The 72,089-nt window shown below is 41.7% G+C and overlaps 2 pseudogenes; both read right to left on the bottom strand.

Moving 5' to 3' along the window:
• Window positions 1-33,238: 33,238 nt before the first annotated feature.
• On the bottom strand, window positions 33,239-44,007 carry LOC125366954 (annotated as a pseudogene).
• Window positions 44,008-49,985: 5,978 nt separating this feature from the next.
• Window positions 49,986-51,090, bottom strand: LOC125367292 (annotated as a pseudogene).
• Window positions 51,091-72,089: the final 20,999 nt, after the last annotated feature.

Raw genomic sequence — 72,089 nt, 5'->3', positions numbered from 1 at the left:
AATCAAACTGCAGAGCTTCTTCAGGGCAAAGGACATAGCGTGCAAGATAAACAGAAGGCCCACAGATTGGGAGAAGATCTTTACCAGCCATACAACAGACAAAGGCCTCATATATAAAACATATGCAGAAATAAAAAATTAAATTCCTCCAAAACAAAACCACAAAGAACCAACAGCCCCCTCAACAAGTGGGCTAAAGACTTAAAAAAAGACTTCTCTGATGAGGAAAAGAGAATGGCCAAGAGACATAGGAAAAAGTGCTCTACATCACTGACCATAAAAGAAATGCAAAGCAAAACAACATTGACATTCCACCTCAACCCAGTAAGAATGTCCATTATCAAGAAAACTAACAATAAAAAATGTTAGAGGAGATGTGGCCAAAAGGGTACCCTACTTCATTGTTAGTGGGAATGTAAATTTGTTCAGCCACTCTGGAAAGCAGTGTGGAGATTCCTAAGAAGGCTAAACATAGAGCTACCCTATGACCCATAAACCCCACTTTGGGGCATCTACCCAAAAGACCACAAACAAGAACACACTAAAGCCACTAGCACAACAATGTTCATCGCAGCACAATTTGTCATAGGTAGAATATGGAACCAACCCAGATGCCCCTCAGTAGAAAAATGGATCAGGAAAATGTGGTACATATACACAATGGATATTTACGCCTCTCTGAATGACATTGCCCCATTCGTAAGGAAATGGAAGAACTTGGAAAAAATTATATTAAGTGAAGTGAGCCAGGCCCAAAGAATCATGGACTCTATGGTTTCCATCATAGGAAATAATTAGCACAGGTTTAGGCTAGTCACAGCAGAGGATCACAAAAGCCCAATAGCTATACCCTTATGCACAGATAAGATGATGCTAAGTGAAATGAACTCCATGTTATGGAAACGAGTGTTATATCACTGTTGTAATTACTCTAGACATGCCATATGAAACCATAGCGTCTTTTCTTGATAATCCTCTTGTATCCCCTTCCTGTGGTTGTCTCCGTGCTATCACTGTATCTCATCTGAGTGCCCTGGATACTGTATATACTGGTATTAGAACTAGAGAAGTGAAAGGGACTATCAAAATGGAGAGACAAAGGATAAAAAGACAAATGACTCCAAAAGCAATACTTGCAAAACCATTTGGTGTAAACAAACTTAACAACTCCTGGGGGAAGAGGGAAAAGGAAGGGGAGAGGGGGAGTGAGGGAGGAGTTAACTAATAGTACAAAAAATGTACCCATGTCCTTACATATGAAACTGTAACCCCTCTGTACATCACTTTGATAATAAGTATGTACTATTAAAAAATTAAAATTAAAAAAGGAAAAATATGGCAACAGATTGCCTGTGTAAAACTCCAATGTTCACACACACACACACACACACACACACACACACACATGCACACACTATAACTGCCATCACTGCTTTTACTGTAGCATGAGTGGAAAACAGGATTTGCATGGAATGAGAATCACCAGGAAGGGGAATCAGGAAGAAGAGGGAAATGAAGTTGAAGTTAAACAAAGTAATTTATGTAAGGAAATGGAATAATGAAATCTGCTAAAAACTACCTTCAAAAGGGTAGAGAGGAAACCACTTCGTGGCTCCCACCTGTAATCCCAGCTACTCAGGAGGATGAGATCTGAGACCCAAGTTTCAAAGCCAGCCCAGACAAGAAAGCCCACTGAGAGTCATATCTCCAATTAACCAGCAAAAAGCTGGAGGTTGAAGCAAGGCTCAAGTGGTAGAGCATCAGTGATCAGAAAAAGCCAAATGAATGCTGCAAGTTCTGATTTCAAGTGACATTACCTATGCATATAACACACATACACACATACTCATGCACACATGTATATACACACACACAAGTACCACTACTGACTAATGATCCTATACATTGAAAATCAGGAATTCTTATATGAAATTACCTTTCCACAGGTTTACGTGTATTTCTTAAAAATAGATATGAAAGCCAGTTACCAGTAGCTCAAGTCTATGATCCTAACTACTCACGAGGTTGAGATCAGAGGATCACGGTTCAAAGTCACCCTGGGCAAGAAAGCCCATGAAACACTTATCTCCAATTATCCACCAGGTAACCAAAAGTGGTGCTGTGGCTTAAAGTGGTAGATGGTTAACCTTGAGCAAAACAAGCTCAGGGATAGTGCCCAGGCCCCACATCACTCACACATTCACACACACACAAACACACACATACATACACACACACACACAAAAATAAAAAAAAGAAGAAGAAAAAGTAATCTATTCCCACTTTCTCTGTTCAGCATGGGGAAGGGGCAGAAACAAGGGCTGGAGAAGCACTTTGAGAACACAAAGGACCCCGAAACCCCATCTCCAAAGCAAAGGCACCATGGCCTCTGCCATCGCCAATCACCCAGTCAGGAGCACTCCTTCTCTCAGAGCACAAGCTGTGTCCTCCTCTTCTCCATCCACTGGACAGCTCCAACTAAACTCAGCAAGTCCTCCACACCAAAACTTTCAGCCAAAGCACAACAAAAATCCTCTCCTGGCCCCAAGTCCTTCCTCTTTCCCATAAAGGCCTTGGGATTCTTCTCCATTTTCACGTATGAGAAATTCCCGTTGCAAAGGATAAAACATAACAACACATGAGAGCCAATCATGTGGAAGGACAGCACATGAAAACCAATGAAGCTCAAGTGGTAGAGCACTAGCCTTGAGAGAAAAGCTCAGAGGCAGTGCCCAGGCACTAAGTTCAAGCCAGAAGACCAGGACAAAAAGAGTAAAATGGGGGAGGGGGGAGCAATTAATGCTGGTGCCAATAAATAATTTAAGACTGGGCATGATTAAATACTGTAATCTTCGCTACTTGAGGGGCAGAGACTTCAAGGATAACAGTTCTAACCCAGCCCAGGCAAAAAGTTCATGAGACTCCCAATGGTTAGGGGAAGTATTGTATATCCAGCCACAGACAAGCCCTCCAAACTACATGTGAAGTAAAAACAAGCAGATCTTTTGGTACAGCCAAACATTCAGATTGTTTTCATATTCCTAATATTTTTAAAAACTGAAATAAATGTGTTCTGTGAAAAAAAAAAACAGGCACATCACAGTCCTGAAGTTAAAACAAAAAGGTGGATCACAGCCTGGCTGGATCAGCCATAAATCAATCCTATCTGAAAAATAACCAACACACAAAGGACTACAGGCATGACACAGTGGTAGAGCGCCTGCCTAGCAAGCACAAGGCCTTTAATTCAAACTTGAAGACCAGCAAAAATTGAAAAAGAAAAACATACCTCAATGACGGGCACATTACCCTGGATCTCGGTGGTATAGGAGGCAAGCAAGGTGATCATCGAGCTACCTTCAAGAATCTACACATGAGAGAACACAGACCAAGGCTTGGAAAAGCATGCTGGGAGGCAGGAAGTGCCAAGGAAGGCCTTCAAAGCTAAGGATGTCCATGAGACAAAAGAGGGTGAGAAATCGAGGCTGGGATTGGGGGGAATATAGTCATTTGGTTCAGTTGCAAAGGCTACCGGAACCTTCTAATGCTTGACCTTACTTGTTCTTTTCCACCTGGCATGCTGTACCTACAAAAAGCAAGAGGAGCCAGGCAGTGGTGGTTTTTACCTGCCATCCTACATTGTTCTGAGGCACCATCAAGCAGATCACAATCCAGGACAACCCAAAGAATACACTTAACATTTCATTCACAAACCAATGAATATAAAAACAGCTGCAAGTTTAGCTCATGAGTCCAAAACACAGTGCTACGAAAAGAGTGGGCGGGCAGGGAGGCCTGTAGATCACAATCCCATTAAGACTGTAAATAACACCTGTTCTGCTGGCTCATGCCTGTCATCCTCAAGAGGCTGAAATCTGAGGACCAAGGCTCGAAGCCAGCCCCAGGGAAGACAAATCTGAGAGACTTGTCTCCAAATTACCAGCAAAAAGCCAGAAGTAGAGGTGTGGCTCACATGTTCTAGTATGAGACTTGAATGGACAAGAGGTCCCGAGTTCAAATCCCACTTCTGGCACATAGACTCACTGATCTTTTTAACATCAAATACACAACCATTCTTCAAGTTTCTACAACTCCCCATAATCTCAGACTTGTATTTAGAACATTCAGGATAATGACTCTCTTTTAACTTTTTTTTTTTTTTTTGGCCAGTCCTGGGCCTTGGACTCAGGGCCTGAGCACTGTCCCTGGCTTCTTCCTGCTCAAGGCTAGCACTCCGCCACTTGAGCCACAGCGCCGCTTCTGGCCGTTTTCTGTATATGTGGTGCTGGGGAATCGAACCTAGGGCCTCGTGTATCCGAGGCAGGCATTCTTGCCACTAGGCTATATCCCCAGCCCCTCTCTTTTAACTTTTGAAGTTTATAATCAAGCAGTCTCCAGAAATGGCCCAAGTCAGAGTATGTGCTCATTTAGGACTGCACTTGTGGCACCACACAGGCTGCAGTAACTTCCTAAAATGGTGAGCCACAATTTACATGTACATACACATCCCAATTTGGAGCAATCCTTAAATGCTGGGTGAGCAGGTGGAACTAGAATAAAAATTAAGCATTGTACATTCAGTCCACGAACCACCACTTAAAAAGGAACAGCTAAGCGAATAACTCAGACTAAGAGGTAAATGGTTGGCCACAGGAAAGAGCTAAGGATTTAAAAATAGGCTAAAAGCACATGCAGGATGCAGAGAAAGATCAACCCAGAACCTAGTGGCTCACGCCTGTAATCCCAACTACTCCAGAAGCTGAGATCAAAAGATCCTGGTTCGAAGCCAGCTCTGCAGACACATCCAAGAGACTCTCATCCCACATTATGCCATAAAAAAAGCTGGAAGCATAGATGAGGCTCAAGCAGTAGTAGTTCAGGATCAAGAAAGCCAAGGGAGGACATGAGGCTAAGAGGTCAAGCCCTAGTACTGGCACCAAAACAAGGCACTAGAATGTTCTGCCCAAGACCTACCAAGGGGGAGTGGAGGAGGTGTGTGACCATGTCCTGGTGAGTCACCACCACACACAAACAGCACAGGAGGTTGAGCTTGGTGGGGGAGGTCACCATGGTCTTCTCGGTGGAGTCTATCTACAAGCAGCCTTGCTGCAGGAACTCATTCCAGTCCTGCTATTTCAGACACAGCAACTTCTCTGCTGGGACAGGAAAGAAGCAGAGGAAAAGGGTTTAGAGAGGGGCAAAAACAATGCCCATGAATCTTCCACTCTTTATCATCACAACCACAATCAAAGCCACCAGTGCTCACACCTGTCATTCTAGTCACCCAGGAGGCTGACATCTAGAGCACACTTTGAGGCCAGTCAGGGCAGGAAAAGTCTGTGAGACTATTTATCTCCCATGAACCACACAAAACCAGCCAGAAGTGTCACTGTGGTTCAAGTTGTAGAGTGCTAGCTTTTAGCAAAAGAAGCTCAGGGGGCTGTGAATGTGGATTAGTGGTGGAGTGCTTGCCAAGCATGCATGAAGCCCTGGGTTCGATTCCTCATCACCACATATATAAAAAGAGCCAGAAGTAGTGCTGTGGATCAAGTGGTAGAGCGAAAGCCTTGAGCAAAGAAGCCAGGGACAGTGCTCAGGCCCTGAGTCCAAGCCCCAAGACTGGCAAAAAACTGTAAAAGCTGATAATATGGCCTAGTGATAGAGCGCTTGTCTCGTATACATGAAGCACTGGGTTCGATTCCTCAGCACCACATATATAGAAAAAAAAAGCCAGAAGTGGTGCTGTGGCTCAAGTGGTAGAGTTCTAGCCTTGAGCAAAAAAAAAAAAAAAAAAAAAAAAAAAGAAGCCAGGAACAGTGCTCAGGCCCTGAGTTCAAGCACCACAACTGGCAAAAAACAAACAAACAAAAAAAACAAATGTTTACAAATGCTAAGGTGTTGCCTATATCTCCCTATCCTTTTAGATTAAGGCATTCATTCCCTTAGGTGGTGGGAGTATTTCTGACACTGGGACATTGTAGAATAGCAAGGGAATGCTTCCTCAGAGGCTAACCTTTCTCCCAGTTCCCATGTATGGAAAACTAGTTTCCTTGTGTTTTGTCCTTTGTTTTGTTTTTCTCAATTACATCTTTATTAGCATCAAAAAAAAAAAACAACAAGAGGGCTGGGGATATGGCCTAGTGGCAAGCATGCTTGCCTCGTATACATGAGGCCCTGGGTTCGATTCCCCAGCACCACATATACAGAAAATGGCCAGAAGTGGCGCTGTGGCTCAAGTGGCAGAGTGCTAGCCTTGAGCAAGAAGAAGCCAGGGACAGTGCTCAGGCCCTGAATCCAAGCCCCAGGACTGGCCAAAAAAAACCCAACAACAACAACAAGAAAACAAAGAAGAAGCTCAGGGACAGCACCCAGACTCTGAGTTCGAGCCCCACAGCCAATTAAAAAAAAAAATAACTGGACAGAGATAAACATATTACATGAAAACCTTCTTGTATGACTTTTTCAAACCCTGAAAAAAATGTTAAATGTTACCAAAACAAAAATCAACTATGAGTACATAATAACTATTATCAATCCTAATAAGAAAAACAATGAAGATCATTGAACAACTTTCAGTTTTATAACTATGAACATTATTTCATTCATTGGCTTACTATTACTCTTTTCTCAGTGCATATTTTTTGTGCCAATCCTGGGGCTTGAACTCGGGGCCTGGGAGCTGTCCTTGACATTCTTTTCTTCAAGGCTAGTGCTCTATCACTTGAGCCAGAGTGCCACTTCCGATTTCCTCATTGTTCACCTGAGATAAGAGTCTCACGGGGTTTAAATTGTAATCCTGAGATGTCAGTCTTCTGAGTAGGTAGGACTAGAGGAGTGAGCCACAGTGCCAAGCTGCCTATTTCTTTTTTTTTTTTTTTTTTTTTTTTGCGCCAGTCCTGGGCCTTGGACTCAGGGCCTGAGCACTGTCCCTGGCTTCTTCCCGCTCAAGGCTAGCACTCTGCCACTTGAGCCACAGCGCTGCTTCTGGCCGTTTTCCGTATATGTGGTGCTGGGGAATCGAACCTAGGGCCTCGCGTATCCGAGGCAGGCACTCTTGCCACTAGGCCATATCCCCAGCCCGCTGCCTATTTCTTAAACAGACAAGTACTCCTGAGTGCTCGCTCACCTTGTTTAAAGGAGGGCTCTTCTGAGGGGAGTTCAGAGCAAGGTCCTCAGGATTTACAGCCCCATTGCTGGTTCTTGGGGTCAGATGAAAACTTAAAAATATACAAGAGTTGATTTAGTGGTATTCAGTTTTCCAAAGTTCCAGCCTAACCCCAGTACCATTCTTGTGCAAAAAAATCTTAGGGACAGTGCCTACGCCCTGAGTTCAAGACTCAGGAACAACATAAATAATAATAATATTTATTATTACATTCAAGAAAATGTTAGGGTATAATAAGGATCTAGGTTCTCATCAAAATAAAAAAACTTTTAGCTCATTTCTGCTAACATAACACTGTGATTTTGGGGTCACTTTAAGGTTATTCCCTGGCTAATTTATTGTATCTTTTATTTACAAATTTCAGGTTGTTTTCTTTCTTTTTTTTTTTTTGAAGTCTCATTATTTTTATTTATTTTTTTCAAATTTTTATTATCAAACTGATGTACAGAGAGGTTACAGTTTCATACATTAGGCTTTGGATACATTTCTTGTACTGTTTGTTACCTTGTCCCTCATACCCCTCTTCTCCCCCCCTTTCTCTTTTCCCCCTGAGGTGTTCAGTTCATTTTCACCATACAGTTTTGCAAGTATTGCATTTGTAGTTTGTCTTTTTTTACCCTGTGTCTCTCAATTTTGGTATTCCCTTTCAATTTCCTATTTCTAATACCAGTATACATGCTTTCCAATATACTCAGATAAGATTACAGAGATAGTGTAGGTACAACCACTGGAAGGTGATACAAAAACATCATCAATAATAGAAGCTACAGATACACATGGGACGTTGAAAGTAGTTACAACTGTGATATAACAATCATTTCCATAACATGGAGTTCATTTCACTTAGCATCATATTATGTGTTCATAAGGGTATAGCTATTGGGCTCTTGTGATGCTCTGCTATGACTTGCCTAAAGCTGTAATAATTATTCCCAATAAGGGAGACCATAGAGTCCATGTTTCTTTGGGTCTGGCTCACTTCACTTAGTATAATTTTTTCCAAGTCCTTCCATTTCCTTACAAATGGGGCAATGTCATTCTTTCTGATAGAGGCATAAAATTACATTGTGTATATGTACCACATTTTCCTGATCCATTCATCTAGTGTGGGGCATCTGGGTTGGTTCTATGTGTATTTTAAGTAGAAAACTTAAAATATTAGTTTTATTATATTGTACAAGTAGGCTTGCATAGGGAGGATGAACATAATAAAATAGATCAAGTACTTCACAAGAGATGAAAAATATGTACAGCTTTACTTCAGAAAACACTTGAAAGGGAACTTTCATATTTGCGCTTGGTGAGAATAAGGAATAAGGGAATACATTCATGATTCCAGGGGCTTCTATACTACAATTTTCAGTTTTCCACATCTTAGAAATACAACCAAGCTGGGCACAGTGGCTCACTCCTCTAATCCTAGCTGTCTTGAGAGGTTGAAAGGGCTTTTGGTTCAAGGCCAGTTGGGGATAAAGGTAGGCAGGACCCCATCTCAACCAAGAAAAGCTGAGTGTTGTGGCAGGTGCTTATCATCTCAGGCACACAGGAATGTAAACAGGATTAAAATCTAGGACAACCCACGAAGAGAAGTCTACAAGACTCTTTGGAAACAGAAGAAGCTGAGTATGGGAGTCAAAGCCTGTTATGCCAGGAAGAAAACATCAAGAGGATCCCAGTCCACGTCTAAGCAAGAAGTGACACACCCTAATCTCAAAATCAGAGTCAACAGAGCTGCAGGTGTGGCTTAGATAAGCAACCACCAGGACTTGTGTTTAAATCCAATTACTGCCAAGTGGAAAAAAAACAACATCAAAGACAAAGGACTGGGGACCTAGCTCAAGTGATAGAGCACCTGCCTAGCACACGCAGGCCCCAAGTTCAAAATACCGCACTGTCATAGAAACAAAGATGAGATTTTCTTCTGTCATAGGCTCTCTTATAGATTTTCCATTTGACATAGCTGAGGAGAAAAGTGATATGCTTAGGGCACAGTTCAGTGGGATTTCTGTAGAAGGAAAATAACTATTTTCATGAGCAGAATATACAGATTTTAAAATAAAGATTGAAAGCCAGACACCAGTGGCTCATGCCTGCCATCCTAGCTGCTCAGGAAGCGGAGATCTAAAGATAATAGCTCAAAGCCAGCCCAAGCAGGAAAGTCTGTGCGACTCTTATGTCTAATGAACCACCAGAAAACCAGAAGTGGTGCTGTGACTCAGGTGATTGAGGGCTAGCCTTCAGCAAAAGAGCTCAAGGCAGCACCCAGGTCCTGAGTTCAAGGACTACAACTGACAAAAAATAAAAATTTTAAATGTTTTTTTAAAAAGCTAACATAGTCGGAAAGAGCAGCACATTTGCTGGCCACTCCTTGGACCTTTTGCTTGTCAACTGAGGGCTCTTCAAAAATTCCTTGAAACCTTGGAGCTCAGAACATGCCATGATGGTTCTGCTACTAAACAGGAGGAAGCCAAGGTAATCACACATAATACTGAAACTCTCTCTCTGGTTATAAATGCAAATTACAAACTTAAACACACACAAAAAGTAGTAATAATAAAAAGTCGGGCACTGGTGACTCATGACTATCATCCTTGCTACTCAGGAGGCTGAGATACAGAGGATCACAGTTCAAAGCCAGCCTGGGCAGAAAAGTCCATGAGATTATTCTTTCCAAAGAACTAGCAAAATGCTGAAAGTGGCACTGTTTCTCAAGAGGTAGAGCGCTATCCTTGAGTACAAAAGCTCAGGGACAGAGCCCAGATCCTGTGTTCACTCCAGAACAGGGCAGGGGAAAAAATCTGTAATCTGAGAGGTAAGAAGTTAGGAAATGAAAATTAGTGGCTTACCTTGCCTGGAGAAATGTCACAAAACACAAAGCCCAGGGTGTGGAGAAGGTGTAATCCAGCAATCACATCAGCACCAAATGCTCAGACTACATCTTCCAGAAGGTTTTCATCCTGAGCAATAACTGTCTCTCACGAGCCAGCTGCAAGGAATTGAGTAAAAGTCACCTCCATAACCCACCACCATTTTAAGGAAAGAGTGAAGCTGGGTACCACGGCTCACACCTATAATCCCAGCTACTCAAGGAAGCTGAGTTTTGAAGATCACAGTTCAAAGGCAGCCCAGGCAGAAAAAAATAAATTAACTAATTAAGAGGCAGTGCCCAGGCCCTGAGTTCTAGCCCCAGGACTGGCAGGATGAATGGGGGGCGGGGGAGAGCCTCTCTGATTTATCTGCCTAGTCTGACTTTGAACCTCAATTCTCAGATCTCATGCCTCCTGAGAAGTTAAACTATCTCAACATTTGATGGTCCTTGATTATTATTCAATGTATGCATAGAAGGATGCAAACGTACTGCTTTGATTTTTGCTGGTCCTAGGGTTTGAACTCAGAACCTGGGGGCATCCCTGTGCTTCTTTTTTCCCTCAAGACTGGTCCTCTGCCACTTGAGCCACAGGTCCGGGCTTCCAGATTTTTCTTTTCTTTTCCTTTTTCTTTCTTTCTTTTCTTTGGGGGAAGTTTACTAGAGAATAGATTCCTAAAGACTTTCCTGCCTTGGCTGGTTTTGAATCATGATCCTCAGATCTCTGCCTCCTGAGTAGCTAGGATGATGGGTGCGAGCTACTGGTGTCTAGTTCCATTCACCCCCCCCCCCCTCTATTAGTGCTAAAATATAAAAACTTTCAAGCTAAAAGCCGAGGTGGCAACTGACACACCCATCTTCTCCAATGGATTCCCAGCAAACTGTGCAAAGAAACTACTGTGACAAGAAATGGCCACTAGGTGTTGACATTTGCTAGAGCAAATATCTTCAAGCTTTTCCCAAGTGCAATTCTCTTTTTGACAATAATAATAGTAACAAACTATAAACACATAAGGTATGGGCTGGGAATATGGCTTAGTGGTAGAGCGCTTGCCTAGCATATATGAAGCCAAGGGTTTGATTCCTCAGTATCACATATACAGAAAAAAACAGAAGTGGCGCTGTGGCTCAAGTTGTAGAATGCTAACCTTGAGCAAAAGCAGTCGAAGGACAATGCCCAGGCCCTGAGTTCAAGTCCCAGGATTGGTGAAAAAAATTGTAGGGTGGATGAGGCTCTGTCTTATAATTTTTTTTTTGGCGGGGGGTAATATGTGCCAGCACTGAGATTTGGCTCAGGACTTCACACCTTTGCTTAGCTGTTCTGCTCAAGGCTGGTGCTCTACCCTTTGAGCCATGCTCAAACCAGCTCTTGGCTGGTTAACGGCAGATAGAGTCTCACTAACTGGACTTTTCTACCCTAGGCTATCTCTGAACTGTGATCCTCAGATGTCCTCCTGAGTAGCTAGGATTTATAGGTGTAAGCCAACCAGAATTCAACTTGACTTGTTCAAACTAAGAGGGTTGAAACTAAGAGGGTTGCAAGTAGGTACCATCCTCTTTCTTGGTAGACACTGAAGGTGTGAGATGGAAATTAATGATATGTCTTCTCTTAGTCTGACGTGGGGTTTGAATCCTTCCCTCATTCCCTTGCTAATATTAAAGTTCTTAGAATCAACAGTCGTTTTTATTTGCCAGGCCTGGTGCTCGAACCCAGGGCCTGGGTGCTGTCCCTGGGCCTCTTTGTGCTCAAGGCTAGCACTTTACCACTTGAGCCACAGCACCACTTTTGGCTTTTTCTGAGTCTCATGGACTTTTCTGTACAGGCTGGCTTTAAACCACGATCCTCAGATCTCAGCCTCCTGAGATGCTGAGATTAGAGGTGTGAGCACTGGCATCTGGCTCAATAGTACTTTAATTAATCACAGTTTCAATGAATATTTAAGTATTAGCTTCCATTATGATTGTTTCCTTACAAAACCAGTGCAGATCTTAATCAAAGGTGAGATGGATTTCTGACTATGCATGTGCCAGTACTGGGACTTGAGCTCAGGGCCTGGGAGCTATCCCTTAGCTTTTCCTCTCAAGGCTGGAGCTCTACCACTTGTGTCACATCTCCCTTTACAGCCTCTGTTAATTCGAAGAGTCTCTCAGATTTATCTGCCCAGGCAGGCTTCAAACCAGGATCCTCAGCTCTCAGCCTCCTGAGTACTTGGGATTGCAGGCCTGTGCTGGGCTCCCATTCTTCTTAACCTGTTCACACATGAAGAATACCACAAGGGTCACTGATCTGCTCAAGGAATACGCTAGATTGTGGTATGAATATGTTCACAGCAATTCTTGCAACACCTGGCACCCACTCTCACCTGTGCAGAGCTCTACCACGAGCCAAAGTGATTGCTGGTCTCGTACCATTCATGAAAAGTCACAATATTCTTGTGCTTAATTTCATATGTGAGACGGACCTACCGGGAAGAGGAGAGAAAAAAAGTTCTTGAACTATTGATCATAAAACCTACTTGACTGTGTAATCAGGAGATTTTTTAATGATGTAATTTACTTATTTCCAGACATTAGAAAGGAGGGTGAGGAACACTGGCCATAGGGAAACAGGCTAACAATGCATGATCTTTATAAACATCACACCTGTTAGGTTGGCTACTCAGGAGGTGGAGCTCTGAGGATCCCAATTTGAAGGCCGACCACACAAATGGAAAGAGATTCTCCTCTCCCATTAACCAGCACAAATCTGGAAATGAAGGTGGGGTTCAAGTGATGAGCACCAGCCTTGAGTGAAAAAGTGAAAGAAAAGCACAAAACCCTGAATACAAGACCCATGACCAACAACAATAACAAAATCTCCAGGGCTTTCTTGCCCTGGCTGGCTTTGAACCGTGATCTTCAGATTGCAGCCTCTTGAGTAGCAAGGATTATACAGGTGAGCCATAGTGCCCAGCCCAATGGCCTCATTTATTAACTTGTTTCTCTCTCTCTCTCTCTCTCTTTCTCTCTCTCTCTCTCTCTCTCTCTCTCTCTCTCTCTCTCTCTCTCTCTCTCTCTCGTTTTGTTTTGTTGGTACCAAACCCAGGGTCTTGCGTATGATAGCCCAAGGGCTCTACCACTGAGCTACATTCGCAGCCTTTGGTTTATTAAGACAGTGTCTAACTAGATATTCTTGAACTTGACATCCTGTCACCTCCCAGCTGCTGGGATTACAGGTGTCCACTAGCAAACTCAGCATTTGGCTAGTCACTGTTCTGATCAGAGTGCTGCCTCTCCCAAGGCAGATGGAAACACTGCAGACTTACCCAATTGGTAATTTCTGGTCTTTTGCACTTTTCTGTACAAAAGATGGCCACAAAGTTGATTTTCCCTCCTGCTTCCCTTTATAGACAATTGTCTTTTTTCCCCTGCCAATCTCCTCATAGAGAATGAAGTTTTCCATTGCTGGGTTGACTCCTCACAGAGGGCAAGAAAGAATCTTTAGCTCCTAAAAAGAAAACAGAAGTGATGCTGAGAGATACAAGGTGGACGAATGATGTGTGGCTGCATAAGCAAATATGCAAATAAATGTGTGAATAGCACAATATGCAAATAAGGCATTTATAAATCCCATTCATAATTTTAGATAATAATGAACATAATTATGGATAATAAGGCCTGTATGTAATGATATAATGAACAAGACTAATGAAACTGCAAGTCATAAATAATTCAATTTTCTTTCGATAAGATCTTGGGCTGCAGATGTAGCTCAGTAGTAGAGTGCATGCCTAGAAAGGTGTAAAGTTATGGGCTCAATTCAATTCCCTAAGACTAGAAGGAAGAATTAAAAAGAGCTTCTAACCAGGCACCAGTGCCTCACACCTGTGACCCTTAGCTAATCAGGAGGCTGAGATCTGAAGCTCCTAGTTTCAAGCCACCCTGGAAAGGAAAGTCCCGGAGATTTTTTTCTTTTGGTCTGGACTTGAACTGAAGGTACTGTGTGCTGTTCCTGAGCTCTTGTGCTCAAGGCTAGCGTTCTATCACTTGAGCAACAGCTCTACTTCTGGCTTTTCAGTAGTTCACTGGCTCTGAACCATGATCCTCAGATCTCAGCCTCCTGAGTATCTAGGCTTATAGGCAAGAGGCACCAGTGCCCAGCTCCTGAATCTTAGGTCCAATTAACTAGCCAAATGTCAGAAGTGGAGGCGTGGCTCAAATGGCAGAGCACCAAGCCTTCAGTCCAGAAAAAAACCGAGGGACATCATCCATGCCCTGAGTTCAAGTCCTGTACTGTCATGTGTGCACACATACCAAAAAACCAACTGTAACTTCTTACCTGGAAAATTAACTCAAATACAGAAAACTGAAATACAGAACATGAATCTATAGAGAGACACTCTACAGTCAGCACCCGCCATCCAAGGAACCCTCCCATAGTCTATCTCCACAACTCTTTCTGCTCCCCCGAAACAGTCACCCAGCTGGCTCTCCCTTTTTCTAGGTTCCCCGGAAACCCCACCATCTCACCCCACCCGCGTCACCCAGCGGGCCAAGGCTCGGGGTCCACAGTGGAGCACCCCGCGTTTCTTCTCCCCTTCTGGCACCCTGGTTCAGCCAGGTACGGGGACCCGTGGGCCTCGACCCCAGGCCACTGGGAGCAGAGTTTGAAGAGAAAGGCCGAGATCCAGGCCTAAAGAGCGACCCGGGGTGTTGCCAGATACCTGAGGCGGCTGACAGAGACACCAAGCCGGGAAACAAACCCTTGGAAAGCCCCCAGGTGCCTCACCGGCCCCTGGGCGAGAAAGAAGCCAGCGAATCCACTTCAGGGCTCCCGGTGGCTCTGCCTCCTCCTGCGGGCGGGTCCACTGTTCCAGGCTAGGGAGGGGGAGAAACCAGCCCAAAGGCACGGACGTGGACAAGCGCGAGCCGACCTTGCACCCCTCACTCCCCTCCGTGTTTGTAATCGCCTGGTCCGTTTCCAAGGTAGCTCAAGAGACGCGACAAGAGGAGTGATGTTCATTGGCTGAGCACATTCTGTTTGTATTAGCTGGTGCCCGGAAGTGTCTAGCCAAGAAGGCCCGCCCCTACAAGCCCCAGCCCTTCACACTACTGATTGGCAGGAAGAATGAAGGAGAAGCTTGTAGACTCAGCCCCGCCTCCTCATCCTTGGCAGCAAGCTGAACGTCAGAAAGATGTGGCTCCACTTCCGACTTTTTGGTGATTATTTGGCGGCAAGGCTCACAGTTTCCTGCTGGGGCGGGCTGTGGCCTCCTGAGTAGCTGGGATAACAGCAGACACGAAGTGTTGGAGCTTCAGTAACTTTTTTTTAAACAATTCATTATTACTATTATTATTATTATTATTATTATTTATATCGCAGTACTGGAGATCAAATCCACAGTGTCACGATTGCTAGGCAGTATATTCTACCATTGATCTGCAGTTACCAGCCCTAACATGTCTTCAAGCTCATCAAGGCATTAAATATTAGATATTTGCTATTTTTCGACTTTCATTACTTCTTTTAATTTTATTTTTATATCAGATCTGGGGCTTAAACTCATGACCTGCACGCTGTCACTTAAACGTTTTCCATTCAAGGTTAGTGCTCCACCATTTGAGCCACAGCTCCACTGTCGGCTATTTTTTCCAGTGCTGGGACTTGGACTCAGGGCCTGGGCTCTGTCCCTGAGCTTCTTTTGCTCAAGACTAGCATGCTACCACTTGAGCCATCCGACTTTTCTTGTTTATGTGGTGCTCAGGAATCGAACCCAGGGCTTCATGCATGCTAGGCAAGCACTCTGTCACTAAGCCACATTCCCAGCCCACTGCTTTTTGGGCATGTAATTAATGGGTAGTAAGTCTCCCGGACTTTCCTGTCCTGGACTGGCTTTGAACTCAAATGCTCAGATCTCTGCCTGAGTGGCTTGGATGATAGGAATGAGCCAGGAGTGGCCCAACTGTTGTTCCAACTTTTATAATGGTTGATTCTGGTGAACACTGGGTATTATGGTAGAATTTTATTATAGCTCAAAATAATTAGGTAATTATCCTAGCACGCATGCATGCATGGACACACACACACACACACACACACACACACACACACACATACACACATTGCTTTTCTTCAGGAATTTATGATATCTTACACAATATAGGCCAAAATTTTAAATAATGCATTAAAGTCTATTCCTAGCTTATTGGGACTATTCCATTAAGCTATTTTTGCACTACTTGCAGACAGTTCTTCAGTTTTAAATTTTTGTAGTAAGGAAGGAAGGAAAATAACCTACACTTGCATATGCTTCTACTTGTATGAAATCTTTTTCTTTTTCTTTCTTTTCTGGTGCCAGTTATATAACTTGAACTTACAGCCTCACCCTCACACTTGACTTTTTTCTGCTCAAGGTTGGCACTCTACCACTTAAACCATGCCTCAACTTTTGGCTTTTTACAGTTTAATTGGAGATAAAAAGTCTCTCAGATATCTAGCTGGATAACTTAAAACCTGGTTCCTCAGGTCTCTCAGCCACCAGAGTCACTAGGGTTATAGGCATGAGCCACCAGCAGTTGGCTTAAATTATTTTTAATTAGCATGTATAATGAGGTGAATGATGGTTCTATCCCATTAAACATAACTGTCTCTCAAACATTCTCTCTCTCAAACTCTCTCTCTCTCTCTCTCTCTCTCTCTCACACACACACACACACACACACACACACACACAACTCAGGGCCTCTTTCTTGGTAAGCTAGCACTTTATCAGCTCCAGCCCTTTTTGCTTTACTTATTTCTCAGAGTCACATGTTTGGACTGAAAGCAATTCCCTTACCTATAAAAACTGTGTAGCCGGGGTTACAGGTGCATACCACCATACCTGGCCACCATATTTCTCTGTGATTAAAGCACTCAAGATCATTCTATCTAACTTTTGAAATACACAGGATGTTATGATTAGCACTAGTCCTCTTACTATGCAATAAAAAACGGGAAATTTTAATACTTTATCTGGTCTCTCTTCAAGGAATATCGGTGGTGTCAACTTTACAACCCATACATGGCTGAGATCATGGAGTATATTTTGCCTTGGGTTCCAGCCCACTGCCCCAGGAGGAATTGTACTTGAACAGCATTCATTAGCAGATGGTACCCAGGAGGCAGGTGCGAGAGCGGGCATTCAATCAACGTGCCTAAAGGATACCTGGAAATCTCAGGCAGGCTGCACGGAGCCTCTGGGTTGGTTCTGGAGACTGATTCATGTGCCCCCCACCCCTAGGCTGTCCAATGAGCTTGAATGTCAGTCACATGGCTGTTTCCGAGAGACATCATGTTAACCCTTGCAGGACACAGGCCAGGGCAGTACCCTTCCTTGGGAGGCACCCTTCCTGTTTGGCTGCAGCTTGGCTGATCTGGTCCATCAGTCTTGGCCAGTTTAATTCTACCTCCAGGCCTCTTGACTCAATTCTTGGAGTCACATCAAACAGTAGGTCCTACGATCTAGATACAAGGACACAAAGGTTGGCTGACCCAGAGCAAGTCAGTTTCCCATTCCAGTAGCCAGACACATTCTGTATCCTTAGTCCTGAGAAAGATGGACGATGTTTGATGGATTTCTTTGGGCATCTGAGCCAGCTTCAGCCACAACTCTGAATTTACTGTGAAATGGGGGAAAGGACAGATATGAATGTGTGTGTGAACAAGAGGTAGCTTTCTGTCTGCCCAGGCTACAGAGCAAAGTAGCTGTGATTTGGCCCATGTCCTCATGGAGAGAAAAACAATCTTAAGACCTACATAAACTGGCCCCAGTGGCCAACCACACCTGTCATCCTAGATATTCTAGAGGCTGAGGTCTGGACAAGGATGGTGGTTCAAAGACAGCCCCAGGAAGGAAACTCCATGAGTCTCTAATCTCCAATGAACCACTACTAAAGATAGAAATGTGTCGGGAGGGGAGCTAGCAGCTAAGCTCATCCTGACCTCTGGCTGTGCCGATGTCGCCAAGATGTCGGGAGCCAAACCTGCACCTAGGTTCATTATCACCTCTGGCTGTGCTGTTACTGCCAGGATATGCTAAAGGCAAGGACAATTGTTCACAGCCACTATCCGGAATTGATTTGCTATGTCCCCACCTTGCTATGTCCACTGGAGTAGATTCCTATGTTAATCAACCTTGTCCTGTGTCTACTGTAATCAAATGTTGCAAACTTCAAAGCCTCTTATGTTCTGGAATTTTAACAATCCTATGCTATTCCCTGGTTCCAAAACTGCATATAAGCTGGGATTGAGAATAAACTGTTGCTGTAGTCTTGAGGTTCAACCTTGTGGCTGCAGACCTCCTGTACCCCATCTTTGTCTCTTGTCTTTTTTCTCTTGCCTTATTTTTCCTTTTCCTTAATCCTCGCCGCCCCTCAGTCAGGATTCCCGTTTCCCTGTCGGCTGGCCCGGCAGGTTTGGCGCCTGGAACAGGGACTTGAAGGCCTGGGATCGACGGCGGAGGACCCCCGCTCAAGTAAGGACGTCCGATTACTTGGGAAGGAGAGTGGTCCTGAGAAAACTTCAGTGGATGCTATTATTCTTTGGTATCTGGTCTGAGATTGCTTAGATCTTAGACATGAACAGATTAAATTCGATCAGTCGATTGGAGAAACTGAACAGGGACCTGATGAGTGTTGCCCAGCCCCGGGAGCATATGCTGCTGCTCGGGAAGAGCTGAGAAAATTAACAAAGTCCTGAACCCACTAGGCTAGATAGTAAGGAAGACTCAGATGACTCAGACACTGAGGAGAAATTATGCAATGAGCCTACTAAAGATAGATTGACCTATGTTGAAAATATGTTAAAATCAGTTATAGCTCTATTATCACAGCTTCATCCAGAACAACAAACTCCTTTAAATGGAGATACTGGTGAGCCGCGCAGACAGTCCTGGCAGACTTACAGCTCTCCTCAGTGCAGGCTGCTAGCAGGGGGAAGGGACCTGAGGCTAGGGAAATGCTAACACCACTGAGGTAACTTGTCCTGACCCAGCGCTCTATTTCCATCCACCAGGACAGATTTGAAACCCCAACCAGGGTGAGTGACCATTAGACTGGAGCTTACATTTTCCATAAATCCACTAGGCTAGGTCAAGGAGATCAGCAATTGTGGGTGCTTGGAGACAACTGATCTCTAGTTCAGCTCAACTGGTTGCTCCTCAAGTCTAAATTGTTTCAGGAAAGCTGCTCAAGTTTGAGCCCAATCTTATATATTTGGAATATTTTGCAGGACTTACCTAACTTCTATGAGTGCTCAGGCAGATGAAGTTCTCTCTGTCTCTTTGTCTGTCTCCCTCTATAAACTCTGCCTGCCTGCCTGTGACATAGGATGGGTATCGATATTTGTTTAACATCTGCTTTAAAAGACTCAAAGAAAGGTTTTCTATTCTTGTTATTGATGTTTAAGTTTTGGAGATTCAGTTAAATTCTGCTTGTTTGGCTAAATCATAAGCTTTCTCTAGCATTGAGCACATGGTAGACAATAGGACTGGTTGGAGTGAAAGCCTGCCCATCCCCCAGGTGACAAGCATGCCAAATTCCTGGAGGCTGGGCAGAGACTTGGAGTCCTGTGGCCTTGCATTTCAAAGGTGCCTTACAATTCAAATGCTGAAAGATGAAGGTGTCATACTGTGAGCTCACTGTCTGTGTTCATATCCTGTCTCCCATATACTCCCTTTGTGAGCTAAACTGGTTTCTCAAAATGTGGCTTCTCAGATGATCTGAAAATTTTGGTTTGCTGAAAAGTTTTTTTTTGTTGTTTACTATCTAACCACGTGGTTCTAGAATATAGGCAAAATAATATCATTTGCCACTGGAATTCCAGAAAAACTTACATGGCCAATTAAAGAACAATTCTAAGCGCGCCCCAAAACGTGTGCACATTGTCTGTATGTGTATGTATGTCTATGTCTATGTGTTGGTAAAACTTAATAACAAAACAAAAACAGGTTTTAAACCCAAACTTATCATGTTTGGGAGCAAACAAATGTGTCTAAGAAAAACTCCAAAAGGTTCTAATATTCAGCATGTGATATAAGTACAATAATGTACAATCAGTGTGTTATTCTTTATGTCTATCTATGCTAAGAGTCAAGTGTACATCTAATCCTGACAATTCTTTGGTATACACTAAGATTTTGCTTCTCCATTTTTTTTTCTTTTTTCGCTGTGCTCTCATAAACTCTTTAAGAACAAGGGACCAGAGTCATTTTGAAATAACTGCACAGGTGTGACTATTAACCTAAATTTTCCGGACCCCAAATTAACATTTTGCTTTATAGGATACAGGTTGACATGTGTGCTAGCTGAGTGGACCGTGGCAGTCTATGGCTACAGAAAGCTGCCTCCACAGTCGGCTCCCAAACTGGGAGTTGTTTGTGACTCAGAAACTGCTACAGAGAGCAGACTTGGTTAGCCTTCAATCTGTGTGGATTTTGTGACTAGAAAGATAGTTAAAGGCCCAAGCCTTCTAAAATCTGTTTAAGAATGCCCTTAACCAGTCTGTGTAGAAATTTACAGGCAACAAGCAGGAAATGTGACAGCCTATCCAGGGAACTCTACTAAAGAATTATCCAGATGCAAACCATCTCTCCTGCTGGCCTGCTAATTTGGGATGGAAGACACAGCCACTTCAGATCCACTGAAGCTGAGTCTTTTATTGTTATTCATTTGTTTTCTCTTTCACGTGCCAGTAAGGTAAGGTTAAATATGATTTGATTTAATGGCACATGGATCCCATTCAGTCAGCTGTTCTTTAAGTGTCACAGCAAAATTCTGGCAACTACTTGTTGGTCAATTTTTAGCAACTTACAGGTAAACTCTACTCCTTTTGTTCTCCTGTTGGTTTAATTGGAAATAAAAAGGGCTTTTATGGCTAAGACTCTTTGGATAGTTCAAAGCCAGCCCAGGCAGAGAAAAATAAAAATCCCGCTTGGTCATATTTTGGATCCTTATTATTTTACTAGTCAGAAATTACAGGTTAAGACTTCTCATTTGCGTACTTTGCATGATTTTCAAAAATTTCTGGGAGATATTAATTGGCTTCACCCTTATCTTAAATTGTCCACAGCTGAATTAAAACCCTTATTTGATCTATTAAAAGGGGAGAAAGGAGTTTTGGGTCATCAGACATATTTTGGGTTCAAAACATAAACCGGGAAAGGCCCGAGCTTACAATTTATATACAAGGAAAGCCCTTCCGAGGTCTGTTAGATATAGGAGCAGATGTGTCTGTGATAGCCAAGAGACATTGGCCTTCCAACTGGCCTCTGACCGCGTCTCTTACATCCTTACAGGGGATTGGCCATGTCACAGACACCCAACAAAGCAGTGCCATCCTTACCTGGAGAGATGGTGAGGGGCATTCTGGGACTTTTCAGATCATTTGCCCATAAATTTGTGGGGCAGAGATATTATGGAAAAGATGGGAGTTTATTTGTTTAGCTCTAGTGACGCAGTCACTCGTCAACTGCCTTCAGGAGGATTGGGAAGTCATCAACAAAGAATTAGAGAACCCATTCAACCTCAGCCCCGACCTCCTAGACAAGGGCTGGGATATTTTTAACGGGGGCTGCTGCTCATCCTGTCCCTCATGCCAATCCTATCACATGGTTATCAGACACACCGGTGTGGATGGATCAGCGGCCCCTATCAATTGAAAAGATTGTTGTTGCCCAACAGCTGGTGCAGGAACAGCTGGACTTGGGCCACATTGCTCCTACTACCTCCCCATGGAATTCGCCTATTTTTGTAGTTAAAAAGAAATCTGGTAAATGGAGACTCCTACAGGATCTCCGACGAGTAAATGCCACTATGGAACTTATGGGGGCATTACAACCAGGTTTTCCCTCTCCTATGGCAATTCCTCAAAACACATACAAAATTATAATTGACTTAAAAGATTGTTGTTATACCATACCCCTTGCTCCTCAAGATTGCAAACGCTTTGCATTTATTGTCCCCTCTACTAATTTTAAAGAACCCATGAAACAGTACCATTGGCTCGTGTTGCCTCAAGGCATGGCGAATAGCCCCACCTTGCGTCAAAGCTTTGTAGCATGGGTTCTCTCTTCTACTCGCCAAAATTTTCCTTCTGTTTGGTCTGTTGAAGGGGGACCCTGACCCTACATCTCCCAGAGAAATGACAACTGAAGCAGCCGAAGCCTTGAGCATAGTAAATTCTGCCATTTCTTCCCAACATGTAAATTATATAGATTACTCAGCCCCTTGGGAAGCTTATATTTTAACTATACCTCATTCTCCAACAGCGGTCCTTTGGCAGAAGGGACCCCCTTTTGTGGTTTTCCTTGCCAGCTACTCCTTCAAAAGTATTAATTCCTTATTATGAATTGGTAGCCACCTTAGTCCATATGTGCCATGTGGAATCTTGTAAGTATCTTGGACGAGATCCACAGGTTATTTATATCCCCTATACTTTACAACAGCAAGAATGGCTTTATACTCATTGTGATTCCTGGGCCATTGCTTGGGCCAATTTTGTAGGCACAATTTCACATCATTATCCCTCCAACAAATTACTTCACTTTGCCTCTTCTTACCATTAAGTGAGGACAATGCTATTACAGATGAGGCTACCCCAATTTTTCTTTCTCAAATTGACTTGGCAAAGCAATCACATGCTGCCCACCATCAAAACAGTCGTGCCTTACGTCAGCAATTTCATATTACTCATGAGGCAGCTCGTCAAATTGTAAAAACTTGTCCCAACTGTGCTACTTTCCTGCTTGTGCCCTCCAAAGGCATTAACCCTCGAGGCTTAGTGGCCAACCATGTTTGGCAAATGGATGTTACCCACATCCCCTCTTTTGGGCAGCTCCACTTTGTCCATGTTACAATAGACACTTACTCTAATTTGATTATGGCTACTCCTCTTAGCGGGGAAGCTGGCAAACATTGTATCTCCAATGCCTTACGCTGCTTTGCTACTATGGGACTTCACAAACGAATTAAAACTGATAATGGATATATTGGGCGAGCTTTTCAAACTATTTGCAAATCTTACCAAATTGTTCACTCTACAGGAACTCCCTATAATCCTCATGGTCAAGGAATTGTCGAACGGGCCAACGGTTTGTTAAAACACCAAATTTCTAAATTAAAAGGGGGGGAACTATACCCCTTCTCCTGTTAATATACGTTCTCATGCTTTATTCATACTAAATTTTTTAAATTTGGATTGCAATGGCCACTCCGCAGCACAGCGGTTCTGGGAAAAGAGAGACCAAAGAGTTGCCCAAGTTAAGTGGAAAGATCTTTAACAAGTGCTTGGCACAGGCCCGATCCGGTACTGATATGGGGTCGAGGACATGTCTGTGTTTTTTCACAGGATGAAAATGATGCCCGCTGGCTACCTGAGCGTTGTGTTCGCCTCGTGGAAACTCATCAGAATGGTACAACCGCTGACCCACTGGGCTTACGTGCCAGATCCACCGATTGTGCACCCTGCGACCTGGGAGGGAACTGAGGTGTTCGTCCATGTCAACAGATCAGCGTACGATACAGCTCCAGACCCTTTTGTCCAACACATTAAGATGGGAGATTTTGCAGCTTCTGGCATTGGAACCCCTTTATGCTTTACAACTGACTCCAACAGTTATATTCCAGGCTGTACTGTAACGCAATCCATAAACTATAGATTTTGGATTCCTGATAATAGTCTAGTATATAATATACAAATGACTTCATTGCCTACTGGGTTTCCTGTACATGCCAATTCTACCTCGTCCTTCATGATACCTCGCTGCATGAACTCTCAAATAGTAGAATCCACGGGAGAACTGCACCCCGTAAAGTGTAGACATGATCACCCTTTTATAACCAATATTTCAGGAACTAATTCTCAGCTGATGGACTGGTCTGGAGCTAATCTCACCAACAGGTTCAACCCAGGTCTGTGGTGGATGAATGGACGCCCTCAAGGCCATGTCTGGATGTTAGTGGCTGCCCTGAATAATATCTCCTGGCCCACTTCTACTTCTTTAAAAAATATTATGAGTTGTGTAACACCCCCTTATGCTATTATGTATGGACCTTTTAATATTTTTATAGGAGCCATGTATTTCAATGTTACCTGACTAACTGTTCTTTTACAAATTGCTGGTATAGTGGTCTTACTGATTCTGTAATTATTATTAAGCAACCAGCATTTGTTATGCTTCCTGTAAACTTATCTGAAGCTTGGTATGAAGAAACAGGTATTCAAGTGTTAAAACATTTAAAAGAACTTATGCGCCCTAGACAATTTGTAGGGCTATTAATAGCAGGAATTTTAGCCTTTATTTCCTTAGATGCCTCTGCTGCAGCGGCTACTGTGGCTTTAACACAAAATGTGCAGACAGCTCACCATGTTAATCAGCTCGCTCATAATACCATGCAAGCCCTGCACTTTCAAGGCAGGATTGATGATAAGGTAGAACAAAAATTAGAAGCCTTGTATGAATCTGTGTTGTCTCTGGGAGAACAAATTCGTGCCTTACAAACTTTGCAACGGGTGCTCTGTCATGCTGTGTTTGACTTTATTTGTGTGACCCTCCATAAGTATAATGGGTCAAGCTATCCTTGGGAACAAGTTGTAGCACATCTAAATGGTATTTGGCACCATAATAACTTGTCCTTAGATCTCTTTCAACTCCGTAGACAAATATCCGGACTAGACCAAGCTCCACCTTTGGACTTTAAAGTGGCAGAAACAGCAAAAGAACTGTTTGAACAACTTCAACAGTATGTCCCTTCCTTAACTAACGTTAAGGGGCTGCTAATGACATTGCTCAGCCCCGGGATACTTTTGCTGATGGCTTGCCTATGCCTTCCTTGCATTGTACGCATATTGCAAAACTCTTTCATGAGTTTAGCCAGCCAGCTGCATAAGGTCAAGCTCCAAGTAAATGAATTTCCCCCGAGAGGAACCGCTGCCAGAGATGGGTATGAGGTGGTGCCAGCCTAAACCGACCTAAGACAGGGCCTTCAGCACTGCTCTGATGTTGTTCCCTAAGATGGGTAAGGCAGGCTGGGGTACCCACCCCACCTAAGACAGGCGGGTTCGCTTCTTTTAATAAAAAGACGGGGGATCTGTCGGGAGCCGAGCTAGCTGCTAAGCTCATCCTGACCTCTGGCTGTGCCGATGTCGCCAAGACGTCGGGAGCCAAACCTGCACCTAGGTTCATTATCACTTCTGGCTGTGCAGTTACCGCCAGGATATGCTAAAGGCAAGGACAATTGTTCACAGCCACTATCCAGAATTGCTTTGCTATGTCCACTGGAGTAGATTCCTATTTTAATCAACCTTGTCCGGTGTTTACTGTGATGATAAAGGCAAGGACAATTGTTCACAGCCACTATCTGGAATTGCTTTGCTATGTCCACTGGAGTAGATTCCTATGTTAATCAACCTTGTCCGGTGTTTACTGTGATGCTAAAGGAAAGGACCATTGTTCACAGCCACTATCCCGAATTGCTTTGCTATGTCCCCACCTTGCTATGTCTGCTGGAGTAGATTCCTATGCTAATCAACCTTGTCCTGTGTCTACTGTAATCAAATGTTGCAAACTTCAAAGCCTCTTTATGTTCTGGAATTTTAACAATCCTATGCTATTCCCTGGTTCCAAAACTGCATATAAGCTGGGAGTGAGAATAAACTGCTGCTGGAGTCTTGAGGTTCAACCTTACGGCTGCAGACCTCCCGTACCCCATCTTTGTCTCTTGTCTTTTTTCTCTTGCCTTATTTTTCCTTTTCCTTATCCCCGCCGCCCCTCAGTCAGGATTCCTGTTTCCCTGCCCGCTTGCCCGGCAGGGCATACCACCTGCCCTGCTCAGGGAACATCAGCTGCCTGCCTTCGGGGAAGTCTGTGCTTCTCCATATGCTCCAGTGAAGCCTGCCCTGCCTGCACCAACTCGGGCCAACTGGGCCCCAGCCCTTAGGATTCTGTGCAGCACCCAAGGAAGCACTGGGAAATTTTATGATTGGCTTAAAATGAAGGATAAAAAGTAAATCACTTCAGATCTTTTTTTTTTTTTAAAGGAATATGGAATACGTACTTTATAACAATATTCTAAATCAACATTAGGAACTACAAATTTATTTTTATTTTTTGGTACATATCCTAGGGCTCAATTCAGGATCTTTGCAATGTTCTTTTTTTATTTTCTCAAGGTTAGTGCTCAACCCATCAATGCACAGTGTAACCTGATATATATATATCTTAGCTGTGGTAAACAATGTTTCAGTGAATATAGTTTTGCTGGTAGCTGTAGTGTGACCTTGTTTGTGGCTACCTGGGTAAATGCCCAGAAGTGAGATTGCTGGGGTCCAAGAAACCCATATGTTTAATGTTCTGATGAGCCTCCATAATGCTTAGCAGAGTGGCTGGAAAGTTTACATTCCCAACAACAGTGTGGGAGTGTTCCCTTTTGGCCACATGTCTCAGGGCATCCATCATTGTTAAATCCCACTGTGAATTCAGGATACAAACTTCATTTTATGAAATATTCCTCAAAAGACATCATTACAAGAGTAGGGATTCATTATCACCATATATAATAAGGACATTTGCTGAGGCTTTTCATTTTGGTGATGACTTTTAATATTTATTCATAGGTGGACCACTTACTCTATTAGTCATTCATCCATTTGTACTTGGATCGACCTGGTATAAAACCAATGAGTCAGTTTTCAGGTGAACGTTCTGGATCACAGAGGTATCTTCTGAAAATTATTGATTAATTTCCTTAGCAGGAAATACAGGAAGTCAGGGGTAATTTGTTCCAAGAGTACTGTGCGCATGTGTGTAAATCTCACAATGGAACTCCTTCTAAATATAATTTGTACTAACTCAAAACAATATAATTATCAACAATCCAAGAGAATTACCATTTTGGTGATGGTATATAAAAATTAGAAATTGGAGATACCTCCAATAATTAAAATGACCTGTTCCTGTAATTCTAGCTGATGTTCCTGAGTTGAGCTAGCTGTGGCACAAAAGCCCATTAACCTTCTTATTAGCCTACCTACAGGAAGCCAGAAATGAAGGTGTGGCTCAAGTGGTAGAACAATAGCGTTGAGAGAAATGGCCAATCAAGAGTGCTTATCTCTGCAATGCCATTGTGTGTGTGTGTGTGTGTGTTCTAGTGCCCAGATACTGTCCTTGAGCTTATTTTCTCAAGGCTCTCTTCCACTTGATCTACAGCTCTCCATCCTGGTCTTGGTGGTTCATTGGAGATAAAGGGCTTACAGAATTTTTTGCCTGGGCCTGCTTGAAACCTTCATCCTCAGAGAGCAGTCTCCTGATTAGTTAGCATTATAGTCATGAGCCACCAGCCTACAGTAAGAATTTTTTAATTAAATATCCTCACCATATAGGTGTTAGCAAAAGAAATCTCACATGACTCATCTGTGAGGAAGGAAATTTGTTTGCAGCATTTTAGTAAAAACTTGTATCACTTACTCTGCTTAATTGTATACACATGACTTCACCCTCCCCAATGACTGCTGGGATGGGGGAGATACAGGGATGCTGTGAAAATGTCACAGCCCTGGAAAGTAAGGAAACCCAAAGCAGAAAATGACCTCACAGTAGATGCAATATAAAATAATGAAGGAAAGCTGGTTTTGGTGCATGGGGATGGGAGGTCAGGGTTGAGAAGACAGAGCACATGCATGTGAGCACCCTGAGTTCCCAAAGCCATTGCCCATCCTGAGGGGGAGATACAGTAAAGGGAAACAATGTGATGATTTACTTACTGCTTGTTCTGTTCATCACCAGGAGCTTTGTCATTACTGCCATCTGCTTCCAAAGTGAAGAGAGGGAAAAACTCAGCAATCATCACATCTCCATCCATGTGTACTTGGTGCGTCATTGTAGAAAATCAGCTCATTCCAGCGAAGCAACAGACAGGGAGGGGAAACTGGAGGGAGAAGGAGGGTGAATATCCAAAGGCAAATCCCTGAAGCATCTGCCAAGGTGAAATTCTCTCTGGAAATGTGGCCCCTTGTGTCACTATATATATGCATATATCTTTGCATAGGTGCACAAGAGTCTTTTTATTGACAGAGTTGTATACTGTAGCTACGTTTCATGGAAGCCTCTTGTGAATCCCCAGAAAGAATGTAAAACCCTTCCTTGGGGCACTCCAGCTGTGGCCTTGTATGCATAGAAAAAGATGAGTTGAACAACATGATTGCAGATTTTCCTTCTTCGTGGCATGTGCTATGATTTCCTCCAAGACCACAGATAGTGAGTCCCCAGGCATGAAGTTATCTTTGATGTATTTGGTCCAACATCTGTGTCAAGAAACTATTTGCATAAAGTCATTTGGGATGAGCAACTAGATTGCATCAGAGGAAGTCACATCAGATACTCAGTGAAATGGCTGCATAATAGCTTTGCCATTTGGAGCGTCAACCAAAGTTATTAGGGAATCATACCCAGATGGTCAATTGACACATCTAACTTAAGAGCCACAAAACATTACTATTTGATTTAAGTGGATTCCATGAGAATTTCGTGTACAGAGGCCCCAACAAATGCATCCATTTACTATTGCCTAAGGAGGCAATGATGCTGGTCAAACCAGCAACTACATGTCAATAAGTCAAGGTCAATATGGAAATTGTGTTGCACATTTATAATCTGAATTTTCTCCTTCATATAGGTAATTTTTGCCAGACTTTCTACATAGATAAATCAAGATATTTTCATGATGTATTTGTCTGAGAATATATGGTAGTAATAGATTTCTAATCTATCCCAAGCCTTAATAAATGTTACAACCAACATGTATTCTGCTCGTCAGAATATGTTAGTCCCAAATTCCATGTAAACAACTTAATGGCCTTTGAAAACAGGGCTACTTCAGAGCTGTAATATACTCTGTAATTCTGAATGAGATTGTGAATGGTCTATGAAAAGAATGTATTCATTACATTTACAGAATCTCTATCACTGCATTTTAAAATTCTTACTATCATACATTAGCTCTAAGGAGGGCAAATATTTATGTATATCTATCTTTCTCTCTTGTATCTAAACACAATGGGCTTTAGTCTCTCGAGGTAGTGGCCATGCTTCATATCATAAAGCTTTTTGTACTTTCTTGTGGAACCTACATACAGATTTCCCTACTGCATGCATGGAATTTCATGACTCAAGTGTAACTAAGTGCTCCATTTCCCTTTGTTCTTGGCAGTATTTGTTCTTAGACTTCTTCATATACATTGTCACTGAAGTGAAATTAAATTCAATGTTGGGGAGGAGATGATGGCCAAAAGAGAACAGAGAACAAATTCATATCTGTCCAAGTAAGCAGAGTTTTAGTTTCCCCTCAGGCTTTCCACATCCAGGAAGTCCGGCCCAGTAGGCGATAATTGTTCAGAGATATACAGCAAAGAAGCAGAATTAGAGGTGGCAACAATGGCAGCCTAGCTCATGGGCTTTACCTGTACCTTCAGCATGAACTTAAGAAGCAGGAATTGGAGCCCACAACCCAGCCAGATACAGCTGGACATAGAGCGACAATTCATCCCATCACAGAGGGTCTCAAATACCAAGGGGAAGTGTGAATGCTTCCCCCTCCAAAACCATCTGCCTTTCTCCCAGAGAACAGCTTCTGAAAGAGCATATCTCCCACCAACCTAGACAAATGCCATTTTTGAAAGTGGCCAAGAAGCTGTCGGGGCCCCTGGCCAGAAATACTAACCAGAGAAGCAGGGCCATTTTTGAAAGGGGCAAAGGGATCTGATTCCACACTCCAGCTCTCTCTGGTGACAAATTGAAGGGCCACACAGGGAAGGCAAACCTATTCCTCAGCAGTGAGTCAGGACAATCTCAGCATTCCTGCTAAATTGCAGCATGGCTATTGGGTAGTTGTGCAGCTTGGAATTTCAAAACCTAAAGCCTCACTGAAAAAAAAAAAAAAAAAGCTGGAGAGGTCATAAAATCTGAGGGTGATTTCAGGCTGGCTTAAGAGCAGGATCTCAGAAGCTAGCCCCCCACATACCGGGGAAGGCTACTGACTCCAGATACGCCACCCACAGGCAAACACTCTGCAGTGGTTCAATGCGGCAGATAACAGCCTCCCCTTACTCCTCTCCTGCTCCTGCCTAATCTAGTCTTGGAGGAGACTAAAAAGACCTGGAAAGTGAAGGGGAATCTAGAAGGATTCTGAATCCAAATACTCCCCAACCCTATGTATGTACACTGGATCCCAATGATAAATACCACAGATGCCTCCTAACTGTGAAACAAGGAACTCAACACCCACCTTTCTAATGTTGCCCAGATCTTGGCCATAAGGAATGTTGATCACTGAAGAGCAATCAAGGACTGTGATAACAGACTGCAAGTGGATATTGGGAAACAAAAGGTCCACCCACCAGAAGTTAGTCAACACTCAGCAGATACTGAACATTTGTTCAAAGTGTGAGTGCCAATTCTAATCACATGGGGCTGCTTCCTGCTGGTGGAGCCTAGGGAATAGAGCCCAGGAAGTAGGTGCTCACAGAAGCACACTTATGGATTGATGCCAACACCAGGAGTTATGAGCAATGGAGGTCCTGGCTTTGGTTGGCTGTATCATTTGTTCTGCCTATGGACAGAAAATAAACTGAAAAAGGAAAACAAAAACCCCCAAAACTTCATTTCCATTTTTGCTGTTCATATTGATAAACATCATTTTATATGACCTTATGATCCTCTTCCAATAATATCATACTTTGTCTTAGTGTGTGAATGTCTAGAGTGTTGTATAATTATAATGTCCAAGTGAACTCTTCGGTCTTTTATCATCCAGTGTGTTCACTTGTAGGTTGATACAACAAATGAGGGAAAACATACAACCTATATTTCTTTGCATCTGGCTTACTTTGCTTGTTTAATGTAATTTTCCCCATTCTTTCCATTTTCTTATGAATGGTATAATATCATTCTTTCTGATGGAAGCATAGAATTACATTATGTGTATTAACCACATTTTCTTCATCCATTCATCCACTGAGGAGCATCTGGGTTGAGACCATATCATATCCATGGTAAACAGTGTTGCAATGAGCAGGGCTGTGCTGGTAGCTTCAGTTGGCCTGGTTTGTCACCTATTGTATAAAATGTCCAGAAAAGGAATTGCTGAGTCATAGGAGAGCTTTATATTTAGTCTTATGAGGAAACTCCATACTGCTTCCCAGAGTGGTTGTACAAGTTTCCATTCCCACCAACAGTGTAGTAGTAGATGTAGCCATGTTGGCTACATCGCCTCCAGCATCTGTTACTGATAAGTTTCTTGATAATGGCTATTTTGACTGGGGTGAGGTAGAATCTCAAAGTTGTTTTGATTTGCATACCTTTTGTAGCCAGAGATGTTGAACCTTTCTTCATGTGTCTATGGAAGTTTCTTCTTCTGAGAAATCTGTCTTTAAGTCTTTAGCTCATTTATTAATTTGATTTTTGTTTCTTTGACAATTCATTTTGTGGGTTTAATCTTTGAGTATATTAAGTATATTCCCAATTCAAAGCCCTTGTCTGATGTACATCTAGTAAAAAACAATCTTCCTCCTATTCTATGGGCTTTTCATTTGTCTTGCTAAGTATGTGCATTATTATGTAGATACACTTCAGGTTGATGCAATATCATTGATCAAGTCTGAAGTCTATGTTTTTTTTTTTCCTGGATCTTAAGAAGTTTTGTCTGGTACCCAGGAACCCTAGTGCTTCCCCTACACACTTCATACATTTGGCCTCACATTGAGGTTTTTAATTGATTTGGAATTGATTCTGGTGCAGGGTGATATATATATATATATATATATATATATATATATATGTATAATTGTATATATGTATATATATGTATATTGTGTGTATATGGATTTCCCTTCAGCTTTTTGCCTGTGTATAGACAATTCTGCCATTACCATTTATTGACAAATCTGTTTCTTTTATCCAGTGCTTTTGGCTTCCTGATTGATTATTACTATGCTACATGTCTGTGAGATCATTCTGGGTCTTCTATTCTGTTGCAGGAGTCTGCATGCATATACTTACGCAGTATACTATTGACTTTGTACCATGACTTTGTAATAGAGATTTAAGTTTGATATACCTCTGATACTGTCCTTCCTTCATAGAATTCTTTTGCTTTTAACAGGAGCAAAGACAATAACCACCTGATCATCTCAATTAATGTAGACAAATTATTTTACTAGATTCAACAGTCTATAAAAGAAGCTCTGGAGAATGTAGAAATCCATGGAACATTCCTCAATATAATAAAGATTGTAAAGGTCAAACATACAACCAGCATTATACTTAATGGTTCAAAGAGAAATACAAATTACTAAACAAAGTACATTATAACAAGCATATGAAAACATGGAAAAATTTTTAAGGAAAATATTAAAGAATTGTATTGAGGATTAAGCAGCATTATGATGTGCAGGCAGGATTTAAATGTACTTTAAAATTTAGAAAATTATCCATACTTCTAGTTACTCAGGAAGGAGAGGTCTGGTAATCCCGGTTTGAAGGTAACCTGGGCAGGAAAGCCCATGAGAATCTTATCTCAGTTTAATCATGGAAAAAAAAAATGGGAAGCTGTGGGTCAAGTGGTAAAATACCAACATTGAACAAAAAATCCAGGGAGAGTATGCAGGCTTTAAATTCAAACCCCAAGACTGTAACCAGAAAAAAAAATAGGCAACTGATTGAAAAAGCAAAAATAGAAAAGAAGGTGACATAAAAAATGTACTGGTGGAGAAGATGGGATAAGTACAGAGAAAATTGAAATAAAAAATATAAAGAATAAAATTTAGGGGCTGGGGATAAAGCCTAGTGGCAAGAGTGCCTGCCTCGGATACACGAGGCCCTAGGTTCGATTCCCCAGCACCACATATACAGAAAACGGCCAGAAGCGGCGCTGTGGCTCAAGTGGCAGAGTGCTAGCCTTGAGCGGGAAGAAGCCAGGGACAGTGCTCAGGCCCTGAGTCCAAGGCCCAGGACTGGCCAAAAATAAATAAATAAATAAATAAAATTTAAATTTACATGTCTCTAGATTAAATTTGTTACTGTAACCTTACTAGAGAAATGAGTAAGATTCACTTATTCATAGAAGTTATTATAGCAATCTAAACTAATACCTAATAAAGAAAAGGAATATATCTAATCAAATGTGGAAGTTTCATCTTAAGAACACTTATTTCTCCCAGTATGTGTTTTGCCCCGGAAGCCATGCAGAACATTTCTATCTGGCCTCAACAAGATGATGTAGCACTTGGGGGCAAAAATGCAGCCTAGGAGCCCTGCACTAGAGGCCAAGATGGAGAAGACCTCAACAGCCACCATGACCTTCCCCTTGGCACTGTGGTAGACAGGCAGTAAGGTGAGTCACACACTGCAGAACACCAGCATGCTGAAGGTGAGGAACTTGGCTTCATTGAAGGTGTCAGGCAGGTTCCTGGCCAGGAAAGCCACAGTGAAACTGGTCAGGGCCAGTAAAACCAGGAAACCCAAGACACAGTAGAAAGCAGTGAGGGAGCCACTGTTACACAGGATGATGATGAGGCCATGTTCAAAGTGGGTATCAGTGTCAATGAAGGGAGGAGAGGTTCCCAGCCAGATTCCACAGCGAGTCACCTGGATCAGGGTGCAGATGAGAATGATGAAGTTAGGAGCCCCTGATACCAGCAGCCACCTTATCTTTCTCCCTGGAGAAGTGACCTTGAATGCCAGAACCACAGTTACAGTTTTGGCCAAAACAGCGGAAACAGATACAGTGAATGCAACTCCAAATGTGGTTTGCTGTAGAATGCAGGTGACTGTGTTGGGTTGGCCAATAAAGAGCAAGGAAAAGAGAAAGCAGAAGATGAGGGAGACTAGCAGGATGTAGCTGAGGGCCTGGTTATTAGCCTTGACAATGGCGGTGTTGTGATATTTCACAAAGATCCCAAGAACAAGTGCTGTGAGTGTAGATAAACCAAGAGCCATGCAGGCCAAGGCCATACCCAAGGGTTCTCCATAAGCTAGGAAACTTTTACCTCTTGTGAGGCACTGGTTTCTCTGTTTGTTGGCATACTGATGATCTGGACACTTCACACACTGCTCCATATCTGGTGAGTAAATCAAATAACTGTTAGTCCCTACTCAGAACATAAAAGGAAATAAGGAAATTCCCCTACAGAGATAATTCCACCATGCCAATACTTACTAGCATGAAGTAAATATTACCAAATGTTACCAGAAATGTTGAATATTATTTCTATGTCTTTATCATGTTCTCACACTCCTGCCCACATTCTCTTTTTTCAGTCTGATTGGAACATTTTTTGTTCAGTGAATATCACAGATGATATTTCTTGCCATCCTAAAAATTTCACAATTGTTCTCAGCACCTTTTCAAGAAGCCACAAAAATACTGAGCCTGATTTGACAACTGAAATTCCTCTTTCAAAATCATAGATAGTAAAGCTTGCCCTTCCCTCAATATCTCTTTGCAATATAAATAAGAGTACTGTGACCTTTTCCTAACATTTTGTATTTGTCTCTTCCTGCTTCTGTAAAGTGGTGGAGGACAGAAAATAAAATCACTGTTTGAAGCTATAAAAATCATGCTATGCAAATTACTTGTTACTCCTCCTAAACCCAAAGACACGTCTTAGCACTTGTTCTTTTGCAAGAACAAGGCCTAAGAAACAAAGATGCACACGTTGATATTTTCATTGCATTTTAAAGGTACTTTTGAGAAACATGAAGACCTTGTATTTAACAATGCTTTGCACTTTATACGATAGCAATTAAATTACATAAATGAGAAGTTGAATAGAACTGCATACAGGAGAGAAGAAAAAATTTAATCCTATTCGTAATTTAGAGCTCATGCTTATCTCTTATCTGTTTTTTTTTTTTTCAAGAAGGCTTACCATCCTTGTTTCAACTAAATGGCTAAGTGAAGGAAGCAAGAAGTAGATTCTGCAATCGTAATGCAGGACTTTTCATTTGCTTGCATATATTGGGGCACACTCCAGGAGAGATTTTGAATGTCTCCCGCAGACATGAACTGACCTGTCTCATTAGCAATGTCATCTTCTGAGCAGGGAGTGCAATCAAAGCAACAGGCAGCCTTTCCCTCCTGTGGGGATTTCCTGAATCCAGGACCACAACTCTCACTGCAGACAGAGTGAGGAGGCTGTGGGAAGCCTGATAGGTATCAGTAACTGTGCAGACTTTGACCTAACATTCCAAGATGTTCATTATTTTAAAGAATTGGATTATTAAGCATAGTAATTTGATGCACATATACCCAGTCAGAAAATTGAATTCTGCTATAGATTGCTTATCATGTGATCCCAAATGGCTTGTGAGCTCTAGCCTTGATCTCTAGTCTGTTGAGCTACAGAGAAGTATGAAACCTTCAAAAGATTAGAGATTAATGGCAAGAAAGTAAATTTTATGGGCCATTACTATGGAGCTTCATTGAATTGATCTTCTCTTATATTCATCTGTGAAATTGTGAAGAGCAAGGAGGAATAATCCTGTTTGAAGCTTTAAAATTATGCTGTAAATAATGCCACGATTTCCCTTTTGTAGGGTTAGGAGAACCCCATACCCATCATATTTTCCTCTTACCTTTCCAGTAGCCATGAAGTGAGAATCCCATCACACAAACTCTTTAAATGATTCTCACACTTTGATGAAAAGAATGCCTAAGTAGCAAGCCAATGAAGGAACTCCACAGAAGCGAGGGAAATAAAGCTTTCAGCCACGTAATTACTTAGGTACTTTGTCAAAGTGTTAGAAAGCTGCTAAGAAATATGCAATTCATATTTCAGGCCAATATTGCAAATGAACATTAGGGACTATTAATTTCTTTTAAAATTTTGATACTTATCCTACAGCTTCAAAACAGGATGTTTACACTGTGTTAGGGCTTGATCCACATCATAACTGAAGCTTTTAGGTAGTCCATTGATATGAGTCTCACAGATTTTCCTGTCAAGTCAGGCTTAAACTGACTTATATAATCTTAGATCTGAGGATGTCGTTCTCCTGAGGACAAATGATTACAGGGATGAGCTACCAGTATCCACTTTGCTTTGTTGGTGGTTAAATGAACAAAAGAGTCTCAACAGATGGTCGTGATTGAACTGACTTCAAACCATGATATCCACATCAAAGCCACCTGAGTAGGTTATATTTCAGGACTAAATTGCTGGCATTCAACCACATACATTTCAAGGGTGAATTTGGCTTACTTATATGTCTTTAAAATCATTACAGTTAAACCCAACCCACCTCTGTGGTTCCTATGGCCCAGTCTACCATATCTTCAGATAAAGACAGTTGATGCGCATATGGAGAAAACATTCCGACTTTCAATTTAAGTTCAAGACCTTCTGGAAAAGTCCAAATGTTTACAATGTCATACTCTGCTTCCAACTTTCTTTTCTCATCCCAAATCACTTGATCTCCAGCAGGATTGTGAAATTGGATGTTCTTCAGAAAACCATGCAGCTAAACGAGATTCATCATCTTACGCTGAAGTTTATTCCAGAGTTAAGATAAAAAACTTGACCTAAGAAAAGCTTCTGATTGCCTTTAACTTCTGATACAGAATTCAGGAGAAAGCCAATTCCATGTAAATAGTCATGAATGAGACGTTCTCACTTGCCTAGCTACAGTTTGACACAAGCTCATATATTATGAATGTCTCCAGTGTGTGCTTCTTTCATGATTAATACCTAAAGAATGTCACTTAATACTAGTACCTAAACTATGTCACTTATGAGAATACATTTAATTTCCTTCAGCAGGTCATCCTTTGCTTTTACGTATGAAATTCATAGGGAGGGGCTGGGAATATAGCGTAATCCTCAGTATCACATAAACAGAAAAGGCTGAAAGTGGCACTGTTGCTCACGTGGTAGAGTGCTAGCTTTAAGCACAAGTAGCTCAGGGACAGTGCCCAGCCCCTAGTTCAAGCCCCAGAACTAGCAGAATAAAAAGAAATATACAGAAAAAAATTGCACTTACAGTTTTCAGAACATCAGCTATGAATATGTTGAGGTCCCTTGTAAATGAAAGAATTTATAAAATATAAAATTACTTTTGTCCTTGTACTGGCCTGTTTTTCCTGAAGAGCATATGAACACAAGTCTAGAGTGCCTCACGGGCATTTAAACAATTAAAATTTCTTGGGTTTGGGGAAAATAACTGAAATATTAAATTTTACATTGTAAGAAAACCATCTAAGAAGAGACTTTGCTCACTGTATGTTCCACTTGAAACAGAGGTCTTACCTGTGCAGGGGAAGGCCTTTTCTCCTTTCTGTTTCCCATTGTTTGTACTTCTGTTTGATAAAGAAGCATCTCATGGAGAGCGTTGGCCACAGCATACACAGCGTTGTATATATTGTAACTCTCTGCAGACATGGACATGTCAAAAACATTCCCAGACAACCAATCCAAAGAGGCATCATGAGGACAGTTCTCCCACATGACACAGTCAGACTCAGAATCTGAGCAATTAAAAGAGAGAAACCATAGCCAAGCAAGGAAGAAGTCTTCTGTGTATTTGGAAGGGTTAACTGACTTGAAAAAATCTGTGAATCCAGAAACATCTGGGTGATGGTGTGAGAAAATGAGAGGGACATGTAATGAGCCTAGCATGAAATATCTCCTCCTTGTGGTTAACTCCCACTGTGAATTCATGATAAAAACTTTGCCTTTTATGAAATAGTGCTCAACACAAATCATTAAATGTAGTAGGAATTCATAATCACCATATATGATGAGGACATTTGCTGAAGATTTATAAATTGGGTTAGTAAGTGCCAGGAATTTCAATGACACAGAATAGTGTGAGAATGCTAGCTCAAAGGCTATACAGACTTTGTTCTTGACCATCTCTTCTTTCAATTCAGGAAGAATCCACAAACCATTCTCATCTTGTAGTGTTAACAGTCCCACCCAGTTCCAGCTGAAGTGAAGCAATAAGGAAACCATGGCAGTGGCTATTAGTGTGTCCTTTGGGGCCATCTGATAGAGAGCAGGAAACTTGTTATGATCACTCAGGGAACGATCAAAAGGCCCAAAGGTAATCTAAAGGGAATGAAAATCGGATGTTCCATGAATGAGGATATTACTATCCATCACAGTTTCAATCATGATGTGCAGTATATAACAAGTTGAAGTAGATGGGAAGTATGTTTTTCTTTTAATATTTAATAAAAAATATTTTTGGTCAGTCATGGGGCTTCAACTTTGGGGCTAGGTGCTCAAAGCTAGCACTCTACTACTTTAGCCTCAGTACCACTCTTGTTTTCTGGTGGTTAATTGAAGAGTTTCACAGACTTTCCTGCCCTGGCTGGTTTGAACCACAATCCTCAGATCTCAGCTTCCTGAGTAGATAGGATTACAGGCACCAGCCCCCAGCAATAGAAAATAATTCATTTTTTTACTAGTCCTTTGGCTTGAACTCAGGGCCTGGGCACTGTCCCTGGCTTCTTTTTCCTCAAGGCTAGCGCTGTCATTTGAGCCACAGTGCCACTTCTGGCTTTCTCTGTGTATGTGGTGCACAGGAATCAGGCTTCATGCATGCTAGGCAAACACTCTACCACTAAGCCTCATTCCCAGCCCTATAAAATAATTTTAATAGTTTACTACATATAAATTTGTGTATACAATGCATCTTGATCTTTGTCACTATTCCAATCAGCTTTCCCCATCTATATCAATCCTACACATTCCCAGTTTATTGTTTTATTTTTCCAAACATGTATTCTCTATTTCTTTGCCCCTTTGCATATTCCCTTAATATCTACACCCCTCAGACAATATATGCTACATTTTTCTTGCATTCATTTTTATTCTGTTAGTTGAGGGAGGATATAACAAGGAGTTCCAAGCCAATGTGTTCTATATGGATAAACTTTTTTTATATGCATATTAATGTGTATTGATGTGATCCATATTTATTTTGTAGTTCATGTTCATATTTTAGGTTTAACTTTCACATATAAGAAAACCCATGGCACCTTTCTCTTTCCGAGGCTGACTTATTTCATTCAGCATATCTTGTACCTGAGTGTGTGTGTGTGTGTGTGTGTGTGTGTGTCTGTGTGTCTGTGTGTGTGTTACAACTGTAATCCTAGCTACTCAGGAGACTTATGACATATGAAACTGTAAGTCCTCTGTACATCACTTTGACAATAAATAAAGTAATTAAAATTGATAAGGTTTAAAACTTCAAATAATTCATTAATCTATTTTAACTTTCCCATCATCTTTGGTGAACAATGGGACTACATTTCCCATTACCTTGAATTCCTACGTTTGAGTATCTCAAAATGTTATAGGTTCATAAGTCCAGTCTCTTCACACCATTCAGTTCTAACACCTGTAATGGAATCAAATGAGCTTTAAAATATATATCTCTACTCTTCCCATACTCACCTGTGGAAACCTGTGGAGGTCCAGTAATGTCCCCATTTGGGCAGATGTTAATCCTGATGGTCCTGTAAGGACTGCTATAGACTTGCTGTCGCTCATACAAGAGTAGTTTGGAATGTTATAGTTCCCAAAGAGGCTCATGAAAGCATTTTTGAATGTTTTCCAAGCTTCAAATTGAACATTAGAGATATCAAACCCGAGAGTCACGTTATATAAAAGTGCAGGGTTTTTGTTGATCTCTTCAACAGCAAAAGTCAAGGCCAAAACAAATTGGTAATTCTTGAAGGTAAACCTGGGAAATGAGCATTGAAATTTATGATGACTATTTCAGAGCTTATTACTTTGATGAGTTCAATGCTTGCTTCATTTCCAATGAGTATGTTAAACCAATACCCCCTATTGTGATGAATGTGAATGTAGTGTCTTATGCTTAGATAAGGACATGAATGAGATCCAGAAATTTACTTCAGCTGAAAGAGATCTCCCTTACTTTCCTTTACTACGTGCACCTCAGCAAAAATCTCTTGTCCTTTGCATAAGGATAGGCTTTCACAAGACACCAAATATTTTATTGCCTTATCTTGTTGTAACTAGCTCCAGCTGTGGGAAAAATCCTGTGTTTTGAGTGATTCAGTCTACATTATGATGACATCAAGTATGTAAAAACTCAACAGATATGATCTGAGCTGAAGAATCATACTAGAAATATAGTATTTAAATGCTGTTTCCCCTGGTAGACATCAAGAAGCAGATACGTCAGATATATTAGCTAATTTTAAATTAAATACTTGCAACATCCAGTTTTTTTAAAAGTGTTGCAAGAACAGAGCCTAAAGATTATTACCATAATAGTTCCCATGGAGAAAGAATGAGTGTACATTTTCATTCATTGCCTCTTTTTGTAAGTTCTTCACATAAATGCAATGAGAAGTAGAGGCTATTCATTTTAGATATGGCTCTTCATATATATTAATAGGTATTCATTTATACCTAAATCTATCTCAGTATAAAACAAACTTGCCAGTCTACATGTGAATGTTCTGAAACACAGAGCATCTCCTGAAATTCACTGCTTATTTTTCGTAGTAGTAAATATAATAAGATGAAGGCAAATTTGTTCCAAGTGTACTACATGCATGTATGTAAATATCACAATGGCACCTCCTCAAAATATAATTTGTAGTAATTCTAAAACAAAATAAAAATTATGGAAACATAAGAGGATGTTAAATGAAATGAACTCCATGTTATGGAAAGGAGTTTTATATCACTGTTGTAATTACTTTCAATATGCCATGTGAAACCATAGCTTTTTTTTGTTGGTGATGATTGTCTTGTATCCCCTACCTGTGGTTGTCCCTGCACTATCACTGTATCTCATGTAAGTACCCAGGATACTGTGTATACTGGTATTCGAACTAGGGAAGTGAAAGGGAATATCAAAATCAAAAGACAAAGGATAAAAAGACAAAGGACTCCAAAAGCAATACTTGCAAAACCATTTGGTGTACACCAACTGAACAACTCATGGAGGGAAAGGGAAGGGAAGGGGGAAATGAGTGAGGAGGTCACAAATTGTACAAGAAATGTACCTATTGCCTTATATATGAAACATAACCCATCTGTACATCACTTTGAAAATAAATAAGTAATTATTCAAAAAAATTCAAAAGAATTGCAGGTTGGATGATGGTATATAATAATTAAAAAGTAGGGATACCCCACATGATTAAAATTACCTGTATTGACACCAGTGATCAATAAAAGACAAAGCCAGTTGGAGGATAAAAGCATATTGTCATTGTTATTCCCAGTTAACCAACCTAAAGCCAGAAGTGGGCGTGTGGCTCAAGTGGTAGAGCACTACCCTTGGGAGAAAAGGCCAGTCAAGAGTATAAAGCAAGCTCAAGACTAATGACTCATACCTGTAATGCTAACAACCTAAGAAAGCTGAAAAGGAACAGTGAAAATTAGAGTCATGGGAGAGAAAAAGGAATGTAGGATTAGGTATAAAACGGTTATGCATAAAGACGGTGACTATAATCAAAGTACATGACATGGAATGGAGAGCTACAAAATGAACCAGATAGTTGGCACAAATACCAGCTTGTATAAAAGTAAAGGAACATTGTTGGAACGTCAGTGGATAGAGAATTGAGTCAAATATTTAACCTAATAATATCTAATGGCAGTGGTCCATTGATATAAGAAAGACGTCATGAATAAATACAGCTATTTGTTTTCAATACCATGCTGTAATTCTTAATACCCAGACCATACTTTTCTTCCTATCTGTAGATAGCTAAGAACATCCACCAGCTGTAACTGTAATACTTAATGCATCTATCTTAGTACATTAACAAAAAGACACAAACATATTTTGGGAAAGCAAGAGAAGGAATCTCAGCAAAGCAAGGGTAGATAGTAAGGGATTAAGTCAAATACACTACCCCAGGCACAGGTGATTCATGCCTGAAGTCTTACCTACTCAGGAAATGGTGATCTGAGGATCTTGTTTTGAACCCACCTAGGGCATGGATGTCTGTGAGACTATTAATCCCCATTTAACAACCGCAAAATGCCAGATGTGGAGCTGTGGCTCAAGTGGTAGAGCACTGGCCTTGAGAAAAAAACAAAATCTCAGGGTCAAGTGCCCAGGCCCTGGGGTTCTGGGACAAGCATAAAAGAAAGATAAGCAGAAATACCAGTGACATATGAGATAAAGACATATACCTTCTACAGCAAGGATGGGAGTAATTGTATCCCAGCCATCTCAGCTCCAAACTGTGGGCAGCTACCTCAGGATGCACTTGTCACACAAGCACTTGAAAAGAATTAATATATGGAGGCAATGACATTTTCTCTTGTGACAGGTAAGGAATATGCTGCTAGAATATCTTGAAGTTCCCTATGGACCTTTTTCTTTTTTAAATTTTTTTTATTTTTTATAGTTAAACAACTTTATTAACATAGCCAAGCAGTGAATAACATTCACATGAATTATGTCACATCATACAATGTAAATACAAAATTACTTCAGTACAATATATATTCTCTGCATGATCCAAAATATTTGGTGGCTCCAAAAAACTCTTTAAAATTCAGCAGCTTATCAAAATTTAAAACCGTATTCTATTTAAAATGAAGATCTGGGGGCTGGGGATATGGCCTAGCGGCGAGAGAGCTTGCCTTGTATACATGAGGCCCTGGGTTCAATTCCCCAGCACCATATATACAGAAAACGTCCAGAAGTGGCGCTGTGGCTCAAGTGGCAGAGTGCTAGCCTTGAGCAAAAAGGAAGCCAGGGACAGTGCTCAGGCCCTGAGTCCAAGGCCCAGGACTGGCCAAAAAAAAAATAAATAAATAAATAAAATAAAATGAAGATCTGTTAGCACAGAGTTAGAATTCAAGAAATATCAATGTAGTACAGTTTGAGAAATTGCAGGAGAATATGTTTGAAGAACACATTCTAACATAGTGTGACAGGTACAGGAAACGTCAGATTTAAAGCTTTTAAGCTTAACTCATACAACCATTTCTTTACTTTTCTTTGCATAGCCATTTCTCAGACCCTCTGCCAAGGTTTTTCATGTGCATGAGTAAATCAGAACTCACTGTGGGCAGATAAAATTCTCTTTTAAGGGATCTTTTATAATGCCTGCTTACGTCTGTATTGTACCACTTATCTGACATGAAATAATTCCACAGTTCTTAATTTGAGAGTACTTTTCTACAGTGAGAGAGAGAGAGAGAGAGTCCTACCACTTGAAATCAGAGCCCAGATACTATCCTTGAGCTTAGTTTCTCAAGGCTATCACTCTATCCCTTTATCTAGAGTTTTCCTCCCAGGTATGGGTGCTTAATTGGAGATGAAGATCTCACAGATCTTTATGCTCGGGCTGTCTTCAAATCCCTATCCTCAGAGATCACCCTCCTGAGTAGTTAGGATTACAGTCATGAGCCAGAAGACTACAATAAGAATTTTTATCAATATCCTCACAATATAAGTATTAGCAAATAAATATTCTCAGACTGCGCGTTTGTGGGGAAGGATTGTGTTTGAAGCCTTTTAGTAGAGAACACATGCCACTGACTCAGGTTTTTAAATAATAACAGCACTTCAGCCTTTGCAATGAGAACTGGGCTGCAGAGATACAGTGGTGCTGAAATAAAGAGAAGAGGTTACCTCAAGTTCTCTCCTAGTAGCAGGCAGAAAATTACTCTAGAATAGATGCCCTATAGCATAATGAAATGGAACTGTTTCTGGTGCCTAGGGATGGGAGGTCAGGATAGAGAAGATGGAGAGCATTCATCTATGCAGCCAGAGTTCCCACAGCCATGGCCCATCCAGAGAACCAAACACTAACTGGAAATAAACTGCTGAGCTACTTACGGCTTGTTCTGCTCATCCTTGGAAGCATCACTGTGACTTCCCTCAGTTCCCAAAGTGTAGAGAGGGAAAAACACAGCAAGCATCGCATCTCCATTCATGTGTGCTCGGTGCTTCATCGTAGAAAAGCAGCTAGTGCCAACCAAAGACCTGAGAAGGAGGGGAAACTGGAGAAAAACGAGTATGAAAATCAAAAGGCACATACCCGAAGCATCTGCCAAGCTGACATTCCCTCTGGAGGTGAGACTCACAGTGTCGGCTAAATATATATATTCATATACCATCGTATAGGTGCACATGAGTCTTTTAATGCACATTGACATTAAAGCCTCTTGTGAATCCCCATGAAGAATGTGTAAAACTTTCTAGGGGCTCTGCATATGTGGCTTTGTGTCAAGGAGAAAAACATGAGTTGGACAACATGTTTACAGATTCTCCTTCTTCATCGCAGGTGCTGATTTCCTCCAACGTCCTAGATAGTGAGGCCCCAGGGATGAAGTTAACTTTCATTGATTGGGTTGAAATCTGTGTCAAGCCATTTGGGATGATGCAACTGGACTGCATCAGAAGATGTCATGTCAGACGCAAAGAGATATGGCCACAAAAATATCTTTGCAAGTGACACACCACCCAAAGTTATTAGAGTATCATACCCAGATGGTCAGTTCACACATCTAAATTCTATAAAAGACTCAGAACAGTACTAGTTAATTCAAGTATGTTCCCATGAGAATTCTGGGTACACAAATGTGTCTGCTTACTATTGCCTAAGGGAGGCAATCATGCTGTGGAAACCAGCAAATACATGTCAATAAGTCAAAGTCAATATGGAAATTCTGTTGCATGTTTATATTCTCAACTTTCCCACTCAAGGAGGAAATTTGCTGTTGATTTTAATGTAAGATATGCAGTTATTTCCTTTTTCTTAATCTTTTCTCCCTTAAGGTATGCCCTCTGTTGTCACTGTATTTTATTTTTGTACCTTGGGTATTGTATTTACATTTATCTTAACTAGGGAAGGAAAGGGAAACAACCAAGTGGTGAGAAAAGAGACAAAGGGCAAACCAATGCCATAGCAATATTCACAAGACAATATGTTCGAAATGAACTGTACATCTTTGGGTGTGGGGATTGAAGGAGGAGGGAAAGGGGAAAAACATGAGCAAGGGTAACACGTTTGACTGGAAATACACTCACTGCCTTATGTAGGTAATTGTAACCCCCCTGTACAAAGTAGTAAATATGCTTTTGAGTACCAAACACACATACACATATTGAGGATAAAACAACAGTAAGATGTAACATAGGTACATTTTATCTTAAAATCTTCATAGCTGGCATAGGAGCCTATGGAAGAATCATTTAAAAACCTACACTTAAAGAAACGAAATCGTTCAGGCTATCTTTCCTGTCACCATAAATAGATTTGCAAACATATTTAAATTAAATTAAATTAAAAACAACAGGTAATTTTTGCTAAACTTTCTATATACATAAATGAAACAGTTATGTACTTGTCTGAGAAAATGGGTAAGAGATGAAATTCTGCTCTATTACAAGTCTTAATAAATATTAAAGCCAACATTATGTCTTCTTCTGGTCAAACTATGTTATACCCAAATTCCCAGTAGACACCTTAATGGGCCCTAAGAACAGAGCTACTTCAGAGCTGTGATCACACTGTCCTTTCTAATGAGATTGTTAATGATCTATTAAAATGGCATATTCATTACATTTTACAAAATTTTTGTCACTTAATTTTTAAATTCTTATGATGATATGTTACACACACACACACACACACACACACACACACACACACACACACAGAGTGGCCTTAGTCCTATGATGTAGTAGTGCCCATGCTTCATATCATAAAATTTTATAAAGATTCTTTTGGGACCTACATGCTGATTTTCCTACTGCATGCATGATGTTACAAGAATCATATGTAATTTTTCCCTTTCTCTTCATTCTTGGCAGCATTTGTTCTTATTCTTCATAGACATTGTCACTGGTGTGAGATTAAATTCAATGTTGAGGAGGAGATGATGGCATGAAGAGAACAGGAAACAAATTCATCTCTGTGCAAAGAAGCAGAGTTTTAGCTTCCCCTCAGGCTTTCCACATCCAGAAAGTCCTGCCCAGTAAGCCATAATTGTACAGATATATACGCCAAAGAAATGGGAGCAGAATTAGAGGTGGCAACAGCAGCAGCCTAGCTCATAGGATTTACTTGTACCTTCAGGATGAATTTAAACAGGAGGAATGGAATCCCACAATCCAGCCCATCAAAGCTGGACATAGAGACAATTCATCTCATCACAGGGGGCCTGAAATGCCAAGGGGAAATGTGAGTGCTTCCCCCTCCCAAACCATATGGCCTTTCTCTCAGAAAACAGCACCTGGAAGGGCATACCTCCCACCAACCTAGACAAATGCCATTTTTGAAAGTGGCAGAGAGGCTATTGGGGGACCTGGCCAGAAATCCTCACCAGAGAAGCATGGCCATGTTTGAAAGGGGCAAAGGAATCTGATTCCCCTGCCCCACACCTCTCTAGTCACAAATGGAAGGCCCACACAGGAAGAGGCAAACTTTCATGGAAGTTTTATAACTGAGACTTGAAAAAACTTACAACCTAACTGCTATTATGTCATTATGGACATTATTTGCTCAACCAAACTGGCTGCCCTTAAGCACAATGTATAAAGGATTTGGGGACTTCTATATACATTATTAAACATGCCTGCCTGCCTGCCTTCCTAACCCTAAGGAAGCATGAATATTGACTTGAGTTTCTACGATGTTGTCTATTGAGCAGGCAAAGTGCAAAACTTTCATGGAGTTTTTATAAATTAGATTTGAAAAACTTACAACAAAACATAGCTACTATTATGTCATTATGAACCTTATTTGCTCAACCTGTCTGGCTGCCCTTGAGCAAAATGTACAAAGGATTTTGGGGCATGGTTTATACATTACTAAAATTCTTGGCTGCCTCCCTGCTTGCTGCTGCCTGCCTGCCTGCCTGCCTAACCCCTAGTACCTAAATATTGACCTGAGTTTCTGCAATGTTGTCCCATGAGCAGGGAAATAGCAAAGCTTTCATGGAATTTTTATAAATTAGACTTGAAAAAACTTATAAAATATAGCTACTATTATGTCATTATGGACATTATTTGCTCAACCAATCTTGCTACCCTTAAACACATTGTGTAAAGCATTTGGGGGCATGTTGTATACATTATTAAAAATGCCCACCTACCTTCTTGCCTGCCTGCCTGCCAGCCTGCCTAATCCCTAGTGCCTGAAAATTGACTTAAGTTCCTACAATGTTGTCTATTGAGTATGTAAATAGCAAAACTTTCACAGAATTTTTATAACTTAGACTTGAAAAAACTTACAACAAAACATAGCTACAATTATGTCACTACTGACATTATTTGCCCAACCAATCTGGTTGCCCCTAAGCACAATGTATGAAGGATTTGATGGCATATTGTATACATTGTTAAAAATGCCTGCCTGCCTGACTGCCTTCTCTATCCTGTCTTATTTAATAAAACTTTATATAAGTACTGAAATCAATTAGAGTGTGTCCGACAACTTTTCTTTTTCAATGTTTTTGTGGCTACTTTTAACTTCCTGATTATTCATATACTTTTTAGAATCAGCTTCTTGATTACTTTTTAAAATAGCATTACCAAGCACCAGTGGCTCACATCTGTCAACCTAGCTACTTAGAAGGCTGAGATCAGAGGATCACAAGGTGAAGCCAGCCTCAACGGGAGAATTTGTGCGACTCTTATCTCTAATTAACTACCCCCAAAAAGCTGTAAGTAGAGCTGTGGCTCAGATGGTAGAACATGCTAGCCTAAGTAAAACAAGGTCAAAAATGGTGCTCCAATCCTGGGTTTAAGCCTCAGAAATGGTGCATGCATGCTCAGGCAATCACATGTAAGCTATGTGTCATTTTGGGTAAATTGGTGTCCTGAGAATTTTGACTCTTCATATAGGATGCACTCCAAGTAACTAGATCTTTTCTGATTTCTGTCATTTATACTTTCATATTGTTGAAGATATTTTGTTGAATTCCTTTCTAAATATTGCATGTTTGAGGTCCAATTTTAAATAGTACTCTTAAAATACATTGCCAATGATCAGTTAGTATTCTCTAGAAACACAGTGTAATTTTTGGTTGTTGTTGATGCTTGGCTACCAGTTTTGCTCAGCTTCTTTCTTGGGTCTAGCAGTATGTTGATAAGTTCTTCGGGGTCAGCTCTGGAAATATGTCATCTGAGAACATAAGCAATTTTTTTTATTTACAAAATGTGTACCTTTTGTTTTGGTTTCTTTTCCTTTTTTGTCTTAGTACACATGCTACATTTGCCAGTCCAACATTGCAAAGATATAGTGAGAGTAGAAATCATCTCTTGGTTTTGATCTTAGAGCAAAAATATTTAGTCAGTCATCATTCTTTCGCTTTTTGTTTTTATAATATTTGTTAGATGAACACTACAATGTGTTCTTTTATTGCTTTTTTTTAAATAGGGTTTTTCAGTTGCTTTTTATGAGTTACCCTTGGCCACAGTCAGACCACTTTACTGGTGTGTACAGGAAAGCATCAACTACAGTGCTTTATAGGTATCTCTTATTACATCTATGATTTCTTCAAACTCTCATTAGAATGAAGTCCTAAACATCGATTGTAATCTCTCAACACCCATCCAGTTGGATTAATGTAAACTCAGAGGGGGAAGAAGTACAGAAAAATGTTATCTTCACAATTCTGTTAGCTATTACCTGGGCTGAAAGGGTTATGATGCTTACATGACTGCTTTCCAACGTAAAATTAAAAAAAATTTTTTTGAAAATAACAAAACTACAATGACATTAATCTTTCCAAGCATGGTTCAACTTGAACATTAGAGAACTTAAGAATTCTAAAGACGGTATGCCACCACTGCACCAGAATTTCTTTCATCATTCCAACAATTACAGGGAATTTTTTTTCATTTTCCTGAAATTAAAGTGGAATAAAATATGATTTTTAAATTATGACAAAAGAACAACTACTTAGCCAGAGATATCAGTTCCTCCTGAAAAAGCAGTGTTTACCGCTCTCACTGTAATTTTTCTTTTTTTTTTTTTTCAAATTTTTATTATCAAACTGATGTACAGAGAGGTTACTTACTATAATTTTTCTCATGGTTATCTTAGTGATTTCAGATAGAATTAAAAATCTACCTTAAAAATAGAAACAAAACAAAAGGACTACTTAAGCCAACAAAACTACTAAAAATATGCTAAAATTTACTGACAAAATCATGGGCAGTTCATACAATACTTAGACTCTACCTGTTTTAAGTATAATAAATAAGTAAAAAATTGTAATTACAAAACCAGTTTTTCCCCTTGGGGAAACAAAAAGCCACTTTTAACCAATTGTTCCCTAAATATACATATACTGTATATTATTATACACTTCTTCAGAGAAGCAAGACATATTTGTCTTCCTGACACTGGATTCGAGTATTTATTAGTTGTTGTTGTTGTTGTTGTTGTTGTTGTGTGTGTGTGTGTGTACACATGTGTGTGTGTTTTGAAACATCAGTAAGGCAACTGCAAGTGTTGGGCCCAAAAGTACTTCTGGTTTATACTTGAAAAGACCACTGAATATGCTTTTATCTATATTGAACACGGGCAACACATATGCACTGTGTTCAGCATCATCTCTTTCCATTATCAATCAACCAGCACAGGTACCAATTCATTTTACTGCCCTCCCAAGGAATTCAAGTCATTATTGGTGCAATTAATAAAGAGAAAATGTGTGCCAATAAGAAGCGGAGCTGGTCTCTGTTTTCATTTCCTTTTATGGAACTGCACAGACAGCATGATACCTGAGCAAATAAATCAACTACCATGATAGGAAGGGCTCCTTAATCCATAGTCTTTGCTTTATTGTGTGCAAAGTGTGCTACCATCCCCTGAGCTTCCTGAATGTCTGTTTTCATTAGAAATCAGTGCTTGCTCTTTTCCATAATAACCAGAGAAGAAATGAGGCAGGAAGTATATCTTCATCATGGTTCTCTGTCAGTCCCGAGACTGATAGAAAAGGAGGTAACCTGACTCAGAGTTCTTTGAGATATCTGGTGTCAACCTGTAGAATTCTTCAGTAGCTTGGGCATCTATTTTTTCTACAATGTCATCATCAAACAACAACCAAAAATCATGACTCTTAACTACTGCAATATAATGGCCACGATTGGGACCACTTCCACAGTGAACCACAACAGCAACAAGGTCATACATCCTGTCAGGATTGGTTGCATCTCCTGAAGTGTTAAACAGACAAAGTTCTAAAGGGAAAAGTACCCGGTATGAAATTTTTGTATATTGATGAAGTTGATCCATATATTTAAATCTCTTCAGGTGGAGAGCTAGAATCACGGGCAGTTTCTTAACTTTCATCCATTTGTGTGCTTCCTACTTGCTGCGACACTCTTCACAGTAATATTTATATTCACTGAAGAGAGTTTCTGTGTAGCTAAAATCTCTTAAACAGTGAGTAATTGATGTGTTTTGTTCCACATCAACAGAAAGGTCTAAAAAAATCTTCATCTTTGCTGCTTATAGTTTCACAAGTAAGACATCTGGTTTCATTAATTAATGTTCTCTGAAAAATCTCATGAACCCACGTTGGGTCTGGTGTGCTGTTGTTATTTTCATTGTCAATATTACCATTAGGCAAGTGACCATTTTGTTTTTCTTGCTTTCTCTCTTCTTGTAAAATATCAGCAATTGTATTTAGCAAGTAATTTAAGAATTCATGAGCATCTTGTTGCATATAGTTGTCAAAAAGCTCATTTTCTTTCCGTAATCTTGTGATGAACTTCTTGGGAGGTATTACTCTGACCTTTTCCTTTTGAGTTGCTGTGCTGTGGAAGAGATCTGCAAAGCACTTAAGAAGGTTCTCCTTCTTCCTAGGCTGACTCTTGTATGCTAGAACTTTTTCCCAAAAAATAAAGTGCTTGAAGAACAGAATTACAGTAAGCAGGTATTCCTAAAATTGACTAATCCAAAATAGTGCTCAGTTGACTGGAAACTATTCTGGAGCAATCTTTTTCTCTAATGCCGAGGCATTGGCGCCCATGTTAGACATGGAGGCGAATTTATAGGCTGTCATTAGGATTTCCATCAGTCCAGCGCCTTCTTCCACCCAATCACAGTGGCGGCGGATGGGGAAGAGGGGAACCAGGCAGCCCTCACACACCACAGCCCGCGGGCAGGCCCCCAAGTTGCTGCCTACCCATGCTCTGAACCAGCAGAGCCACCACTTCTACCGCCATTGCTGCCGGCATTCCTTTCCATCTCTAAGTTGCTAAGGGTTTTGATTTTTTAATTTTTTGAAGTCTTTTTAAGATTACTGAGATAATCATTTGGCTTTTCCTTTTCCTTATTTTTGTGTTGGTCCTTGGGCTTGAACTCAGTGCCTGGGTGCTATCCCTGAGCTTTTGTGTTGAAGGCCAGAATTCTGACATTAGAACAACAGTTATACTTACAGGTTTTCTTGGTGCTTAATTGGAGGAAGATAAGAGTCTAATGGAATTTCCAGCCAGGGCTGGCTTTGAACTGTGCTCCTCAAATCTCAGCCTTCCTAGTAGATAGGATTATGGGTAGTGGCCAGCTGGCTTTTTACTTTTAGATTGTTGGCCTTGAAGTTCAATTGAATCAACTTCACACTTCTAGGAGAATGTTTCCTTGGTTATTTTCTATTAACATTTGCACACATACTAATCCATTCAGTTTGCTAACACTTCCTTAAGAACTTTTACATGTGTTTAGATAAAGGATATCAGCTACTGATCTCACAAATCAGTTGGGAATAATTTTTTCCCTTCAACTTTCTGCAAGACCTTTGTGTGAAAGTGGTTCATTCTTTTTGAATATTTTGCTTTTGTTTTTTAATATTGAGCAGAACTCATGAGTGAAATCATCTGGGCCAAGATGGTTTATGTTTATGGTTTGTATTATTTTAGGGTAGGGACAAGCCATTTAACAGATAATAAATGATCCCTATTATTTGTTCCTTAAAACTTGACATTTTTCAAGATAACTTTCTGGCATGTTCACTTTTAACAGACAAACTAAGAAATTACAGTTCTTTGGTAGTTTCTGTTAGATAAACAAGCTCTACAACTGACATATACCAGCCTTAAGATTTTATATGTTTAATGTAAATAAAATGTGAATTAATCAATAAAATATATATAAATAAATAATTTCTCCTGGAGATAAGTTTTATTATAAATATGAGTCTATATTGTACCTTACAATCCCAGGAAATGGATAAAGATACATAGATTACTATATAGCTGCAAGTAACAACTTTCTGAAGAGGGGTCCAATAGCTCAGGAAATAAGAGCAAGAACTGATAAATGAGGTTGCAGTAAATTAAAAGGTTTTTGTACAATTACAAGAAAGAAGAGACAGCCTCCATAATGGAGGAAAAATCTTTGCAAGATATTCACCAGGCAAGGAACTAATATTCAGGAATATATTTGTAATTCTCAAAAAATTAAAAAAAAACAATCCAATTGATAAATGATCAGATGAATTGCACAGACAGTTCTTGGAAGTACAAATAAGCAATAAATAAAGAGATGATCAACATTCTAGCTATACAGGAAATGCAAATCAAAACTACACTGAGAAAAAAAAAACCTACACTGAGTTCAGATGCCTGTGGCTCACACTGTAATCCTAATTGCTCCCATAATCTCAAGATCAGAGGATCACAGTTCAAACTCAGCCCAGGCAGGAAAGTCCATGAGACTCTTATCTCCAATTAGCCACCAAAAAACCTGGACAGTGGAGCTCTGGCCCAAATGGTATAGAGTTCTAGCCTTGAGCAAAAAAGCTCAGGACAAGCACCCAGGCCCTGAGTTAAAGACTGGAACAAAACAAACAAACAAGCAAAAACACCCCCTTCGCACACAAAGATCAACTCCACTTCCCATCTCAACACTGTCAGAATGGTAGCCATCCACAGAACAAACAACAACAGTGCTGGTGAGGACCTAGGCATAAAGGAACTCACACACACTGTTAGTGGGAATGCAAATGAGTACAACTCTGTGGATATCAGTAGGAAGGTTCTTAAAAAAAACTGAAAATGGAAGTACTATACAGTTTGAACATACCGTCCTTAGGCATCAGTCTTGCACATCCATGTTTAGAGCAGCATTGTTGTGGATCAGTCCAGGTGTTCCTCAACTGATAACTGGAGAATGAAAATGCATCTACACACACACACACACACACACACACACACACACACACACACACACACAGAGGAATATTCCTTAGCTAGAAACAGAGAATACCTGCCATTCTTACCACCACTCCAAAAGCGTGCAGATTTGGGGCTGTAAACTTAAGAAAGTAGATCCCAAGAAGTTCCCATCTTTTCTCCAACTCACAGTCTGCCTTCTAGGTAACCTTCCTTTGTCCATGCTGACTGAGTGGAGATAACAGCCTCTCACTCCTTCCCTCCTTTCTTTCTTTTTTTCCTTTGGGGCTGTGGTGGGGTGGGGGTAAATTCCAGGAGGAAACTCTACAACCCAAACCACACTGGTCAGTAATGGTTGACCCAAGGGCCTTCATCTTTAAGAACCAACTGTAAAGTTTCTTTGGCTTTTCTGTTTTCCTGACCATCAGTTGAGTTTTGTGTGACATCTGAGCCTGCTCTTAATGAAGACTGGAGAGAATTAAGGACAGGGGTTAAAGTTAGTCTGAAAATAAAGGAACAAGGAGCCTTGATATCCGGGTGGTCAACATGACATCAGTTATATCATTGCTAGCCAGGCTAGGGATGAACAGGTTGAAGCTGGAGAAAGCACATGCAGATGCACAAGAGGTTTCTCAAAGGATATTAGGAAGAGCCTGAGAAGGGTACCCTGCTCCCTTGTAGGTGGAGACTCTCCACTAAGGAGCCCCTAGGTTCAACTGTGACCTTGTGTGCACTGCAGTGGCCACAGGGCTATGGGATACAATTGTGCTCTCTGAGCCAATGCTTATGTAGGACTTATAAAAGTTGGGGAGGTTGCCAAGTAGAAACCCTTGGGCCATGTGTCAGATGGGAAAAGGTTGGGATGTCCCCCCTCTGAGGCAATGGGGAAACTAGGTTTTTTGATAAGAAGATGAAAACAAACATTTTTACAATTTTTCTAATAGCATTAGAGTGAACCAAGTTGTGTCTTCCAATAATAATCCTATTAGGAACGTCATAAACATCATTCAGGGAGTGTGTTTGCCATTGAAAGAAGGTAGTAAATCAATCTCAAGGCTTGTAGATTTAAATAGAATGTAGGTGAAACAAAATATCCATAAATCAAGAAATCCAACCTCAACATAGGCAGACCATTAAATAAGTCACAGACAAACACAAGCTTTACACAATTTTGAAGTGAAAACACTATAATGGAATCCCATCTGCTTCCTAGCAACTGCTTACCAGGGACAGGGGGAAACTAGCACCCACATCTGTCCCCTGGAAACCAAGGAACAAAGAAATAAGTTGCTGTTCATCATAGAATGCCACCTGTACTTCGTGGAACAAAGGAAGATACCTGATTGGAGCTGAAGAAGCCACACATCCCTGTAGCCCCACAAGGAATCAATTCAGGTCTTGATCAAGTCCCAACATGCAGCTCACTGGCCATCTGAGCCTCCTAGTGCCTGCCGGACACCACATGCCCGCCTGCGGTGCTGTGAATTCTCTGGGCGGTGCCCAGATGGTTCAGCGCTCTGTGACTTGGCCAGCTTCTAGGTGCCGCCCGCTGACATATACCAGTGTTCCAAGCAGAGTTGCCATAGCGAAAGGAACCTGAAGCCACTTAGCAGTTTGTTGAACCTGGGTAACTGCAGTCGAAATCAGGACACGGGGGATACAAGGCGAGTGAACCAATGCATACTTTATTCCAAGAGGGCCAGGGTTTATATAGGGTTAGAAACCAATTTTACAATTACAGGGTAAAAGATCAATATAGCATGACATTTGTCTCAAATACAGAAGTGGAGGAAATTTCCTACTGTGAGGGCAGGAACTTGATACAAATGCCTTTCTAATTACAGGAGGTAGTGACTACAAAGATTGTTGATATCAAAACAAGGAACTGTATACAACCGAGGTAGAACTATAATTATCTCCTAGCTACTATCCTATCAATCTTGACTTCTCCAAATACTTGTGAAATAGTGAGGAGACTTTCCTGTTTATAGTGAGAATCTAGTGCTAAAGGCAGCTGGTCAAGCAAGTCTCCTCAGGGAGACTTGCTAAGCAGGGGGAAAAAGGAGATTCTCACAACAACTTGTGGCTTCCTTTGGCCCACAAACACCAGGAACCCCTTGCTGGGAATGTGTTCCTAAGGGCCTATTAGTGTGCTAATAAAGCATCGGAGTAACCATGCCGGGGCTAAATTTTTCCACTGGTTGGAGACTGTAATTCTCCAACAATTCCCCCTTTTTTATTAATTTTCCACAGCCGCTTCTCTAGAAAGATTAAGGGCAGTGAGTAAAACATCAGAGGAATTATTTCTAGTAAAATGCCTCATTATAGCTATGATAGAACAATATCCTAAGAAAAAGACACATATCATAAGTATTAAGGCAATAGAAGCACTTCCAACACCATGGGTAATACTTTGCCACCACCCCCTAGGGTCTAATCCTTCTAAGGTCTGAGCTAGTCCTTGGGCTATATCATCAATAGAAAAGGCATCTGGCAATTCCTTTTGAAAAGCTTCAAAAACCTCCCTGTATAAGCTTTGTTCACTTAACGTACCATTTAGTATGGCTCTATCTATAAGCATTTGTATATCATTCCATTCACATTCAGAGGCATTATATTTATAAGGTGTTACACAGACATGACTAGAATTCCAATCACAAGTCAAAAACAATCGTTGCTGTAAAGCCAAATATTTCTGTCCAAGCCAAAACACTCCTCCTTTAACAGCTTCTATCTCATCTTGAAGGTGGGCATTTACTTCCAGCTGATGTTGCCACAGATTGTGGGAGTCCTGGTGCCACTGCACCATAAAGTCATGAGTTTGTACAGATTGTCGCAATGCGGCTTCGGATACTGCTGCAGTTGTAGCAATGGCAATCAGTCCAACGAGTCCTGCAATAATCAGTCCAATGGCATGACGACTCCTCTTCAGAAGCCGCTCAAAAAACGGCATTACTAGTCCTTGTACAGGTCCTCCAGCCCAGGGATGATGCAAATGAACAGGAACCCAAAGGGAGTTGCGCTGGGTTAAAATCATGATCCTATCTTGACTAAAATTAAAGGTGACATTGTTATTCAAGCAAGTATACAATTTACAATTTATGCAGGTAATGGCATTCTTAGTTATGTTTATGGGGCCGACCATCAGTACTTGTGGAAAATGAACACAAGCAGAGATATTATAGGTCTTTACAACTGTGAAGTTGTAGGAGGCCGAGGATCCTTTAGTTCCTGAGTAAGTTCCATTGGCCAGCAATACAGGAGCCAGAGAAGCTGCTCATTTCCAGAGATGATGTTGTGGAGGAAATAGCCTGTTTCCATGGGCAAGAGCAGGCCGGGGGTCACTAAAGCCTGCTCCAAACCACCCTAAAAGCTGTTTAGCAGACATGGCATTGGACATATTCATAGATAAAGTAGGGTCACAAGATGAGTTATATTCAGTGCAGTTTTTCAGCCACACACCAAAAGGTCCCTAATCATACCAAGTATGCTGGGATGTATTCCAAATAGTTGGAAAAATTCCTCGACAATTTTCCCAACGTCTTTCAGTAAAGTTCAGGTTCAGATAAGTAAAATTGTCACATTTAGGCAGGCCAGCAGGGCTGGGATAATTATCTAATTTATAAGTATAAGATCCCACAGACCAGGAAGACAGTCTAATCAGCCGAGTTCTACTGGAGTTATATGAACCTCCATGCTGAATCCAATATTGATATCTAAAAGGGTAACATGGGGAATGGCCTTGACAGATAGCTTAGAGAACTGAGAATAAGAGAAGTTAAATGATCTTTCCTCTTCCATAGGAAAGACTGGAATGCCAGACCCATAGGGGGAGAGAGTAAATTAGGAATAGATGTAAAAACAGAAACATGGGCTTTTGTCCATAAATATGGATGTAATAAAGGAGGGTTAGAAATATAGGCCCAATACATTACCTCTGATGTAGCCCCTACAGGTTACCAGTGCACACCTGTCCATTTGAATGGCCTTATCACTTGAATGAGAATGTCTCACCCCCTTGATGGACAGAGGGGTGTTTGTTGCTGGATCCACTGGAGCAGGTGCTAGAAAGATGGGCTGTCTCCTGTATAAACATAAGCATACCCTTGCCCCTGGGTTAACAACTCCCCGGGGACCCAATCTAGCCCAACCTCCAATCTATTCCAAACTGGCTGCGGTTTGTTTTGCATAGGCGGAGCTAGGAAGTGTTGCTCAGCTCTTGCTAAAACATCTCCTTGAGGCAAATTTAAAAAGTTAAGGACAAATAGTGCTTCTGCAATAACAGCTCGGGCTGTTTTATAAATACTTTTCATAGAAGTTGCATATCCCTCAGTACTATCCATACTCCCCCTCTTTAGTTTTTTAATTTGTGTTTTTAATGTATAATGAGCTCTTTCTACTATCCCTTGACCTTGAGGATTGTATTCAATTCCTCTAACATGAAAAATGTTATGAAATTCTAAAAATTTTCGTACTTGTTTACTGGAATAAGCTGGTGCATTGTCAGTTTTTATTTGAGAAGGAATCCCCATGACTGCGAATGTTTCTAGTAAATGTTGAATGACATGAGTCCCTTTTTCCCCTGGTAGAGGTGTTGCCCAAGTAAAAGAAGAATATGTATCAATGGATACATGCACATATTGTAAGCGGCCAAATTCAGGGATGTGTGTTACATCCATTTGCCAAATTTCGTTAGTACCATGGGGAAGAGTTCGCAGATGCAAGGGTCTGCAAGTAGGACAGTTAGCAATGATTTGTTTAGCTTGTTTAAAGGGAATTTTATAAGTAACATGTAAATGACCTGCATTAGAGTGCCGGGCAGCATGATCTTCTGCTGAGGCAAAAGAGACTAAAGCATCTACTTTAGCATTACCATATGCCATAGGACCTGGCAAATTAGAATGAACTCGAATATGGACTACATACAAAGAGTGTTGCCTCTGGCGCAACAGGTTCTGTAATTGTTTAAATAGTGAACCTAGTGGGGGTTTTATTTGAGAAATAACAACAGAGTATATTGCATAAAACTTGTGCTGCATAAGCAGAATCAGTAATTAAATTGAAAGGTATCAAGAAATTTTCCAGAGCATATATAATAGCCTGTAACTCATTTTGTTGTGCTGATTGCCAAGGAGTAATGAAAACTTGATATTTATCTTCTGTCCAAAAAGCACATTTGTTATTCTTAGTACCATCTACAAAAACATTGGGAGCATTTAGAATGGGCTCAGAAAGTAAAATATTATCAATAACATAAGTTTGTCTTTGAAAAAATTGCCAAAGAGGACTAGAAGGTAAATGGTATAAAATTTCCCCAGTGAAGCCATTTAAAGCCAGAGGGAGAAGATCAGAGGTTTGTAACACAAACTCAAACTGCTGTTTAGGTATAGGGGTGATAAAGATGTAGGCGTCTTGCCCACTGATTTGCAGGCATCTTTTATGGCCTTGCATGATAACGAAACTGATCATCTCAGGATAGGTGGTTAACGTTTTGGAGAAAGTGTGTTTGGTATAAATCCATTCCAAAGGCTTACTGTACTGAGCTATCACCCCTGTAGGGTAGTCTTTGGTAAGTAAAATTAGCAACCCAATAGGAGCAGATAGGTCTACTCATGCTAAGGAATTTTGAGCCAGGGCCTTTTCCACCAAAGTAACTCCTGACCTGCCTCATCAGTTAATTCACAAGGGCTATTTAAATCTGAATCTCCTTGAAGAATGGAAAAGATTATGAAGCCAGTTATTGTCCCTGGTAACTTTTGAAAATTATTGAGAGTTTTTAACTCTTCAGTACAAATTTTTATTAATTGGGGGGTAATTACTTGTCTTCTAAATAAATATCCCAGATACTTAAATGGTTCCTCTGTTTAAATGAATTTTATCAGGGGCAATTACTAAATCATACTGTTGAAAGTCTAAAGGCAAAATTTGTGACAATTTTGATACACTATTTTTATCAGGTGCAGCAAAAAATAAATCATTTTATTGAAAACCTGTAAAACAAACTGGAGTAGTAATTAAACAATCATCTTGATAGCCATAGTTTTCCTATATCCAACTTAAAACAAACATTTTAAATTTCATATCTCAGAATACATTTTTTATCTCAAGTCTTTTACCAAGCCTGGTTGTATTAGAAGAAATCTGGAGCCTAGGTATCACCCATTGCTTCATGCTGCTTGGTTTTCACTTCCAAATTTCTTATCTAGAAAGGCATTCTAAAGCCTTTTAAAGTAGAGGCTTTCACACCTTTACCTCAGCCTGTATTTGCATAGAAAAACTGAAGCCCAGGGGGCACATTGCCTCCTGGTTGTCTGTTTTAAAAGAGCCATTTTCCTATATACAGAGAGTTAATGAAAGTTGTGTACTTCTATCACCCATTAGTTTATATACTTTAAAATATTTACCTGATTATATGTGACTTAAGATAGTTAATCTTACTATTACATTACAGTTTACATTTATAAAATTTAGTACCTGATTCATTAAATTGATACCCCAAACAATTGTAACAAGAGTACACTTAGCAGTGTGCCCCAGAATTATAACCATGAGATTTCAGAGTTAGCATATTTGCCTTTTTAATACACCCAAATTGCAAAACTGTACAGAAATCAAATTATATCAGGTAAATAAACTTTTAAGTCTCCTTTAAGATATCCTAATTTTAATGCATCCTAAGGGGCAGTTTTTAGAAGTATCAGTACCAGGAGGTTTCCAATGTTTACCTGAAAACAAAAGAAATAAAAGAATGGCCTCCATTGGCCTGTCCATAGAATGGGCCTATCTCCATCCTACTCCTTAGAGCTTGATGAACTGCCTTGGGGCCAGCTTGCCCTCTCCCACTATGAATGGACGCCACCCTACGGCTGTCCAATCACGTGGATCAGCTAAACTGCACTTTTGTCAGTTTACCCCTCACTACTGAGGATAGGTTCAAAGGCCCATGCTGTTCTTATTTATTTATTTATTTTTAACCATGAATTAAAGAATTTTTAACTATAGCTCCTTTTAAAATAAAGTAATAATCCTTTAAAGCTTTTGGTAATGCCCAAACTCGATGATCTTTTGAAGCTTAAAGTTAAACTAATCTATTTTTACATCATACATTTTCAATCTTGAACACATTCACACCCACATACATTTGTGCGCGCGCACACACACATACATACATTCACATATGTAAGTATTTATGTAAAAAGAACTTAAAAGCAGTCAAAACAACTATCAGCTGTACATTTTTTAGTGGCAAGAGATATATTTTCCAATCATACTCTTGTAATGACCAAAACCTTTAATGAATGATTTTAACATTGTTTAGTCTTGTTCACTAGGTCCTATTATTTTTAGCAAAGGATCTTAGCATACTAAATACTTTTTAGCTGAAGATAACTGGGTTGGGGTCCCCTGGAGTATTACTGAGTCCACCTAGCACTTGACTCTTAGTATTTACTCTCAGGCTAAGATTAGCCTAGCCGGCTGTTTGAACTCAGCTCTTAGCAGCCTGCACTTTTTCTGCCTTCTTGCAGAAGGAGACACAGTACCTAGTAAATGTTTTGCCCATAGACATGTAAATGGACAACAGAAATATGGGAAACAAAAGTTTATGTTTAAAACTGGTACCAATCTCAAAGACAAAACTAGTCAAGACAAAACAGGACATAGAAACAGAGGCTTTTATGCCTTGGACGGTATGTCCAGCATCCACAAGCTGCCAGCCAGAGTGATGGAAAGTCCATAGGGCCCTGAAAATTCTCAGGGGGATCCTCCCCAGTGGAGATTTCCATCCCCTGGCAATCAACCTGCCGAGGCCGCCCACCAGAGGACTTTTTTCCCAATTTAGCACTCCACACAAAATACAACTAATCAAACAAGGACAAAGACACGTGAAACATGTAGTGCAGGCGCAAATTAAAAGTGCAATTGCAGCAAAAATTCTCTTGAGAAGTAAAAGAAAAATCACTAGTCCTTCCCCAATTCCAGGCTGATGGACTAAAACCGGGAGTGTCAGCTTGTCAGCTCCCCTGCTAGTGCCTGGTTGTAAAGAAAAGATGATGGGGAAGCCTCCTTCACTGGAAGGGAGCCATGAGACGGCCCTGTATTACAGCTGTCATAAGTTAAGTGAATCTGGTCAATATCTTGATAATGAGGGGCTGTGCCACACCTCCGGTTGGAGGGGGTTCAATGATAGGAAAAGTTTGATAAGCAAGAGAGAGAAGCAGAACCATAGGACTTAGATTAATTAAAAGTGGGCTCCGCGGCCGCAATTATTTGTTTTTTACTTTTACCTTCCTGACTGCCCCAGGCAGATCGAAAGAGCATCTGTAGCACTTTGATTGCATTGCTGAGCTGCCTAAATTAGCATCATTCTCTGAAGGAGCATAGGTAGAGGCCGAAGGCTTATTTGATGTTAATTTTTCTTTAACAAAACTGACAGGAGATAGTTCAGGTGTTGCCATGTCTTTTAGCTCCTGCCCAATTTGAGTTTTTACCTCCCCGGACAAATTATAAGCCTTCATAACTTTTTCCACGTCAGCCTCTGGCTCAGCAGCTGATGTTATGATAGCATCAGGAGACATCATGCTCACGGCTGCATGTATTAATGCCCAAACAGACCAAAATGTAACTGGAACCTTGTCTCCACACCGATATTCATTTTCCATATTATTCTCTACTCGTTCCCAGACTTCTAAATCTAAAGTATCTCCCTCCGGGAACCATAGATTATACTCTACTACCTGTACACACTCATCTCTTTGTGAACACAAGACCATAGCTCCGTCCCATTTCAATACATGGTGGATAAAATTAGAAAATGGAGTTGGTTTAGCTTGTCCCATAACCCCGTAATTTTTTAAGAATAGGAGCTCACCACACAGATCCCTTGTCTCCTGTGAATTACACACAGACCCCTTGTCTCCTGTGAATTAAAAATATCTCTCACCTCACTCGAGAGCTCGGCAGTTCCGCAATCTCCTGTGGATCAATTGTCAGGTCCCTGGCTATGGGCAGGAACTGGCAAACCGGGTGCCATCGGCTCACAACCCTATGTTTAAGGGTCCTGCAGGAAGCTCTGCTCAGACAACAGGGAAAGGGACATCTGACCCTTCCCTGCCTCAGCCAAGGCACCCTAGCACCACCCAGCAATGGTATTTGTGTCATCATCACTGTCATGCAGATTGCCAACAGCAGTGGCTGCTTGTTGTCCCTGGACACAAGTCCTGAGACCTTGGTGCAGCGAACAGCACTAAAGGGCAGCCTTCGCATCAGACATCCAATTGGTCTCAAAATGGCCACTGCTCACTTGGCAGATTCCAGCTGAAGCCCTTGCCTGGCTTGCTAGTTAGTGTGGCTGTGCACCTCTGAGGCTTGCAGTACTGCGCATGTACGCCCGCTGTGCAGCAAAACCTCCCGGGGGTGGTCAGATGACTAGGTTCTCCATGACGTGCCCATCGTGCTGATGTGTGCCTGCATTCCCATTCCAACAGGAACTGCCTTAGTGCGAGGGGGTATGACCCCGCTTAGCCATAGGCAGTTGGTGCTCACAGGCCATCCAGGCCGCCTGGTGCCTGCCTGACTGGGCATGCATGCCCAAGGTGCTGCAAAGCCTCTAGGCAGTGCCCTGGTGGTTTGGCACTCTGTGACATGGCCAGCTTCTAGGCACAGTCTGCTGATGTGCACCAGCATTCCAAGTGGAGTTGCCATAGAGAAAGGGACACTAAGCCACTTAGCGGTCAGCTGTCAGTGCTCACCGGTGCTCACCAGCTATCAGTGCCACACAGTATCTCTGGAGCCACCAATCCTGCCCCTGGCCATCCCATCAGGACCGGCTGGGGCTGTGGTCCTTGGCAAATACACTGGCCAGATCCCTTCTTGGCTCCATCCTACCATGTCCCTGATGAACTGCCTGGGACAGCTCCCCCACTGCCTGTGTCCTTGCCAATCTTGGAAGCACCGGGTGTCCAGATCTGCCACTGCTCTCGCTGTCATCTGTCTTGCTGACAGCTGAAGGTTGATAGCTAGCAGGTCATCCGATCTGGGCAACTCCTCCCTGCACTGGTGACCGCTCAACTCTTGTCTCCCCTCTTTCCTTGGCCTCTCTGGCCCAGATCCCTGCCTGCTCATTCCTTCTACCCAGCAGCACAGGAATACACTGGCTACAGGCAGGAGCTGGCAAACCAGGTACAGGGACTCACAACCCTATGTTTAAGGCTCCTGCAGGAAGCTCTGCTCAGACACCAGGGATAGGGACATCTGACCCTTCCCTGCCTGAGCCAAGGCACCCTAGCACCCAGAAATGGTATTTGTGGATGTCATCATCACTGTCAAGCAGATCGCCAAAAGCAGTGGCTGCTTGATGTCCCCAGACTCAAGTCCTGAGTCCTTGGTGCAGTGGACAGCACTAAAGGGTGGCCTTTGCCAAGTTATTGGTGTCTGGGGACCTTCAGGCAAGCAAGTAAATGTGCACACACTTTGAACTCCCTTTGTGCAACCTCATACCTGACCCACTCATGCAACCACTGTTAGCATTTTCCTAGATTCAGGTCCTCAGCACCTCCCACTAGCCCCCAGATCCACCCATACCTAATGAGCCACTCCTACTCACTACATAACTACTTCCCCTTTACCCCCAGAGAGAGAAGCTGCCACCTGGATAAGGTGCAGACACCATGTAGCTCCCTCTCCCATGGGAACTATGGCCCCACTAATAAACCTCCTTATGAACCTTCTTCTCCTGCCTGTGATTATCTCCGCATGGTCCTCTGGGATGGCTGGGACCTTTGCTTTCATTGGTGCCAAACCTGGGATATGTACCCCGGTGGATTTGCTCCCCCATTTCTGGGGTGTCCGAGCTGCCCACGGGACCTATTATTCTGTCCTAAGCCCACCCACAGGACCACCGAGGTAACTTCTCCTGACCGAGAGCTCTACTTCCATCCACCACGACAATCTACAAATTTGCCCTCACACACAGGGTAAGTGATAATCTAACCGAGCAGTCGGATCCAATTTTCTGATTTACCGCAGGGCCACAAGGCTGTGGCTTCAGGGCCACACTAAAAATCTTGGCGCCAAGTTCCAAGCCCCACTCCAAATGACTGTAGTATAGGGACATAGGGCCATGGCTTCAAGGCCACACTTGGCGTTCGATCCAGGACACAGCAATCCAGGGTGACAGCCTCATTTCTGATTGTCTCCTACATTTCAGCTGACCAGAGTAATACCAGGGACCCTTGGTATTTAACTCCTCAGCTCTGCTAATCACATACCATGGGAGGGGCACAATCATCCGCCACAACAGATTTGAAACTCCAACCAGGGTGAGTGACCATTAGCCAGGAGCTTGGATTTTTTATAAGGCCATTGAGCCACCTTAAATCTTGGCTCCCAGTACCAAGCCCCGCTCCCAGGGAAGGGCACTGGGCTTCCCACCTTAAGCCACTGGGCTAGGTCAAGGGAATCAGCAATTGTGGGTGTTTGGAGTCAACTGATCTCTAGTTCAGCTCCGTTGGTCACTCATCAAGTGGGGAACAGTCTAAAATGCTTCAGAAAAGCTGCTCAAGTTTGAGCCCAATCTTACAAATTTGAAATATTGTACAGGACTTACATAACTTACATAATTTCTATGAGCGCTTGGGCAGATGGAGTTTTCTCTCTCTCTCTCTCTCTCTCTCTCTCTCTCTCTCTCTCTCTCTCTCTCTCTCTCTCTCTGTCTTTCTGCCTCTCTCTATGCCTGCCTGCCTGTGATGGGCTGGTACTAGCTTCCAAAGGTACCAATATTTGTTTAACATCTGCTTTGATTGATGTTTGTTAAGCTTGGAGATTTGGTTAAGTTCTGCTTGTTGTTGGCTAAATCCTGTTTTCTCTAGCATTGTCCACGTGGTGGAAAATAGAATTGGTTTTAGCAAGTGCCATCTTGGTTCCATCAAGGTTCCAAAAACTCTTAGAGGTAGAGCCCCACCCATCCCCCAGGTGATGGGTGTGCCAAATTCCTCGAGGCTGCGCAGGGATGTGGAGACTCAAGCTCCCGGTAGCCCTGACCCCCCACCCTAAACTCTATAACTGTGGCTTTGCAATTCAAATGTGCCTTGCAATTCAAATGCTGGCAGGTGAAGGTGTCTTGTTGTGAGCCTGCTAAGGCTCTGACCAGCTCCGCCGCCATTAAGCCGTGCCACGTATCTGTTCTGTTCATGCCCTGTCTCCCATCTCCTGGACCTTCTCTGGTCATAGCATCCGACTTCAGCTCCCCCTTGGAGCTGAACTGGTTTCTCAAAATGTGGCTTCTCTATTTCCTTGCCAGAAAATCTGTGAAAATTTTTGTTTGCTGGAAGAGTTTTTGTTTTCTAACTGACCACGTGGTTCTAAAATATGGGCAAAGTAATATCATTTTGCCACTGGAATTCCAGAAAATTTACATGGCCAATTTAAAAGGAAAAAAAAAATTCTAAGCGCACCCCAAAGCTTGTGGCCAACTGTCTGTATGTCTGTCTGTCTGTTGGTAAAACATGTAAAAACTGGCATCATGGTTTCAAAATTACTTGCTTTTGACTACTATTTTAACTTACTTTAAGTCTTGTGTTGGGCTGAGGATAAGGCCTAGTGGCAAGAGCGCTTGCCTTGTATAAATGAAGCCCTGGCTTCAATTACCCAGCACCACATATATAGAAAATGGCCAGAAGTGGCACTGTGGCTCAAGTGTCACAGTGCTAGTCTTGAGCAAAAGGAAGCCAGGGACAGTGCTCAGGCCCTGAGTCTAAGCCCCAAGAATGGCAAAAAAAAAAGGCTTGTGTTAAACTGATCTTTGCAGCCTGTGGGTGGAGCCACAGTGAACAGCCTGGAGGAAATCCTGACTCTTCACCTGACTGCAAGCCAAAAGAAAGAAACCCACATGTTAAATCCAAACTGATTATGTTTGGGTGCAAGCAAATGTGTCTAAGAAAAACGCCAAAAGGTTCAAATATGCAGCATGTGGTACAAGTACAATGATGTAAAACCCACTGTATTATTCTTTATCTCCATCTATACTAAAAGTCAAGTATACATCTGATCCTGACAATTCTTTGGTATAGAATAAGATTTTGCTTGTCCATTTTTCTCTTCTGTGCTCTCATAAACTCTTTAAGATCAAGGGATCAGAGTCATTTTGGAATGAGTGTGCAAATGTGACTGCTAACCTCAATTTTCCTGACCCAGAATTGATATTTTGCTTTATAGGATGCAGGTCAACAAGTGTGCTAGCTGCGTGGACTGTGGCGCTCAGTGGCTACAGGAAGCTGCCTCCACAGTCTGCTCCCAAACAGCCTGGTTTCACTACTAGTGAGTCCTTCTCTCTCTCTCTTCTCTCTCTGTCTCTCTCTCTCTCGCTCTCTCTCGCATGGAAAATTGCTCAGGGAATCTAGGAGTCCTGTGAAGATTTTGACATGCCCAGAGTGCTCCTGCCCTGGCTGTGCCACACCCCCGCCAAGGTTAGAGTTGGGCTTATAGCAGGCCTATCATGACAGAGTTGCAACTGAGACTTATTCCAAGGTTAAAAGCACCAGAGTTGTATTTGGTGGCCACAGGGTTGCATTGGGGTAGCATTGGTGTCTTCCCCCTCCATTTTTCAGAAACTGTCGTGGCTGCTGCAGAGAGCAGACTTGGTTGGCCTTTGGTCTGTGTGGATTTTGTGAAGATGGTTAAAGCCCAAGCCTTCTAAAATCTGTTTAAAGTTGTCACACTGCTTAAACCAGTAGCGCACCAGCCTACAAAAGCCAGAGTACTCAGAGTAAGCAACCAGGGAATACTGGGAGATTTCAAATGTCTTTAACCAGTCTCTGTAAAAATTTGCAGGCAACCCAGCAGGAGGTGTGACAATCTATCCAGGGGACTTTGAGAGATGCCACTACAGCCTTGCCCATATATCAGGAGACTCTGTGTGTCTGGGGTTTTTAGCTTCCCGTGCTCTCCTGCCCAGCAGAAGAGTTGGGAAAACACGCCCCACCTAGATGGTCCAAGAAGAGGAAAAGGCCAAGGAACTTCCACCTAGCCTCCCTTTGGTTGGAGGACACACAGACAGTCCTGGAGCAAAGTCAGCGCTAAGACTCATTCAGAAAATGAGCTGTTCTTTTACATGGGTCTGAGGGCAGTGGAAGGGGAGGGGTATGTGCACCTACATAGGGGCTGGGATTTGATGCCTGAGCTGTCCATCAGGGTGGAGCTCTGAGGCACCTCCCTAAGAGGCGACCTATATCTACACTACGGCCCCCAGGACTGCCTCTGGGTTCATCACCCGCAGCCATCTTGATGCACAAGGGGTCTGAGGCGGGAGCCGGGCCTGGTTAGAGCCACCTTTCCAGTTCTGGACTGGGAAGGCAGGTGGGTCTACCAGCTTCGCGGCACCAGGGCTTGAGAAGAGCCAGGCCAGCTAGAACCACCTCTTAACAATGCAAGGCGTCCAGGCGGGTGTGCCCCACATCCATACAACACATATCTACCCCTAGACCCACCAATTGGACCATGCCACATCACAGAGGGAGGAGTCAGGCTCTCTACACACTAGGAAGGTAAGATGAGGATAGAAAGAAGACATAAGGCTTGCACAAACAGAAGGAGTCTGTGTGGATGCTTCTTCCACTGCTCCTATTGCTGTCCCTTTCGCGTTTAAATAACCTTAGACGTTTTAAACACTTTCCATGCTCTTAAATTCCTTAAAGGGATGAGATAAACAAACCTGAATCCTGTTCACTTCCCACACTCATGTTCAGTAATAGGGGAAAAGCAGGAGATGATGCAGAGTGAATTGGATCAGAAAAGATCACCAGGGAAAGAGATATCTGATATGTTAGGAAGAACCAGAAAAATGTCTGGAACAAAGAGATGGAGGAGCCATATTTTGGCAGGTTATGGTTAGAACTTAGATCCAATATGCTTCATGTTGGTAGAAACTGTATATATATATATATATATATATATATATATATATATATATATACATATATATACATACATATATATACATATATATGTATATATATATATGTCCCAGACACATATATACACAAATATTATATAATTATACTACACTTCATCTTACAACATATAATTTGTTGCACTTCTGGGAAGACAGTGGAGGAGCTGCAGAGCACTAGCTGAGCTCCCTCCAACATCACAGTTTTCTCACCCCATAGAAACTTTTACTTCTAGAAAGACAGCCAGAGTAAGTTCTAACAGTACAGGGATTCTGGCAAGGAAGGAAAAATCGACTTTGCTTGTCTGAAAACAGATTTGCGCTCCGGGCAGAGTCCCACCGCCATGCCAGTGCCAGCGCCAGCACAGCACCCGGCACAGCAACCTGCACTCCACGCAGCTAAAGTACACAGCAGAGACCAGGGAGAAATACTCCAGGTGGTGGCTGAGCATGGACAACCTGAAATCACACAGAAATCGTGAGTACCCCCATGAAAGATATTCTCACTTGAGCCCACAGAGCAACTTCTGGAAGGCAGCCCTTCCCCCACCGCCAGAGCAAAGCACCATCCTTGCCACTGGCATAGGGTCAGACCAGATTGGAACTAAAGCGGGCCTGGGGAAAGCGAGGCCAAAGGAGCCATCTTTGAAAAGGTCAAGAGGGTCCGACCGGTGAGAGCCAGTTCCGCCCAGAAGAACACCCCCTGCCCAGGTGGGAGGCATGTCCTGGGCCTCGGCTTACCCAGAGGTGCCCCGCCCTGCCCACCGGAATTTATAAATTTAAAGCAAAAGCAGTGAGCAGCTCCCGGTGGCATGGAAACACCAGTCGGGGGAACAAACAGTTCCTGAGAAAGTTAAAAGGTCCCATCACAGAGGAAGCCCAATTCCCAGCCTGAAACGGAGGTGCATTCCATAGCCACCTCTGCCAAGGAGGCCGCCCCGCCCAGGAGGGAGGAGCCTGCCAAAGGCAAGCAACTCTCAGCTGGGTAAAACAGGCCAGAGGCGCCCCACCCTTCTGAATCCACAGCCTATTCAAAGCCAGGCATTAAAGGCAGCGGCCCCACAGCAGACAGAGGAGCCAGGATTCCCCAGACTGCTCAAGTCCCCATCTACAGAGGATGCCCAAGGCCTATCTGTAAGCTGTGCAAACCACAGAAACCGACGATTGCACCAACAGGGGAGAAGGGTCAGAACAGAACCAACCCCTGCAAACTGAAATTAAGTCAAACCCAGCCAATCAGGAAAATAGACTGCAGACCATCACAAGGAAACCAGAGACTGGGGAAAGACCACCCAAACAAGGAAGACTCCACTTTTTTTTTCTTTTCAAAATTTTTTTTGGTCTGTGTGTCAGTCCTGGGGCTTGGACTCAGGGCCTGAGCACTGTCCCTGGCTTCTTCTTGCTCAAGGCTAGCACTCTGCCACTTGAGCCACAGCGCCACTTCTGGCCATTTTCTGTATATTTGGTGCTGGGGAATCAAACCCAGGGCCTCATGTATATGAGGCAAGCACTCTTGCCACTAGGCCATATCCCCAGCCCCTCAAACATTTTTTAAACTTTAAAAAAAAAATTTTTTTTCACTGCTGAAATGTCATGGGTCTTTTTTTGTTTTGCTTTTTGTTTTTTGTTTTCTATTTTTACCTGTCTGATTTATCAAGTTTTTTTCTTTTCTGTTTGTTTGGGTTGTTCCTTTTCTGTTTTTTTTTTTTTTTACCTTTTTATTTATTTTTTTCTTTTTTAAATAATTTCTCTCTGTTTTGTGCATCTGTCTTCCACTTTTTACTTTATTTCTCTCTTTGCGTTCTCCTTCCTTAAAAAATACTTTCCTATGAATAACACCTCCACTCTTTTCTGCTAACTCTCAATTGTCTACCATTTTAACCTTGTTCTTTCTACTGATTCTACTCTTCTCCATATTTCCACGTCAATGAAACTAAGCCAAAATCACCCCCCCCTCCCCAATACATTTTAAACTATTCTCTTTACTACCTCCAACTTACCCTCCTGATTACTGCCTGGACCTCCAGGTTCCATTGACTCCTGGTTATTGGATAGAGGGTATCCCAGCTTAATCCAAGTGAATCAAAGGGGTTCATAGAGAAAGCCAGTCCTAAACGAACTTAATATAAAAACAAGAATTGCTTATAGGGTTGTAACAGTAAATAAGTAACTACTGAATACAGGGACCAGGATTGGTTGTTATATTGAAATTGTATTCTTTAGGAACACCAAATCTAATTTTATAGACAGGTACACAGGGTATCTGTATATAATTGTGAACTTGTAATATTTACACAACAGTGCTTGCTAAGGGGTGCTTTGGGTCTTAAACTGTGATCACAGATGCTGGTAGACTGGAATCCTCAATCCAAATGGGCAGAAGGAACACAAGAAAGATGGCAAACAAAGAAGTCTTATCCCCCACTCAAAACAAGCAGGAAGCAGATAAATCAATCAAAGACATAGAAGAAAACCCCCCAAATGCTCTACAAAGTCTACTGATAAACATGATAAATGAAAAGTTTGAATCTCTTCAGTCAATTATTCTAGAGCATGAGGAGGAAAAGCAAAAATTAATGGAGACTATCATGGCATCCACAAATAGAAAGATAAATGAACTTCAAGAGTCAAATGAAAAGATAACTAACCAGCTTAAAGAGAGACAACACTCAAAACCAAAGTAATCAAGTTAATGAAGTAAAGAAGTCCATACAAGACCTAATAAATGACATGGAAATCATCAGGAAAGAACAGTCAGAAGGAAAAGAGATTCGGAATCAAGTAGCTAGCCTATAGTCCCGACTAACTGAAGCAGAGGATCGAATTTCAGGAGCTGAAGATTCCTTAGATTCTATGGAGAAAGATCAAAAATCAATACAAATCCAGTCCGATCAACCAAACAGATTGCTACAGGAGATTCAAGACATGATCAGGAAACCCAATTTGTTGGGGTTTGGACACCCCCTTTCTCCCCCCACGGGGAGAATGGTAACCACAAACTCTATGAAAGAGCACTCAGCCTGGCCCTCCGCCAGCGGAAGGCCAAAGGCGTGCTCACATGGGCAAGCGCTAAGTTGAGGAAGGGTTGCTGATGCATTCCCCTCCCCCCAGACCCCCCACATGTTACCAAGGGCGGAGGCGAAAAGGAAGGCATCAGGGACACGCTGCGGTGGTGGGAAGCGTCTCAAAGACTTTAATATGGAAGGGCACTTATATAGAAGTAATGGCGGGAAAGAAAGGGGGCTGGCCAAAGGACCAGTCATAGGCTAGGGACCACGTTCATCAAGTGACATCACGAAACTTCCCTTTGTGGGCGGGACAACCCCATCATGGTGGCACGCACGTGTTCACCTCCCAAGGGGTGGAGGCCAGAAGGTGGGAGGGACTTCCATTGTCCCAAGGCTGGTGGAAGGGCAGCCTTTCCCAGGCCATAATAATCCCCAACACCAATTTAAGGATAATAGGTATTGAGGAAAACTTGGAGAAAGAGGTTAATGGGATAGGCAACCTATTTAACAGAATATTAGCTGAGAACTTCCCAAATATCCAGAAGGAAAGGCCTATACAGATACAAGAAGCATTTAGAACCCCAAACCGACCAGACCAGAATAGGACATCCCACCAACACATAGTGATCAAAACAGCATCAGTACAGTATAAGGAAAGAATCCTTAAAGCTGTGAGGGAGAAGGAAACAATCACATATAAAGGAAAAGCAATCAGAATTACCCCAGACTTCTCAGCAGAGACCATGAAAGCAAGGAGATCCTGGAATGAGGTATACCAAACACTAAATAAAAATAACTACCAACAAAGAATTCTATACCCAGCCAAACTCTCATTCATAGCCAAAGGTCAAATAAAAGTCTTCCAGAGTAAGGAAAAACTGAAACAATATATCTCCACCAAACCAGCTTTACAGAAAATTTTCAAAGATGTACTATACAGGGAAAATAATCA

The sequence above is a fragment of the Perognathus longimembris genome, chromosome 18 (assembly GCF_023159225.1).
Source record: "Perognathus longimembris pacificus isolate PPM17 chromosome 18, ASM2315922v1, whole genome shotgun sequence".
NCBI classification, from domain to species: Eukaryota; Metazoa; Chordata; class Mammalia; order Rodentia; family Heteromyidae; genus Perognathus; species Perognathus longimembris.
Note: the sequence above shows the minus strand (reverse complement) of the source record. Positions and strands in the feature narration are given on the sequence as shown.